A 72,089-nucleotide genomic window follows, 5' to 3' on the forward strand; every position below is an offset into this window, starting at 1 on the left:
GTACCAACTCAATCATATGGGTCTCATGGTGAGCTGGCAGTGGATTATGATTGATATTTGGTTCTTCTGGGGCTTGAACCTCGATCCGATGAGTATCAATAAGCTCTTGCATAGCTGTTTTTAGTTTCCAACACTTCTCTGTATCATGCCCAGGGGCCCCTGAACAGTACTCACAACTCACCGAGTGGTCAAGATTTTTAGGGGGATGATTTGGCATTTTAGGCTCAATTGGATTCAACATGCCCAACTGCCTCAACCTGTGGAAAAAAACTGGTATATGATTCCCCCAATGGAGTGAAAGTCTTTTGCTTCTGTGACCTCTCATTCTTGAGGGCTTGGTTTGGTCGGAAACCTGTCCCGGGGGGATTTCTCTAGGCCCTTGGGGGTGGATATGTGTTTTGTGGAGCTGGGTATGGATTTTGTGGAGCCGGCGCACGCCATTGTGCGTGTGCCGGGGTTTGGGTATAGGCTTTTGCATGATGGATGGAAAAATGGGGATCTGGCGGTGGGTAGTACTGCTGTGGAGGGCTATATGAAGTGTGGGGGTAATTTTGGTGGTAGGGTCGTGATTGGCTATAGTAGGGTGACGGGCCTCTAGATCCGAACCAGGCTCCGGACTCAACAGTCGTGACATCGTCTTTCTTCTTTTTCCCAAGTACACCCCCAGTGCCGCTTTGAATGGCCTGGGTGGTTGCCTTGATCGCTGAATAACTCATGATCTTGTTGGACTTAAGCCCCTCCTCGACCATGCCTCCCATTTTTACAACCTCATTAAAAGATTTGCCAATTGCGGACACTAGATGACCAAAGTAGGTTGGCTCCAAAGCCTGCAAAAAGTAATCAACCATCTCGCTCTCTTTCATTAGGGGATCTACCCTTTCTGCTTGCTCCCTCCACCGGAAACCATATTCTCTAAAGCTTTCACTGTGCTTCTTTTCCAGTTTGGTCAGGGACAGTCGGTCCGGAATGATCTCAAGATTATATTGAAAGTGACAAGCGAATGCTTGGGCCAAATCGTCCCATGTGTACCACCTGCTATGATCTTGTCTGGTGTACCATTCTAACGCCAATCCACTCAAACTTTGGCTTGACATTCAGTAGACCGACAAGACCTCCCAGGGTTCTAGCCACTATTTCTTAGTTGCCTTCTCCCAGATCATTCCACCACATGTGGAGCTGGAGGGGGGCCTCATTAAGTATGGTGAAAGATTCATTTGCGTTTGTGCTCATCCTGCACATTTATTAAGGTGATTAAGAAAAAGGTAAATTTATTTGATTCAAAACAAAACTACTATTTTTGTTTGTTTAAAATGAAAGACCCGATTTTTCAAACACGGCCTTTCAGCGCTTCGGAGATGAAGATTTTAAGGCTGTATGGATTAACCGATCGAAATCTTAAAAATGACCAAAGGTGGCTATTTATGCAAATCGGCCTTCCGGCATCCCTTTTGGGGACATTCGGCTATTTTTGACAAAAATGACATCACCCGCCTTATTTATGACGAAAATTAAAATTTGCCATTTTTTGGCTTTTTGCAAAAGGGGAGGTTGGACCCGATGAGGGTTGCCTACGTATCTCACATCCGGTGAGGATCAAACCTGCGTAGTTCGGGCAGAGAAACTAGCTATTTTTGAAAACAAGATTCTTTTTCCTTTGTTCTTTTTATAAAAAACAAACAAACAAATTATTTTTCTTCTCCGTTTTTTGAAAACAAAACAAACTAAAATAAAGGACTCTTTTTCACGCATTTTTGCTTTTTGAGTAAAACAAACAATTTTAAAAACATAAAATATTTTTTTTTTATTTTCTCAAAATTCCGGCAGAGTTTTGACTGTATTTGGGCATTTGTTTTATTCTAAAAATAGGTAATTAACTCTCTACACTGCTATTTCCTCTCTCTCCCTTTTTTTTTAAATTTCTGATATTCCCGAGATTCAGAAGTCGGTCAGTATGCAAGTCCGAACAAATAAATGCATAGAAAACAAGTTGGATGCATCAGGATGGTCTTTTTTATTTCAGGTTGCTTGTCCTAGACGGACCCAACCCCTGTGTTGAGTCCCCTAAGGCAAATGCACATGATGCAAATAAACGTTCCTACTAGGGATCCGGCATGAAGTTGAGTTATTCTAGGTTCAGAACCTGGGTGTTTGTTCTAGACCTGGCTTACCCGAGCGGACAACTCGAGCCGGGGGGGGGGGGGGGCAGCGTACCGGGAATACAGAAGCTTCGCCGGCTTTGCAACTTGTCCGAACCTCGTTCTAAATTTGGGATATGAATCCAACAGAAAAGAAGTCACATGAAGTGCACACTTCTTCATGATTTAGAAGACTCAGAGAGAAGAAGGTTTCGTACTAATTTATATACAGTCCAAATAATATCAAAATGGTAAAAAGCGGCATTTAGCACATTAGGCCCCAAATCATGTAACAAAATCAGATAATGGATAAGGCCAACTATAATAATTATTCTAAGCTCGAATTCTTGAACCCTGAACTAGAGATTCTGGGTTCGTTCCCCAGCAGAGTCGCCAGAGCTGTCACACCTCCTTTTTTTCTGCACCCCCTAGAAGGGTGTATAAGGGGAGTTTTTTCAATTAAAGGACAATCGAAATGGGATTTATTATTTAATTCAGAGTCGCCACTTGGGAGATTTATGGTGTCCCAAGTCACCGGTTGAATCCCGAATCGAGGAAAAGATTAACTCTGTATTACAGTCCGCGAACCAGAAATCCGGATAAGGAATTCTGTTAACCCGGGAGATGGTGTTAGGCATTCCCGAGTTCCGTGGTTCTAGCACGGTTGCTCAACTGTCATATTCGGCTTATTTATCTGATTTTAATACATGTTGAACCTATGTGCAAATTTTAACTTCAACCGCTTTTTATTTATTTTAAAGGAAAATTGCAACGTCATTAAAACAAGTCTTGAACCATGTCACATAAATGCACCCATGATTTTTGACATATTTTATCATTGTTGAGATTCGGATTTGGGTCACATAAATGCGCACCCGAGTTTAGGAAGGTAATGTTATTAAAATACATGCCTAAAAAGACTAACGCATTATTATTTTTGGGGAAGGCCGTGAAATTCGCTAAATGGCCCGTCTTGAAATCTAAGTATTTTAATACGAACCTTGAAAGAAGACCTCGCAAGTTAGGCATTTTATTTGGTGAGGCTCATCTCATTTATTTTAAAAGGGTATCCTAAAGCAAGCTATAATTTTCTTCTTAACTTGTCTCTAATAATAAAAGTAAAACCTAACTAATTATTATCTTTTAAGAAATACTACATCTAGACCTGCAAACTCCAAACAGTCTACGTGAGGGAATCATAATCCAGGCCCAGCACAAACTGGACCAATCGCAGACATGAGTCCAGGCCCCAAACGGATATGCATGTCAGACCCAGGCCTGGGCCATTTATTTCGGCCCTGAAGCTTACATTTTATGCAAAGGGGTTGTCGAGCCCCAGCCATTAAATTGAAAAATGCTTCAATTCAATGTGCACAAGTGTTCACTGAAAGTTTTAAACCATCAAGTTTAATGAACTAACTCAACGAAACGAACAATTATTCTGATTTTTTACCCCAGCCCTTATGCTAACCAAAATTACCAACTCAAGTTCATGTATCTATCAGATTTAAAGCTGTTGTTCATGCTAGGAAATAACACGGACAATCATGGAAAAGCTTAACTTGTTGAGGTGATTAGCTACTATACCATATTATTCGTATAATTAGTCATGTCTAATTTTATACACGTTTGTGATCCCAGCACCCTAAACATGGAAGGTATAGTAGTCGGCTATTACGATCCAGATTCACCTTCACATTAACGTCACAGTTAACTAAATTAACTATAGCAAATCTGAGTAACTCCATACAGTCCAGTACAGATATAAACAATAATCCAAAGTCTCTCTAGTTTAATTACAAGACAAGTTTCAGAAATTCTAATCGATACTAATGCGTATTTGAAATCTATAACTACAAGCTATACTGATAGTGAAATACAGAAGCAAATTCATATGATAGCAATGCCTCGCCATATGATTTCATAATCGTTCGGATACATCGAATGAAACTTCAAATCATTATAGACAACAAGGTACCTGGAAATATAATCGAGTAGAAGGAAAAGTTAGCAACAGAAGAGCAGGCAACAGCAACCAGGAATTCAAACAGCAACCATCACAGTTCGAGACCAATTTTTTTTTACCCAGAATCAACTCGACCACAGCCCAGAACAAGTTGTAAAACCAATAGCAACAACAAATACCAAAACGAACAGGCTCAATAGAGTTTGAATAAAACCAAAACTTAATCAGTAGACTACTGAACCACTTCAGCAATGAGAATCACTGTCCAGAATTCGAATTACACCTATGAATGCAATGAAACAATATATTTTTGGTTTTCTGTTCTTAAACTCTCCAGAACTCTAAAAAAACTGAATGCCTTCCTTTTAAAATGCTGTCTAAGACTGTTTTTTAAAAGAACTATCAAAACTCTGAAACTCTCTGAACTGATCAAAGACTGATCTTCCTTCTCTCCCAAAATCCCCCCTAAATTTGTTCTAAGTCCCTCCATTTATACCCAAACACTGACCCTACCAGCTCGTAAGAGCATTCAGGCAGAATTAAGAAACTAATTCTGCCCATGATATTCTTTAGAACTCCACTAGGGTATGTTTTGTTCCCCACTAAACTTCTTTTTCTTTATTAATTCCATGCAGGTATGGGCAGCCTATTTTTCTATTCAATTCCCTTAACCTTGTGAAATGGTGCCCATGATTTATGTTTTCTGACCTTAAGAGTGTTTTAAACAGTCATCAACCCCCCATTACTGATTAAACTATTTCATTAGTTTAATCAGTTCACAATTTCCTTAATCTAATGGTTCATCAGCTTAAAGCTCATAGAAGCAAACCAAAGAACACAATTAACTATCTTGTTTCAGCAACATTCAAACATCAAAACCAATCAATTACTGAGATAAGAGAACTGAAGCCAATGAGACGAAAAACATATTTTGACTGCAATTGAAACCAAAAGAATAACCATCCAGACGAAATCAAAGAGATTGACAAATTCCAGATATTCAAATGATCAATCAATTCAGTTCAACGTGACTAAACGATTCGACTCATTGTGATGGACTAATCTCTAAGTTTGAACATATCAACAGGCATAGTTCATCACAGAAAAATAGAAATGAAGCAGGGGAGGAGAGGACTGGAAATTTAACGAAACTAAAGATGAAAAAAAAAAAAAAAAAGGAATTAAGAATACCTAGACACTGGGCGGGTTTGTTACAAAAACTACTCCTCGTCCTTTTGATTTGGACCTAAATGAGTCTCGATTATGTGTTCTCAAATTAAAGCACATGGTCGAGGTCCATTTCGGCCTTAATTATTGCTTCGTCATCGGTTTTTAGGGTTTCGTCAAACTCAGGATTCACCTCTGATTTGAAATTCGACCAGTTTCAAAGGGATTCGAGGGAAACGGGTATGGGATTTGGGGTGAGGGAGGTCAGGAGGACAACTGGTGTGAGTTTGGTAGTTATCGGAGAAGGTGAGGTTTTTGGTTGATTATTTGATTGAAGATTCGAGAAGATCGGGGATGATTCGAAGGTAGTGGTTTAAGGGGTTAGGGTGGGGAGGTTGAGGGGAAGCTATGGTGTGAAATTAGGGGTCATTAGACCACCGGAACCGCCGTGAGGCGATTTCCGGTGGGCGGAGCACGGTGGTAAGGGGCGGAGGGTTCGTTTGGTCTTTTAGAGACGAAGAGGTGAAGGGGTGTTTGGCTTGAGGGGCGGGTCTGTATGGATCCCTTATATACATAAGTGGGGATTGGATCCAAGCCGTTCGATCAAGTGAGATCAATGGCTTGGATCAATTCCCTTATAGGAAATGATGTCGTTTGGTTTCGTTGGGGATTGGGTCGATCCGGGGACAAATGGGTCGGGTAATGAAAAGGCTGTGGTCCGTTGGATCAAATTAAATCGACGGCCCTAATCAAAGTATGTCCAAACGACGTCGTTTGGTTCTAGTAGGGGCGGACCGGGTGGGAAACGGGTTTTGGGCTGATTTGGGGCGGGTATTGGGTGTATTTGATTTGGGTCTGGAATTGGAATTAAAATACAGCCCAACCTTTTTCTCTTCTTTTATTTCCTTTTCCTAGATTATTTTCAGAATTTAAAACCTAAAATTATACAAACCAAATTAACTTAAAAAAATACTAATTATCTCTAAATGATAATTATCACAAATACTTAAATACCAAATTACACAATTAAACACTAAAATGCAAAGTGCATTATTTTTATGTTTTTCCTTCATTTTTATAAAATAAGTAATTTACTAATTAACTTAAAATTATTAAATCCTAAATGCAAATGCAACCTATTTTTTTTGTATATATTTTTTTTCATTAATCAAAACAAAATAAACATGCCTAGCCAAATACGAACAATTAACCAAAAACGTCACGAAAAATTCTCAAAATTGCACACAAAGGAAAATTATTTTATTTTGAATTTCTGGGAGTAGTTCTCATAGGGCAAAAATCACGTGCTCACACCTTTCACTTGAGGACCTTAAAGAAGGTAATGTCTCCCTTGAAAATGGAAAGAAAGGTGAAATAATTAGGGTTGAAAAGGTATGTAAGTCTGATTCTCACTCTATTGAGAATGTCTACTTGTTAGATGGACTGAAGTACAGTTTAACAAGTGTAACACAATTGTGTGATAGAGGTAACATGGTAGCCTTCACCTCTAAAAAATGTTTTGTGATTAATCTTACCACTGACAAGATAGTTTTGCAGGGAAAAAGAGTAAATAACATATGTGTGGTGGATCTGTCCACACTTTCAGATAATGAATGCACTTGCTTAAGTGTATCGGATAATCATCCCCTCATTTGGCACAAGAGACTTGGACATGCCAAGTCTAAGTCAACTCAACAAACTAGTCTCTAAGGACTTGGTGATAGGGCTGCCTAACATTAAGTTCAAGGAAGATAAAATTTGTGAGGCTTGTGCAAGGGGAAACATGTAAGAACCTTTATCAAAAGCAAGAAATTGATAAGTACTACTGGGACGATGGAATAGGTCCATATGGATCTTTGTGGACCAATGAAAACATTGAGCAGATGTGGTAAAAGATATGTTATGGTGCTTGTTGATGATTACTCTAGGTTTACTTGGACATTGTTCTTAACATCTAAAGATGAAGCATTTGACATGTTCGCTTCATTTGTTAGAAAAACTCATAAACAACTAGGTAATCAACTTGCATCAATTAGGCCTGACCATAGTACTGAATTTGAAAATGCTAAATTTGCTGAATTTGTGATGAGCATAACATAAATCATAACTTTTTTGCTTCTAGGACTCCATAACAAAATAGAGTAGTTGAAAGAAAGAATAGGACATTGGAAGAAATGGCTAGGATTATGCTACTTGCTAGTAAATTGCCCCACAGTTTCTGGGCAGAAGCTGTGAACACTGCATGTTACATCATAAATAGGTGCATGACTAGACCTTTTGTTGAAAAGACTCTCTATGAGTTACTTAAAGGGAGAAAACCAACTATATCCATCTTAGGGCATTTGGATACAAGTGCTTTGTGCACAATAATAGAAAGGACTCCCTAGGTAAGTTTGATCCCGTAAGTGACGAGGGAGTATTTTTGGGATATTCTTCACATAGTAATGCTTATAAGATTTATAACAAAAGAACTATGTGTGTAGAAGAGAGTGTATATGTGATTTTTGATGAAACTAACATTCTTTCTGAGAGGCAAGAATAGGATGATGAAGCAATTGGGCTAATAAGAAAATCAAATGAAACCATAGCCCAAACTGAAGCTACACCAGAGGAAGGAATATGTGATGAATAGGTCCTTCCACCTAGGGCAACCCGACAGGGGGAACTGAACATAGAGGAACTGATCCTCAAACCTCGAGGGAACCTGTCTATGCACCTGTTTCTCAGTAACAAAATATTGAAGGAGCATCTAAAGGAAATTAGCTGGTTGTGAAACCTTAAAAGTATCAAAGTTCTCATCCCATTGGAAACATATTCACTGATCCAACCTCTGGAATCAAAATCAGATCTTCTTTGAAGAATCTTTGTGCTTTTGATGCTTTTTTATCTCTTATTGAACCTAAAAATATTGTTGAGGCTTTTCAGGATGCAGACTGAGTAAATGCAATGCAAAATGAACTCAACTAATTTGAGAGAAGTCAAGTTTGGCATCCGTTACCAAAACCGAAGGATAGATCAGTAATTGACACAAAATAGGTCTTCAAAAACAAACTTGATGAAGATGAAACAATTACATGGAACAAGGCAAGATTGGTGGTTCAAGGATATAGTCAACAAGAGGGCATAGGTTATGATGGGACTTTTGCTCTAGTTTCAAGATTGGAACAATTAGACTCCTTATGGCATTTGCTGCTTACATGAATTCATTCTCCATCAGATGGATGTCAAGAGTGCCTTCCTTAATGGCTATCTAAAGGAAGAAGTGTTTGTCAAGCAACCTCCTGGCTTTGAAAGCAAGAAAAGTCCTGATCATGTGTAAAAACTTGACAAGGCACTTTATGGACTCAAGCATGCTCCAAAAGCATGGTATGAAAGATTGTCTAAATTCTTGCTTGAGCATGGCTACAAGAGAGGTAAAATTGACAATATTTTGTTCTTGAAAGAAAAGGTAAATATCTCTTGGCAGTTCAGTATGTTGATGATATAATCTTTGGAGCAACTACAGATTGGTTAAATAAAGAATTTGCTAAACTAATGGGGAGTAAAGTTGAAATGAGTATGATGAGTGAGCTTAATTTCTTTTTAGGCTTACAAATTAAATAAAATTCAAATGGAACAATGATCCATCGGCAGAATTATGTGAAAGATTTGCTTAAAAGGTTTAAAATGGAAAATTACAAAGAAATTGACACTCGTATAGCAACAACCACAAAATTGGATATAGATGAACCTGGTTCATCTGTTGATAAGAAGATGTATAGGGGAATGATTGACTCTTTGTTGTATCTCACTGCTAGTAGACTTGACCATTGTTTTCTATGTAGGCCTTTATGCTATATTTCAGGCAAATCCAAAGGAGTCTCACTTGACTGCTGTCAAGAAGATCTTGAGATACCTAAAAGGTACCACAAACCTCTGTCTATGGTATCCAAAAGGTAGTAATTTTAACTTAGTGGGATATGTTGATGCTGATTATGCATGTTTTCTTGTGGATGGAAAGAGCACCTCAGGTATGGCACACTTTCTTGGCTCATGTCTTGTGTCTTGGGCTACCAAAAAGCAAAATTCTATGGCCTTGTCTGCTGGTAAAACTGAGTATGTGGTTGCTACCTCATGTTGTGCTCAATTGTTGTGAATCAAATAGCAATTAATGGACTTTGGAATTGATATAGGTTGCATTTCCATCTTTTGTGGTAACACTAGTGTAATTAGTATGACCACGAACCTTGTTCATCACAAAAGACTAAGCACATAGATGTTAGGCGTCACTTTTCGAGGGAAAACTACGAAAAAGGTTTGATCACTGTGGAATTTTATGCTACTGACAAGTAAATAATGGACATCTTCATAAAAGCTCTAAGTAGAGATCACTTTGAAAGGAACATGTTAGAATTATGGATAATTAAGATCACCTACAAGGAACAAGTTCTAACTCAATATTTGATAGATAATTTTTGAATTTTGTAAATAATTAGATTAGATTTTGCTTAGTCTCATACTTTCGTTAGTATACTCTTTTGCCATGTGCTAAAATGTCTCATTAATCTATAATAATATTATCTTTATTTTCTTGGAAAATTCATACTCATACAAGAGAGTTCTCGGTGAATAACCTGGTTCATCACGATTACATGATATGTACTCTCCACTTCGTATATTTTGGAATAACTATATTTGGATAATGATCAAAAAGAGAGTCTTATTTAATCCCAATCTTACTCAAAGTTTATCCATTACAAATGGACCAGCTTTACCCAAAAGGTGTCCCGCACGCCATAATTGCCTAGATTCTAAGGAAGAGTCCAACGTCTTTTCAAACTGACTTTCCCAGTTTGATTAGACTTCTGAACTTTTAAAAAGCTACCATTATCCACTTAAAATCTCCTCTTTAAATTGATTAGGCCTTACCCATTTCTTCACTTCTAATTTTACAGCCGCTAAAAATCCTCTCTATCTTCTCTCATCTCTTCTGCACACACACATCTCCTCTACACACAGCAATGGCAAAACCTTCTGAAAATCCTTCTTCACCATCTAAAGAATAATCGCCTACACCTTTGATCACACCTTCAACCACATCCACCTTTAAGAAAGGAAGGTTCAAGATGCTTGCTCATAAAGTAGTCACTGGCAACGAACAAATCACGAAAGTAAATGAGAAATTGAAAGCAAGCCAAGCAGAAGAACCCCAAAAATCTGAAGAATCTTTTAAGTTTGCTACAGAGAGGAAAGAAACTGTTTCATTTGAAATAGAACACGTAACTTCTGATCTCAATATTGCTTCTGATGTCATTAGTGAGGTGGCTAAAAAATAGGAGAACAGATTTGTTCTGGTTGGTATTATTGTTGGGGTAGAGACCACTAAGTCTGAAAGAATTGGTGGTAAAAATAAAAAGAAAAAAAGGAGTGAGGGCGTTCAATGTGACATAAGGGAAAGGAAAAAGAAGGAGTGGTTGAATCTTCACCTACTCCTATTGGGTTGACTGAGGAAACATGGGCTATGGTGTTAAGTAAGGAAGCTGTTGCGGAGGAAGAAAATTGGAGAGAAAAAGGGGGTAGTGGATCTGGTGATGCAAGTGCAGCTGATGGGCTGGTTAGATTGAGGAAGAGGTTCCAAGAACCTGTTCCATCTGTGCAGGAACCCCTCGAAAACTTACTTAAACTAGTGTCTGATAGCTACAATCCGAAGAAGAAGAAAAGTTCAGGAGTTAAAATCTATGGAACTGCAAGGGCAAACAAGAGGAAGAGCTACAAGGAGTCAGAAGAAGTAGAGTGAGGCTGAACTTGAAAGAGCCTTAGAAGAGAGTAAAAGAAAAGCAGCTGGAAAGGGAAAGAAGAAAATGAGTGAGCCTATTGAGGCAATTGAAATTGAGGAGATGGACCTGATTCTTCATGATGAAGACAAGGCAGATGAGTTGGAGATTGTGACTCCAAAAGTAACGAAAAGAAAGACTACCAAAAAAAAGTTTCCTTCAAAGCCTGTTGATGCAGAGCCTTCTACCTTGGAAAAAAGAACCAGGTCTGCCAGCAAATCCAAGAAAGTGCAAGTAGTGGAAGAAGAAGAAAGTGACCAAGAAGATGAAACTGATGAAGAATAGGACAAAATGGTAAAGTTTGGCAAGAGACCAATCTTGAAGGGTAGACTCCTCAGGGACTTGGAGGAGGAAGGAATAGTGATGCTGCTGGAAAAGCTAGAACTTCAGGGATGGAAGGACGTGGTCTTTCAGATGGAGGGAAGACTAGCCCGAGCAAGAATTGTGGAGTTTATGGCTAACTATAAGATCAAAAATGGAAGGGTAACCAGTATGTTGAAAGGGGTGAATGTGAGCTTTGACGACAAAGAACTGGGAGAGATTCTACGGGTATCTGCTGAAGGGTACAATGATTGCAGAAAGCTGAATGGTCAAGCCTAGAAAATCTACCTACCTCCCTTTCCATTACAAGGAAGTTTGTTGATAATGAGCTAGAGCTACATCCCAAAGATGTGTACAAAAGTGAGATGAAGCCTGCCCACAAGTTGCTTTTTGAATTTGTCAACAAGGTTATATTGCCCAGGCATGAAAGAAGACACATTTCCACCTTCATGGACCTGGTCTTTATGAAGTGCCTAGATAGTGGGAGGCAGATCAATTGGTCGGGTTTTATCATCTAGCTCCTTGATAGGGTTCTAACTGGCACCAAAACTCATGCCATACCTTATGGATTCATTCTCACAACTGTGCTTGCTAACTTCATGGTTCCTCTCAAGAAATGGGATGCGAGCACAAGCAAAGATCACTTTGGGGCCAACACCTTAACTGCATGTGACTATGAAGTCCATACTGCTTCCAAAGAACATGGTTCATCCAAGAGGGTTCCTGTGAACAGCAAAGTGAGAGCCTTAGTGCAGGAGAGTGGGGCTAAGGATGCTGAGATTGAGAAGCTGAAGAAGAGGCTGACATAAGTAGAAAATGAAAGGGATGCTCTCAGGACTGAGCTGCAAAGGAAAATGAGGAAAATGAAGGCATTCTTCATGACATGCTAAAACTGCTTCAGGCCAGAAATCAAGAACCCGGTCCTTCCCAGCCTTAAACCCTTCCTAGCCTAGTTAGAAACCAGCGACCCGAATGGGATGTTTTTTTTACTTATGGTACAGTACTTTTATTTCCTTCTATCCTTTGTGGATGACTCTTATCAATGATAATCAACTGCTTTTGCTCAAATTATTTGTTGATGTTTCTTAGATGGCTAATATCTTTAGATTGATAAGTGACACTTGACTTCATGATTGTATTTGAAGTTGCCTAAATGGAAATGAGTAAGATCTACTAAAATTTGGTTATCTAACAAAATTATGCAACTTTTCAATGATACCAAAATGGGGGAAGATAGGTTATGCTTTTTTACTTTGGACAGTGATGTTTATAACCTAATGAACCTGGTCCTTGATGATTTGTGACTTTAAAATGGAAAGTGTTCTAACATTATGTTGATGTTGAGCTGAATTGAAATAGGTTTCATACTTATGAAAAGCACAGAGTTTATCATCATCAAAAGGGGGGAATTTGTTGGCCTAAGTAAGGTTGTTTTGATGATTGACAAAAGAATACACGCATGAACCAGGTCCACATACAGTGTACACAGACACGGGTAGATTCAAGCACAAGGCATGCATATGAAGGAGATAAGCTTAAGTGGTTATATCTGATATCTCCTGAATGACAGGTTGCATAATTGATAAGGAGTAGATTCCTTACTCGAAGAGAGCTCTATCCTAGATAAGGGAAGAGTTAGAAGTTAAAGATAACTAGAACTCTTCCACCAAGGAAGAGTATATCATTAAAACTCTAGTTATTTCCTATTCTACTAACTTTAGATACCTCTGGATGTTTTCATTTTACAGGTATACTTAAACGCTGAAGTTAAATAAGAGTTGAGAGCAAAATAGCAAGGCATTTTGCAAGCAATTCCTGTGTGATTCAAATGTGCGAACCTGAAGCTACATGAACCAGATAGAAGAACCAGTTTCAAGTATCTGTCTTTTATTCTAGTTTAATTGTAGTAGGACTTTTGAGTTGTACCTTTCAGCTTTCTATAGAAGCATTTGTACTAGGTACTCTAAGTGTATTGTTCAAGTTAGAGTTAACTTGAAATTAACGCAACAGTCTGAGGATGGTTGCCATAAAGGGTTAGACGTAATCCTTAGGCTTACAAGAGTTTTGTAAACGCTGTTTTTGGCTCAGTGATTTAGTGAAGTGTTGGAATTTTTTTTACTGGATAGTAGGTCGTGGTTTTTCACCTTTTGAGCCAGGTGTTTTCTACGTAAAAATACTTGTGTTCTTTACTTTCTGCATTTATTATTCTGCAACTGTAGTATAAGTAACACATAGAAGAACCAAGTCCTTCTATAATCTGTGCATGCAAAAAATTGGACATCATACAAATCACCCTTCCTCTTGCATGGTATTGAAGTATAAAATATCAAGTCCATAAGTAGAATCATACGCTCTTTGCACTTAACATAAATAAAATAAAAAAGCAGCCCAGTGCATTAAGCTCCCGCTATGAGCGGGGTCGGGGGAAAGCCCGAATCACAACGGTCTATTGTATGCAGTCTTACCCTACATTTCTATAAGAGACTGTTTTTCCGACTCGAATCCGTGACCTCCTGGTCACATGACAGCAGCATTGCTAGTTACGCCAATCTCCCCTTCTTTTGCAATCAACATCATTATTGCAAATTCATTTGAATTACATGCTTAATTATTCTCCATGCAGGAATATAATTAGAAGTTCAGCAAAGTTCAAATTTGTAATGCCTCTCATTCAATTCTCAGAAATTAGAAGTAATTTTTTAGTATTGTTTGAATGACGTTTTAACCATACTTATAAGCAAATCATTATAAAACCTTTGTTGACTTCTGTAGAATAAGAGGCTACCTAATGTATGGAAAAATATTTTTTCCATTTTTAATGAAGACGAAGCACTTCGTCGTGTTTTTTTTATTGTTCTACTGGCATCTTACCTAATGCATAGTTAAGTCGTGACTATTCGAATAAAAATATGTTGGCACGTCGTTTACTTTCTTTTTGGTATTTCTTTTAGGTATTGCACGTTTTTTTAGTCTAATCGTTCTCTCATCTACACTACTTCTTTAAGCGAATATGCGGGAGAAGTATTGGACAATTAATTTAACGGGGACTAAAGAATTTAGCTCCTGTTTGGTCATAAATTTTAATTTTTTTTTTTTGGAAAACGTTGTTTGTTTATGAAATATAGGGTAGTTTTTGGGTAAAAAAATTTCTTCCACTCACAAAACTTCAAGTTTTCTTCAAATAAAATGCATGTTCAAACACAGCTTCAATTTTCAAAAATTATTTTTCAATACAACTTCAAAAACTCTTTTTTCAAGTTTCCATCAAATTTATGTTCAAACGCCAGCTTAATTTCTTGAGGGCGAAAATTAGAAATTTTAAATAAATTTTCATCATTTATCCGAGATATAGCAATCTCTTAATTACTCTTAATTCAATCCAAGACTTCTTGCCTCAAATTTGAAGTCGGTGAAGAATATTCTGTGGATTTGATATCAGAAAAAAAATCAAATTTATTCCCAAATCAGTCATCTCAAGCTGCATGGTTAATCATGAACCTCCTCCCTAAATTCCAAAAATTATTTGTATTTATTTTCAGTAAATATTAGATCAACCACAGCATACAATAAGAATATTTTCACCAGGCTTGAATTTGAATCCTCAGCTTAGTAAAATCACGGCACAAGTAACTTTCTCGTGTAACAATTTTACATTCATCAAACGATGCATTACATTAGCTGCTTAAACTTCAATCCTGTTGGCGGGGTTCAATTCCCTACGCCCATTTCCCTCTCGTGTTCCTCCTATTTATCATTTAAAAGTTTTCTTTTTAAAATTTAAAATGCCGATGGCAAAAATCATCCTTAAATTATAGCTCAAAGCAAGGGTATATCCTTGTCTTATCCTAATAAACAAAAATCATCCTTATACTATTTAAAAGTTGCAAAAATCATCCTTCCGGTAAATTTTATCACAAAAACTAACAGCATCATCAAAAAACCATGTCCATCACGTACCTTTTCCCCTCAATTTTCCAATATTATCCCTCCTACCCGACGTCTTCCACCTTTGCCAAAAAGGACTAAGACTTCAAAACTAGAAGTTTCTTTCCATATGAACTTCATATGGAAAGTTGGAACTCTCCGATCTCATGCTATACTATTTCTTGCTACCTTCCTTTTTGGAGAGGAAAGTGCAAAGCCTTTAAAAATAGTGGAAGAGTTTTCACTTTCTAAGCAGCAGCATGTATTTCAATGCACGTACGGTAGATTTTGATATTCTATCTTTAATTTGAGGTGATGATGCAAGGTTTGTTTTTAAAATGTGACTCCAACTTCGGTTTAGCTCAACTATTGTGAAACCACTCACTCCGACAAATGGAAGAACTAATCTAGTTTCTGACTTTCAGGTTGTTGATTTAGAGCTAGAACCTTTTAATTTTTCTCATTTATAGGTAGACTAATAAAACTGACACAAAAAAATTCGGCACCCTCATCAAAGCTCGACACAAATATAAGATTTTACATGATCATAATGTACTTCCACCTCAAGGTCGTGCCAATCTCTTGTTATCATCTGCTTGTTATAAGAAGATAACTTAAGGAGAAGTTATTTCAGTGTAGGCCATTTTTGTTCATTAGATAGCAGCAACTTTAAAGAAGAAATAAGCAGCACCTAGTTCATCCTGCTAGTTTTCTTGAAGAAGAAGAAGAAGAAGAAGAAAGAGAGGAAACAAAAATTAAGAAGGAAAAAGAAGACGGTCAGCACGTTCTTGGAAAAGTTGATTGGGTAGGAGGGACAATATTTGAAAATTGAGGAGAAAAGGCACGTGATGGACATGGTCTTTTGACGATGCTGTTAGTTTTTGTAATAAAATTTAGTGGAAGGATGATTCTTGCAACTTTTTAAATAGTATAAGGATGGTTTTTGTTTACTAGGATAAAATAAGGATGTAGCCTTGGTTTGAGCCATAGTTTAAGGATGATTTTTGTCAAAAACTCTGTTGCATTCTGACTTCCCAAGATTTTTATTTTTTTATTTTTTAGTCTTCTAGGGAGAAGTAGGGAAGAAAGTCCAGTTTCTTAAAACGTTCCCAGCATTGTCGGTTGGTAAAAGGGAGAGCCAAATGGTGTTTTAAATTAGATGACATATTTCTCTTGTCGAGAGGCAATTTGACTATACTTTAAAGCTAAATTAGATTAGTTGACCTTAGTATTTTAAAATTAACTTTGAATATTCAAAAATTATATAAAAAAATATATTTTAAAATGTTGGTCAAACTTCGCACAGTTTGACTCTTGATAAAAAAAAATATGGAGTAACAACTTGCAGCTTTTCCCATTGATGATAATACCATAACAACAACTGTACTACCAAAAACATTATCGTTAAAATTTCATGAAAGATAGATGCCGTTGAATGTGCAGCAGCAGGACAAACCAACTCAGTTTGGTGGCACAAAGAAGCTTTTACGCCGCAGGATATGCAAACATACCGCGGAGCCGGCTCCTTTGATCAGATTTGGCCCATTATATGGTCCAGACACGGACGATTTTCGAGCCGTGAAGGAAAAACTATGGCAGCATATTTTACGATCCCCTGCCGGAAATGAAGAAAAGAACAAGGCTTTATACATATCTTCAATCAGATCAATCGAAAAAGAAGCAAGAAATATTTATGACTCAACCGACAGAAGTTTTGCCGAAATGACAGGACATGAGTTCAGGACGATGATGATACAAGATAGTTGTTTTTTCATCCAACTGTCCTTGTTTTTCCTTGGTATCCACAACCATCTTACGGATCACGAATTCTTCAGAGAAATTTCACGCAACAGAGTCAAGAAACGTAAATGCATTGCGTCTATGTTTCATGTTGGCAACCAAATCCCCCTGCTGGTTCTCAAACAAATCATAAATCAAGACTATTTCCAAAAGATCATAGCAAATGGCAGCTACGAGCAACCCGAGTCCGATCTAGCTAAGATGGTCTTTTACGAGTTTGTACTATTGCTGGGGTTGAAGAGAATCCCTATTTGGGCGTGGGAATTGCAGCATCAACCTTGTGATATTCTCCACGGACTGCACCTGCGACTTCTTGGACCAGAGAACAATATTAATAAAGACAAAAGCGAAGATGATTCAGATGATGAACTTGATTTGGAAGCCGGCAACAGCGGAACTGATTCATTACTCGTGTTGACCAACACGAGTAATAATCAGACCTGTCGGTGTTCAACTGAACAGAAAAGAGAGTTTAAAAGTGCTTCAGAGTTGAACCAAGCAGGCATAAAATTCGAGATGGTAGAGCGAAGAGGAATCAAAGGTATTAATTTCAAAAGATGGTTTTATCCATTCGATCCTCGTCTATCCTTGCCTCCATTCTTTGTTGATGCGCATACTAAACTACTATTTCAATCTCTGAGAAATTATGAGGCTGCTCAAAAATTTGATGAGAATCAACGAGAGTTAACGTCGTATTTAAGATTCATGCATGAGCTGATTCAAACATCTGAAGATGCCAGAGTCCTTCATTTGCATGGAATTATACAAGGAAGTTGGAAACATACAGAAAAAGTAGCAAGAATTCTTAAGGAAGTTGCTGGTGAAGAGGAGATCAGTTGTCCAAAACTCCGACTTGCAAAATTCCAAGTCAATTATTTTGATCGTCCGCCATGGGTCAATACAATTTCACAATACTTTACATTAATTTTCGTCCTCACATTCCTCCAAACATTTTACACTATGTACGCGTACCACAAACCAAATTCATAATTTCTGTGTATGTGTGTGCGCGCGCTTATTTGTTATGTTTTCTGTTATTTTTCATCCTTGTTTTGTTTATCTTGAGAGATCTCGTTAGCAAGTTGTTGGCGTACCTGCTATGGGTTCCCTTTTCCTACTTATTTTCTACTTCATGTACTCTGTCTTACTCGCCAAAGATTAGTACTTCATTTTGTTGAATTTGGCAAAGTCCCACATCGGTGGGTTAGCCATTTGGTTGGGAAATTTTCCCTATAAAAGAAGGCCTAATGTTTAGGATTTAAACACACCTCTCATTTGCCTTCTCATCTGTTTAAGGCATTTGTATCTTCTCTCTTTAGTATTATTTCACTTGTATTTTGGAGTGGAATAAAATATTGGTTGTGTCCGAGGAGTAGGCAAAATTAGCCGAACCTCGTAAATTCTGGTGTTTCCTTTATTATTGTTTTATTGTCTTATTTATTATTTGGTGGCTATCCTAAGTATGCTCTGTGGTTGCAGCATAGTCTGATCTTCCACATCAGAAAAGATTTATCTTGGTAACTGAGTCAAGGTTCTGTCTGAGTATGCTCTGTAGTTGCAGCTTAGTCTGATCTTCTACATCAGAAAGGAAATAATCTTGATTTGTGTCGTCAGCTATTAAATAATATTTGTGTCAAATATGGGAGACAATAAACAAGAAGAATCTACATCAAGTGTCAACAATACGTCATCATTGGCATCTTCGCTTATGACAAGAATTGTGTCAAATGCGAAATTTGCGGTAGAAATTTTTGACGGGTCCGGACATTTTGGGATGTGGCAAGGCGCGAGGTTCTAGATGTCCTTTTTCAACAAGGGCTAGATCTTGCCATTGAAGAAAAAAGACCAGATGTTATTGGAGAAGAAGATTGGAGAATTATCAACCGTGTTGCTTGCGGTACCATTCGATCCTACCTTGCTAGAGAGCAGAAATATCCATACACAAAGGAAACTTCTGCAAGTAAATTATGGAAAGCACTGGAGGATAAATTTTTGAAGAAAAATAGTCAAAATAAATTGTACATGAAGAAGAGACTGTTTCACTTCACCTATGTTCCTGGTACCACGATGAATGAACATATCACCAGTTTCAATAAGTTGGTCACAGATTTGCAAAATATGGATACAACTTATGATGATGGTGACTTGGCCTTAATGTTGTTGGCGTCACTTCCTGATGAGTACGAGCACCTTGAAACTACTCTACTCCATGGAAATGACGAAGTTTCTCTCAGAGAAGTTTGTTCGTCTTTGTACAGCTATGAACAAAGAAAGCGAGAAAAAACAAGGGCTAGATCTGGCCATTGAAGAAAAGAAACCAGATGTTATTGGAGAAGAAGATTGGAAGATTCTCAACCGTGTTGCTTGCGGTACCATTCGATCCTACCTTGCTAGAGAGCAGAAATATCCATACACAAAGGAAACTTCTGCAAGTAAATTATGGAAAGCACTGGAGGATAAATTTTTGAAGAAAAATAGTCAAAATAAATTGTACATGAAGAAGAGACTGTTTCACTTCACCTATGTTCCTGGTACCACGATGAATGAACATATCACCAGTTTCAATAAGTTGGTCACAGATTTGCAAAATATGGATACAACTTATGATGATGGTGACTTGGCCTTAATGTTGTTGGCGTCACTTCCTGATGAGTACGAGCACCTTGAAACTACTCTACTCCATGGAAATGACGAAATTTCTCTCAGAGAAGTTTGTTCGGCTTTGTACAGCTATGAACAAAGAAAGCGAGAAAAACAGAAGGGCGGAGAAGGAGAAGCACTGTTTGTGAGGGGTCGTCCTCAAAATCAAACGAGGACAAAGAAGGGAAGATCCAAGTCAAGATCCAGACCCAGCAAAGATGAATGTGCTTTTTGTCGAGAAAAAGGGCACTGGAAGAAAGACTGTCCGAAGTTGAAGAATAAGGCCAAACATAACAATGGAAAGGCCATTATGGATTCAAATGTAGCTGATTGTGATGATTCAGACTTCTCATTAGTTACAACAGAGTCATCAACATCATCAGACATATGGTTGATGGACTCGGCTTGTAGCTATCATATGTGTCCCAACAGGGACTGGTTTGTGGAATTTCAAGAAGGAGAATATGGAGTCATCCACACAGCGGATAACAGCCCTCTTACCTCATATGGCATTGGTTCAATACGATTAAGGAACCATGATGGAATGATCAGAACATTAACAGATGTTCGATTTGTACCGGATTTGAAAAAGAATCTCATCTCTGTAGGAGCCCTAGAATCAAAAGGGTTCAAAATCATTGCAGAAAATGGAGTGATGAGAGTATGCTCTGGTGCACTAGTGGTAATGAAGGCTAATCGGAAGAATAATAATATGTACCGCTATCGTGGCAGTACAGTTATTGGGACAGCGACAGTGACATCCAGTGACGACAAAGAGGCAGAAGCAACCAAGCTATGGCACATGCGCTTGGGACATGCTGGAGGAAAATCCTTGAAAACTCTATCAGATCAAGGATTGTTAAAAGGAGTAAAGGCTTGCAACTTGGAGTTTTGTGAGCATTGTGTCAAAGGGAAACAGACAAGGGTTAAATTTGGTACATCGATCCATAATACTAAAGGCATTTTGGATTATGTACACTCTGATGTTTGGGGTCCTTCCAAAACACCTTCATTGGGTGGGAAGCACTATTTTGTAACCTTTGTTGATGATTTTTCTCGAAGAGTGTGGGTGTATACAATGAAAAACAAAGATGAAGTGCTGGGAATTTTTCTCAAATGGAAGACGATGGTGGAGAATCAAACAGGCAGGAGGATCAAGTGTATTCGCACAGACAATGGAGGTGAATACAAAAATGATCATTTCAATAAGGTCTGTGAAAATGATGGCATCGTCCGACACTTCACTGTTAGACATACACCACAACAGAATGGAGTGGCAGAACGTATGAACCGGACCTTGCTGGAGAAGGTACGGTGTATGTTGTCCAATGCTGGCTTGGGCAAAGAATTTTGGGCTGAGGCAATTACATATGCATGCCACCTCATTAATCGTCTACCATCTGCTGCTATTGATGGCAAGACACCATTTGAAAAATGGTATGGAAAACCTGCTGTAGATTATAACTCTTTGCACGTGTTTGGCTCAACTGCATATTATCATGTGACGGAGTCAAAATTGGATCCAAGGGCAAAGAAGGCTATTTTTATGGGAATTACTTCTGGAGTCAAAGGATATCGCTTATGGTGTCCTATGACAAAGAAAGTAATATTCAGCAGGGATGTTACCTTTGATGAATCTGCTATGGTAAATAAGGTAACAGAAGATACCAAACAAAATAAAGGTGCTTCTAAGCAGGTGGAGTTTGAGGGAAAATTTATTTTTCCTACACAAGAAGCAGAGGAGGAAACAAATGAAGATTACCCTCTGGAAGGAGAGCCAGTAGAGGAGATTCCAACTCAGGAACCTCAACAACAACTTGAATCAATAGCAACCAGCAGGCCAAAAAGAACAATAACGAAACATGTTCGTCTCATAGAGACGGTTGCTTGTGCAACCTCAATTGTAGCTGATGATGTTCCTACTACTTATAAAGACGCTGTCCAAAGTTCAGAAGAAGATAAGTGGAGGATTGCCATGAATGATGAAATACAGTCCCTTCATCAGAATCATACATGGAGATTGGCCAATCTCCCGAAGGGAAAGAAAGCAATTGGGTGCAAATGGGTATTTGCAAAGAAGGAAGGATTTCCTAACCAAGTAGATGTTCGCTACAAAGCAAGATTGGTGGCCAAAGGATATGCTCAAAAGGAGGGAATTGATTACAATGAAGTGTTTTCTCCAGTTGTAAAACATTCCTCCATTAGAATTATGTTGTCTTTGGTAGCACAATTGGATTTGGAACTAGTTCAGATGGATGTAAAAACTGCGTTTTTACATGGAAACTTGGAGGAGGAAATCTACATGACTCAGCCAGAAGGATTCAAAGTTGCTGGAAAAGAAAATATGGTGTGCAAACTTGAAAAATCATTGTACGGATTGAAACAATCTTCTAGACAATGGTACAAGCGATTTGACGAGTTTATGTTGCGGCAAGGGTACAAGAGAAGCAAATACGATCATTGTGTGTATTTGCGCAAGCTTAAAGATGGTTCCTTTGTATATCTTCTCCTATATGTTGATGATATGTTGATAGCTTCCAAGAATTCGGAAGAAATTGATAAGTTGAAGATTCAACTGAAGAAGGAGTTCGAGATGAAGGATCTAGGTGAGGCAAAGAAAATTCTTGGCATTGGAGATAATAAGAGATAGACGTTCAAAGAAACTCTGTTTATCTCAAAAGGAATATTTGAAGAGAGTACTTCAACGTTTTGGCATAGATGACAAGACTAAGCCAGTTAGTACTCCACTTGCTCCCCATTTTAAGCTGAGTCCTACTATGTCGCCAAAGGATGAAGTTGAACGGGAGTATATGTCAAAGGTACCATACGCAAATGTTGTTGGTAGCTTGATGTATGCAATGGTCTGTACGAGACCTGACATTTCACAAGCTGTTGGAGTTATTAGCAGATATATGCATAATCCAGGAAAGGGGCATTGGCAAGCTATGAAGTGGATTCTACGGTATATTCATAATACTGTAGATGTCGGGTTAGTTTTTGAGCAGGAAGATAATCAGTCTGTAATTGGATATTGTGACTCAGATTTTGCGGGTGATCTGGACAAACGAAGATCAACTACTGGTTATGTGTTTACTTTTGCAAAGGCACCAGTTAGTTGGAAGTCTACTTTGCAGTCAACAGTTGCTTTGTCTACAACAGAGGCAGAGTATATGGCTATTACAGAGGCTGTGAAGGAGGCAATTTGGCTTCAAGGATTGCTAAAGGAGCTTGGTGTTGAACAAAAAGGTATCACAATTTTTTGTGATAGTCAAAGTGTTATTCAATTAGCGAAGAACCAAGTTTATCATGCAAGGACGAAGCACATTGATGTTCGGTATCATTTTGTACGAGAAATCATAGAAGAAGGTGGAGTCACGATGAAGAAAATTCATACTACAGAGAATCCTGCTGATATGCTGACAAAAGTGGTGACTGCGGTCAAGTTTCAACATTGTTTGGATTTGATCAACATTGTTGAACACTGAAGATTGAAGATGAAGACACAACCAAAATTTGTTATTGAGAGAATATTGAAGATGTGGAATTTTGCCAAGGTGGAGATTTGTTGAATTTGGCAAAGTCCCACATCGGTGGGTTAGCCATTTGGTTGGAAAATTTTCCCTATAAAAGAAGGTCTAATGTTTAGGATTTAAACACACCTCTCATTTGCCTTCTCATCTATTTAAGGCATTTGTATCTTCTCTCTTTAGTATTATTTCACTTGTATTTTGGAGTGGAATAAAATATTGGTTGTGTCCGAGGAGTAAGCAAAATTAGCCGAACCTCGTAAATTCTGGTGTTTCCTTTATTGTTATTTTATTGTCTTATTTATTATTTGGTGGCTGTCATAATTTTTGGTATAGTAGTTGTGACTTATTCACACTATATACATTTGGCTTCCGCAACACATTTTACTTCTGTGGACCCACGATTATATATTTTTCACATCATCAAGTTAAGATAAACTATACCAACATGTGACCCTATATATAATAAGCATAATTTGGTATAATATAGAATATAAAGTTAATGACCTGCTATAAATCTAAAGTTAGTAAATAAGATATACATATAGTGTAAAAATCAGTTAGATTGAAACTAAAACATAAAAACCAAAAACGAGAAAAATCGTTTATGAGAAAAACTATAGGTCAATACAAAGAAGAAAAGCTGCATGAGTTTTGATTCACTAGTAAAAACTTAAACCCTCTCTTTTGACCTCGTTTATGCCGGGCTTCTTCTTTGATGTCAGACAGATAAATAAAATTGCTGAACCTATGAGCCCTTATCATTTATCAATATTTTTGTGTAACTTGCGAAGTTCCCCAGAGTTTCTTAGTTGGCTGGCTTGCATTGGCTGCAGCAATGATCAGAATAGCTGCTTTTTCATAAAAATAAATAGCTCTAACTGCCCAAGGTTGTTATTCTAGGATGCATCTAGAAACAAGAGGGGGAAGGGGAGGGTAAATTGCATCTTGCCCAATTTTCGTGTGCCAAAGAACCTGATTCTTTGACTAAATTATTCTGACACAAAACTGAAAGTGAAGTGCGGAAATTAAAGACACAAGTAATTTTTATGTGGAAAATCTTCTTGCCCAAAGGATTAAAAAACTACGACCTCATAGGATTTGCCTCAAAATTTCACTAGTTTCAAAGAAGGATTTTAGGTTACAACTCAATAACCAAAGGGACTTACTCTAGTATCTTACCCTTACAATCAACCCAATTGTAGCTAAGTTTTTGGTTGCAACTCTATAACCAAGGAGACTAACTCTAGCTTAGAAAGCAAAAACAAACTCTTCAGAAATTGATCACCTATGTTTTAAAAGGCAGCCCGGTGCACTAAGCTCCCGCTATGCGCGGGATCTAAGGAAGGGCCGGTGATCACCTATGTTTACACTTCTCAAAAGCAAAATAGGTTACAATTTAAGAACAATTGACTTAAACTAAATAACTAAAGAACATCAGCAACTTCGTCTTCTGGACCTGGTTCTTCAGTTGAGTAGCTTGAATCCTTGAAAGCACCTTCTGCTATGAACACTATTTTTTTTGTATGATTCTCCGTTTTTGAATGGAATAACATTACCTTCAATAGCAACAACGTGATGCTTTATATAGAGATGAGGTTGGATGAAATCCTTCTCCAATTTATGCTCCAAAACCTAACAGAAATCGGTTAAAAAAAAAAAGAATCCAAATAGGATTTGGTTTCCTTATTTGTTTTTAAACTCCCCAAACCTTTTCCTTTAAGGCAAGTACTTTCATAATTGTTGAATTCTTTTCAAACACGAATTCCTCTAGCTAATATTTTCCATATAGTCCATGAATCTAATTCTTTAAGAAACCCGACTTGCATTAAGATTTGACTTTCCTTAGAAGACTCCTTCACATGCTTTTTATTTCTATGCAAGTATTCCAATAATTAATGAATCCTTGTTGACCACAACTCCTTCAATTATTACCATATTTTTAGTCCACGAAATAACTCCTTCAAGGAATCTAAACTGGAACAGAATTCCAGCTCAACCGACTTGCACTAGGAATAAGCTTCCAGCTTCTGATCAGCGTCTTTAAGGGACCTGGTTCTTTCGATATTTGCATGACACATCTGCAACCATGTATATCAGCATAGCAAACATCTTCATGAGAGTTGGTTCATTGTCAGCGATTGGTTAATCATCAAAACCACTTTTAAGCACATCTTCTTCAAAGGACCTGGTGGTCGGTTCTTTCATTGACAACATATTTGTACATAATCCAGTAGCATAATAACATGTTCATGAAACCTGGTTCTTTCAACATAGTAAATTCTGGTTTGTTAATCATCAAAACATAACACGTGCTCAGCTCAACAAAGGTGGACAATTTTTTATGATGACAAATCTATGTGTAAATCAGTCAACAGTTTGCTCGTTTTTTCATCAATCTTCAGCAATAAGAACCTGTTTTATTAACAATACTCTTCTTCAATTTGTCCTTGTTTGCACAAGTATAAGGGAGTCGCCCTCCATTCATTGCAACCCTAAACATGGTTAGGAAGAATTCAATATTTTGAACCTGCAAATAGACAAACTCAACAAGACAACCATGTTTACTGATTAGCATATGTGCACATACTTAATTTCCCCATTTTGACATCATCGAAACAAAAATATTAGTAGAGTTTAAAGTGAGAACGAAGCAATATCAAATTCATGGTCACTCGGGCTGTACTAACATGCACATAAATCAAGAACTCAATATTGGAGTTTAAAAGCAACTCATCTAATTTATCAAGAGTTGAGGAGGCTGAAATGCAAAGACTTACCAACTTGAAATTCGTTCCCCCTTCATGCGAACCATTGAAAGTCATGATTACCTTTAAGACTAGGATATATAAGATCAAGATTGGGGGTAGGAACCTGGTTCAACGACATGATAATTTAACAAGTTAATGCAGTCAATGTTGGAAAGGAGGTAAAAAAGAATGCTTCCTTCTCTTCTTAGCAAAGAAACTTTTCTCTCGCTGTTTAAGACAAAAGAAAACACATGATAAGAAGATATTTCATTTATGGATTAAACTTTGTTTCCTAATGAATTGAAGTTTGACTTGGGGATGATTTTGCTGCGTTACAAAGGTATACAACTAGTTATTCTCGCTCTGTAAATTTTTCTAGCATATAGCCATATACCATCTTTTTTGCCCATTTTACAAAAGAAAAACGAGGGAGAGAAAGAACAGAATAAGTTCAGCTTGCTCATGTACGATCCCTTTCTAGCTTGAATATGGAATATGTACTGGATTGACATCATTAGACAGTGATGAAAGAGGAGAAACATGAGAAATTAGGTCTTTTGTGTTGTTTTTTTTGGGTCTTTTGTGCTTGCTCGCTAAATTTCTATTATTTCTTGAGAGCTCAATCACAAGCGGATTGAAGTTTTCTTTTCAAACTTATATAAAAATTATTTCTTGTGCACAAGCAGATTGAAGTTTTTCTGTTCACACTTAAATAAAAATGCTCAAACCCTTTGCCGCCCGAACTGTTAATCATCCTGCATGTTTTTTAGAAAAATTCGAATGTAATATTTAAAAAGTAAAAAATAAATAAAGTTAATAATATAGAGGGTAAAATTGTATTTGGCGCTAACAATTTGTGAAATCCGGTTGAGTCTAAGTGCAATAAGCATAATAAGTGATTTTTGTGTTACAAACAGAAGAACCTTCATAAATTAAACAGAGACAGACACACGCAAACATGACAATTTCTTCATAACGAAGAACAGAACGTCTTCTCAAGTTTGCACAAGTTGAAGAGCGTTATTAATAAGAAACAATGTCAACTCTTTACCACCATCTCGGAAGTGATCGGGTCTTCCACATCTCAAAGAAGCATCCCGCACAATCGTGTTGCCTTTGACTTGTCACCATTTTCCATCGACAGCAGCATGGAATGTTATTAAGCTATTTGCAAACCCAGAGGAGGCTTCAGCTTCATCTTGTGATCTGGTTATATCTGTGCACAAGGAGAAATGTTCAAGAATCATGTTTAATCTTAGGAGTCTTATATTTATATTAGACATGGAAGAAATAGGGGACACACAAAAGACTGAATACTTTGCTATTTTTAATGTGTAAATATATAGAGAAAACTGAAGAAAATATTAATTCAGGTAGATAACTCACCTTCAATTCTCGCAGAAGTGATCTCGTGGAGCATATCTGCAAATGGTTTAGGCATCTTTGTTATCTCTACCTTTTTGAGAGCAGTAAGGAGTTTCAAGTCATGTAGGATCCTCAGTTTCTTGCAATTTTCAATTCTTATGTTACAGAGCTTCGGCATAGAATTGATTTCTACAGTCCAACTCTCCAAAAACATCAAATTCAATATTTCTATACGTTTGAGTTCAGTAAAACCAGAAGGAGGACTGACCATATGTGTCCCTTCAAAAGCGTTATCATCGAGGACTAGAACTCGTAAATTAGGAAGCTTAGATAACTTCTCCATGGGATCTTTCTCAAGTTCAGAGCCAATCAGGACTAACTTAGTCAAACTTGGGGAGATTTTGTTTTTCGATGGCAGCTCACGGATATGCCCCTCAATGCAAATGATTCGAACAGCCTGATATTGCAATAATTCCCTTATAGCAGAATGCCTGTTATCTTCATAGCAGTCAAAGTTTCTGACATCAATAGACAACTGGATCTGTTTGTTTGAAGGTTGTTTCAGATGCTCGTTGATGAACTGTAGGTCAGTGAGATCACCGTCAATCTTCACAGCTAGGTTATGAAGTTCGGCTAATGTCTGCAGATCAGTAACGTTGCAAACCCTTGTGATGAAGTTCTCTAGTGTCTCAAGCTCTGTCAATCCATCTAACCGCAATTTGTCTCCGGTGTATGTTTGAAACATACGTGGAAGATATAGATGTTTCATTTTTCTCATCTTCCACAGCACGTTTGGCAGAATCACCTCAGTAATCGAATCATCCACTCGCAAGTCAAGTACTTGTAAGTATAACAAATTACTAATAGCCAATGGTAACTGATTCAAAATACATCCCTTGAAACTCAAATATCTCAAGTGCACTAGCTTGGATATACCTTCCAGTAATCCAAATGATAATTCGTTCCATCCAATATCAACCCCATCAAAATCAAGAAGTCTAAGCAGCTTTAACTCTTCGACATCAAACTTACCTGACAATCGAACAGGAGTCCTACCTTGCTGCTTGTGTGCGTCAAGGATATGTAGGCTATGAAGGTTCCTAGTGCGCTCTTTCTTGGCCAGAATGCCGCTATCCTCTAGCTTTTCTAGGCACACAAACAATCGTCGTGTTTTGTTTCTTGAAGATGATGAAGAGAAATCTGAACCTAGCCGAGAATCAACAATGTGGCTGGAATTTATCTGGTTACCCTTTGATATACATAGTTGTCGCATCATTCTGGAAATGCGGCAAAATTTGAGCCTTCTAACACTTGGAACTTCCTCTTCTTCAACCTCATGAACCATACTCATCCTTGCAAGTTCTGTTAGATAGTTCTCCGCGACACTGATATCTTGCGGCTTTACTAAGCCTTCGACGATCCAGAAGTGATATAACTTCTCTGTGTCAATCACCGAGTCTTCTGGCCAAAAGCCCAAGTAAATAAAACATAGTTTGAGGTGATCTGGTAAGTCATCAAAACTTGGAGCTAAAACTTGTAGTACATTGTCAGTTAGAAATGACATTAAGTTTTGATGCACTATATTCCACTCGTCCAGGCTTTCTTTACCTGCCAACTCTTGACCGAGTTTGATGATCGCCGCTGGGACCCCTTCACAGCGTTTCACCATCTCCCTCCCTATATTCTCCTTCTCTGCGCTAAGTTTATCTTCTGCCAACGAGAAATCGAGAATTTAACAAAAAAGGAAAAGGTGACATTAAAATTTTTTCCACTTTCTTACATTATAACATATATGGTTTGACAACTAACAAAACATGATAAATGACCCATTACAAGTAAAAATACAATGATATTGTAGAAAATATGACAGTAAAGTATGGGTCGCAATTTTACCATTCTTTTCCCTCTCAGATTGCCTATTTTCAACTTAGCTACATATTACCACCTATTTTAAGACATAGTGGTGATTTGTTGTGAAAAAGATGAGGTGATTAATTTTCTACTCTTTCTTGTATGGTATTCGCCTATTTTAATAGATTATTTAGGTATGGCAAAATTGATAAATTCTAGAGTCTTCTACCATATAGAGAGCAGAAATGAAAGAGAGAAGAGCACAGGATAAACCCATCATCTAAACCTGAATTAAGATGTATACAATATAAGCTCTTATATACACATGTAACTTACTATCACTAACCTCTACTGTTAACTAAGCTGGTGACAATTGTCACCACTAACCGACTAATTACCAACTTAACTAACTAAAATGACTAATATACACACTTCAACAAAAATCAGCACAAGAAGCATAGCCCGTCCAATTTAACTTTAAACTTGTTATTTTATTTATTTTATCTTTAATGAAATTTTTTTTATAGCCACGCAAAAACTGAAAGATATATAATGCTTTTTACCCTTTAGATGTTGTTCGATTACCAAGAGGATAGACAAGGATATCTCATGGATTAGTTATATCATTACAATCGCATATTCTATCCCAGTAACCAAACAATTCCTTAAGCTTTTAATACTATAAATTCTTTTTTTAAAAAAAATCTTTTTTCTTAAACTTAGTGTCAAGTCAAACTCCATAATTCTATACAGAGCATCTTTTAGAGGAAATGTACGTACCTCGATTATGTCGCCGGTATTCTTCCATAAGTAACTCCCATGCGTGGTTTTCCTTCAGTCCGCGCACAGTGTAGACGGATTGTGGCTTCAGAAAACCATATTCAGTAACTTGTCTCTTCCGCGTCGTAAGCAATATTCTGTGACCCTTGTTGGTAATTGGTGAGAAACGGTCATCTAAGAGTATACGCTGCAGTTCATCCAGAACTTCAGTAGACCATATATCATCTAGAACAAACAGGAATCTTCCACCTTCACTAAGTTTTCTAAAGATTATATCAACCAGCTGATCTTCTGATTTATCGGTACAATTTTTTCTGTCAAAATAGCGAGCAATATGCAGAAGGATGTTTCCCGGGTTAAACGTGGAAGATACGGGAATCCAGATTCTATGAAGAAATTTGTACCAAATCTCAGGGTGATCATAGATCTCGTAAGCAAGAGTTGTCTTTCCCACTCCGCCAGATCCACATAGTGAAATGACTTTTAAGTCCTCGGACTCGTCCATTAGATATTCGATAACCTGAACTTTATCTTCCTTCAACCCAATGGAATTACGATCTGGCCGACTGTAATAATCGAGCCTTTCCCATTCGTCTTTCTCTGTTAATTCTGCAGGCAAGTCCGATATGAGGTAAGATAATTTCTGAAGAGCATGTTTGACCTGATAGTACAATTCTCTTAGCTCAAACTTGATTCTAGCATGTGGATCATGAGATTTTGAAAGACGAGAGGGTAAATTCAAACATCTAATTTTACTAGAATTATTTCTTAGACCATGATTTTTAACGGCTTCCTCTGTATTACAGGCAGCTTCGTCAATTTTGGTGATTAACTGCTCTATTGTATTGCTTTGATTTGGACCTGCATTCTTTAGAATTGACTGGTTATCCATAAGCAGTTTAGTTAAATCCTGGATTTGCTCACCTAACCCAATATCTGCTGTTGTTTCTTCATCGGACAACCGACGAAATCTTTCCATGGCAAAGAAGATTTCGAGCTCCTTCATTGTCGTCTAGCTAGCTACTACGGTAAAACCTCCAAAAGAGTTCAGCTTTCTTAAAAATATGAAAAAAGGAAAATTATCAATTTGAGAAGTTCGACCAAAAGGATTGAGAATTTAAGTTCACTTTCAACGAAAGAAGACTATAGCCGGATCGAAAAGCTGGACAACTTATACAATGGTGAAAGAAGATTTAACTCTCAAGGCATGTATTAAAACATTTTTCTCTATCCAGCTGGGGTTCCATTAACAGCTTGTTTGGAAGGTTGTTACGTATCGTTTCATAATGTATCATATTGTATCGTATTGTATTATATTGTATCGTTTGATAAATACAATATTTTGATAAATTGTATCGTTTGTTGTTGTTTCATGATTTCACGTACCGGCAATATGAAGAATAAATTTGTAGTATTACAAAGAAAATTATGATACGGAGTAGAATTATTATATAAAAAAGGTAGGATAAAGGACTATTTATAATAATAATAAAGGGCAAGATAAGAAAAAAAGACAAGGTAACAATGCGACCACACCAAATCTGTCGTTAGATAAAGTGGATTTAACGATACGATACAATAAAATTTAAGTAACAATCAAAACAATATAATGTTGTATTTAAAGTAACAATACAATTCAATATAATAAACCATCTAAATGGGCATTTTTAACATTTTTTATAACGGCAAGAGTGTTTTGATTTGCAAAGTCAGTATAACATAAGTTAAATATAAACTATTTTATAAAAGTAGGGATTAGTTGGAGGAGGCGGCATGCTGAAAAAACCTATCAACATATTTGGACATTTCGTTATAGGAACTTTGACTTTTGAGGGGAAAAATATATATAGGATTAACTCCATTAAAATAGATCGTGCTGCCATTGACATCTCCATTCTGGTGTCCAGTGAAAGCTTTCAATATAGGCTATTGTTTTCTTTCATTAAACGTAAATATTTTCTTTCCTTAAATTCTCAATCCTTTTGGTTGAGCTGCTCAAATCGATATTTTTCTTTTTTCATATTTTTAAGAAAAAAGATAATGAAGGAGCTCGAAATCTCAGTTGCAGTGGAAAGACTTAGCCGGTTGTCCGATGAAGAAACAGCATTGGAAATTGGGTTAAGTGAACGCATCGAGGATATAACTAAACTGTTACAGGATAATCGGTCTATTCTAAAGAACGATGATCCAAGTCAAAGAGAGACAATAGACGAGCTGATCACCAAAATTGACGAAGTTTCATTTAACATAGAGTACGCCATCGGAAATCATGGTCTATCAAGGAATAAGTCCAGAAAATTTAGCATGGGATGTATGTCATGTTGCATGCAAAGCCAAGATGATGATCCATATTTTAGAATCAAGTGTGAGGTAAGAGAACTGTACGACGAGGTCAAACATGCTCTTGAGAAGTTATCTTACTTGCCTGAGTCAAATGAGAAAGACGACGAATGGAAGAGCCCCGATTATTATTACAACCTCCCACCTGATCGCGATGTTGTTGGCCTCACGAAAGTTAAATCTGAGCTACTCCAATGCCTCATCGATGAGTCCGAGTACTTAAAAGTCATTTCACTCTGTGGGGTTGGCGGAGTAGGAAAGACCACTCTAGCACACGAAGTGTTCCAAGATCCAGGGATTGAGTTAGAATTTAAGTATCGAATATGGATCCCTGTTTCTTCCAAGTTTAACACCAAATACATACTTATGCACATTCTTAGCTGCATTGAATCACGTCGTCATTTAGCCGACAAACCACAAGCCGAGTTGGCTGATGATATTATATATTCTATTAAAAAAGGTGGAAGATTCCTGTTTGTTCTAGATGATGTATGGTCGACTCGAGTTTTGGATGAACTGCAGCGTCTACTCTTATCAGCTAAGAAGAAGGGTTCCAGTTCCAGCATATTGCTTACCACACGGAAGAGGCAAGTAGCTGAATACGGTATTCTCAAGCCGCCATTTGTCTACACAGTGCGCCGCCTCATGAAAAACGACGCCTGGAAGTTATTTATGGAAGAACACCGGCGACACAATCAAGGTACGTACCTATATTTCTCGGCCATCCTAAAAGCTGTTATTAAATCCGGGTTCCAGCATATTGCTTATTTAGTGGATACAATTTTTTTTTGGGAGTAAATTTGTTGTTCCTTTTTTGTTAAATAACCCTCGATTTCTCGTGGCAGAAGATAAACTCAGCGCAGAGAAGGAGAATATAGGGAAGGAGATGGTGAAACGCTGTGAAGGGGTCCCATTGGCGATCATCAAACTCGGTCAAGAGTTGGCAGGTAAAGAAAGCCTGGACGAGTGGAGTATAGTGCATCAAAACTTGATGTCATTTCTAACTGACAATGTACTACAAGTTTTAGCTCCGAGCTTTGATGACTTACCAGATCACCTCAAACTATGCTTTATTTATTTGGGCCTTTGGCCAGAAGACTCAGTGATAGATGCAGAGAAGTTATATCACTTCTGGATCGTCGAAGGCTTAGTAAAGCCGCAAGATATCAGAGTCGGAGTAACAGCGTTAAATGTAGCAGAGCAATATCTAACAGAACTTGCAAGGATGAGTATGGTTGAGGTTGAAGAAGAGGATGCTCCAAGTGTTAGAAGGCTCAAATTTTGCCGCGTTACCAGAATGATGCGACAACTATGTATATCAAAGGGTAACCAGATAAATTTCAGCCACAGGATTGATTCTTTGGTAGGTTCAAATTCCACTTCGTCATTTTTAAGAAACAAAACAGGACGCTTGTTCGTGTGTCTAGAAAAGCTAGAGGATAGCGGCATTCTGGCCAAGAAACAGCACACTTGGAACCTTCATAGCCTACATATCCTTGATGCACACAAGCGGCAAGCCAAGAGACCTGTACGGTTGTCAGGCAAGTTTGATGTTGAGGAGTTAAGGTTGCTTAGACTTCTCGATTTTGATGGGGCTGAAATTGGATGGGACGAAATAGCAGCTGATGGGAGGTCAATTATTAGACGGAGTGAATTACTGGAAGGGATATCCAAGCTAGTTCGCTTGAGGTATCTGAGTTTCAAGAGATGTATTTTGACTCAGTTACCAGCGGCTATTAGTAATTTGCTATGCTTACAAGTACTTGACTTGCGCGTGGATGATTCGATTACTGAGGTGATTCTGCCAAACGTGCTATGGAAGATGAGAAAAATGAAACATCTATATCTTCCACGGATGTTTCGAACATACACTGGAGACAAATTGCGGTTAGATGGCTTGACAGAGCTTGAGACACTAGAGAACTTCATCACAAGGGTGTGCAACGTTACTGATCTGCAGACATTGACCGAACTTCATAACCTAGCTGTGAAGATTGACGGTGATCTCACTGACCTACAGTTCATCAACGAGCATCTGAAACAACCTTCCAACAAACAGATCCAGTTGTCTATTGATGTCAGAAACTTTGACTGCTTTGTAGATAACAGGCATTCTGTTATCAGGGAACTATTACAGTATCGAGCTATCCGAATTTTTTGCATTGAGGGGCATATCCGCGAGCTGCCACCAAAAAACAAAATCTCCCCAAGTTTGACTAAGTTAGTCCTGATTGGCTCTGAACTTGAGAAAGATCCTATGGAAAGTTTATCTAAGCTTCCCAATTTACGGGTTCTAGTCCTCGATGATAATGCTTTTGAAGGGACGGACATGGTCAGTCCTCCTTCTGGTTTTACTGAACTCAAACGTTTAGAAATCTTGAATTTGATATTTTTGGAGAGTTGGACTATACAAAACAATTCTGTGCCCAAGCTTTCTAGCATAAAAATTGAAAATTGCCCGAAATTGAGGATCCCAGATGGCTTCAAGTTCCTCACTGCTCTCAAAAAATTGGAGATTGCAAAGATGCCTAAATCATTTGCAAATATGCTCTGCGGGATAGATGGAAGACGAGACGAAGACACAGACATAGTAGAGTATGTGAAGATCACTTTTCCGATAACTGATGGTGAGCTACCTATCCATGTCTTTACTATTTACAGTCAAACCTCTCTATAACAGCATCCTTGTATAATAGTCATTCATTATAAAAGCTAGCCAAGTCATTCTCGGAACTGATTTGTATGTTATGTTATAATATATGTCCTCTGTAACAGCACTTCACGATAGCAACAAAAAAATATCGGAACAAACGAGGTTATTATAGAGAGGTTTGACTGTATTCCTATTAAACTATTCCCTCAATAATAATAAAAAAGGCGCTATAATTGAAATCTATTTCTCCAATTGTACTAAATATAAGATTAAACATGATCCTTTAACATTTCTCCTTGTTTACAGAGATAACCAGATCACGAGATGAAGCCTCCTCATCAGATGTGCATACAGCTTAACATTCCATGCTGCTATCAATAAAAAATGGTGAAAGACCCTCTCATTGTTGAGTTGAAGTTCATTCCTGCTTTTTTTCCTTTTTTTAAATGTTGCACTCGAGAAGAAGTTTTGTGATTATTTGTTATTTTTTGAAGACATTGCGATGTTTGTGTGTGTTTAATTTATGAAGGGACTGAATTGGATTATGGTTCACCACTTTTTCAATGGTTTGATAATAAACTAATACTACGTAGTAGTTTGTTTAACTAAGTTTTTAAAATCAGCTTATTTTAATTTATTTTTCTCAAAAGTGTTTTCAAAGAAATAATTTTGGTCAGAAGCAGTTAGTATGTTTTAAAGTCTTTTTTTTTCAAAAGTACTGGTGATAAGTTGCTTGTGTTTAGTTAATTAATTTGAAAGCCATTTTTGAGCAGCAATTAATATTTGACCAAACTCTTAAAAGTACTTCTAAATGTATTTTATGTAAAAAATACTTTTCAAAAAAATGCTTTTGGAAAAAAAACTGCATTTTTCTAATTCTAAAAAACTGCTTCTACTCAAAAGCACATTTTTCCTTTTAAAAGCTTGACCAAACACCTTTAACTTTGAAATTTTTTGGGGCAAAAATTACACTTTTAACAGGCTATTATAAGTGGCTATCCGAATGATTGTTTAATGAGCATCAATTTTACATACAGGTTTTTAAAAATTATCCGATTGTGGATACGCCACTTCAAATTTCTCACATAATGAAATCATTTTGAAAAAATAATACAGTCAAACCTCTCTCTAACAGTCTCATTTGTTTCGATATTTTGGATTTTTTAACTTTTAGCCCGTACCAGAAATAATTTACATTCAGTAGGCGAAAAAGTGTATAATATTTGTATAATTTTTGTATATAACATACATAATGTATATATACAAAATATATATATATTCAGCTATTATTTTTAGAGCGACTATACAGTATCATTTTCTATATATTTGGTTGTTATAGCAAGGTTGTTATACAATTATTACAACATTTGATATTTAACTATTATTGACTATTATAGACACAAATTATATCTTTTCCTTTTTTAATGTTACAAATAAAAATAAGAAAATTATTCAAATTTAGAATCTCAAAGAATATGCACGTTTAACTAATTTATTATTAAATAAAGCTAATATATTATTTCTCCAAGACACACAATTAAAGCTACTTAAAATTTAAAAAGTTTCAATATTGGTAGAAAAATTCTATAATTATAGCTTATTTTGTAGATTCTTGTCTGGCTATATAACGCTTGAATTGATGAAACTTTTACCAAATTTTCAACAAAAGATACGTGCAGACCTTCAAATATTAGATATTATGCACGATATAACTTTAGTGCAATGGAATGAAAATATAAAAGTATATTTTTAATGGAATTGGATGAAACCTTTAATCATTGAAGTATGTATTAACAAATATTCTTCTATCAGAAATGGTGTACTAAATTTTTAAAAATTTGGTCAAAATCTCTGGACTTATCATTGGTAATCGTAGAGATTCTACATATATGACTGTTCCGAGAAAAACTTAACTTTTATTGAAATATTATTTACAGAAATAATATTATAGATGAGTCTGACTATATATTCAAAACTTGTTCCAAAAGGAGAAAAAAAGGAAGACGGCGAAAGAAGGAAGATACATGGCAATACAGCCTTATATTGAGGTGACATACTTAAATAAGACTAGTCTTCCGATGAGCGCGTTGCGTGTGTATCCCGTCTCAATAAATACATATTTTTTAAAAATTACACAAATACTATATTAATTAATTACATTTGAGTTAAAAAATAAGTTTAAGAGAAAAATATGAGTTTCTGAAATGATGATTGTTGATTTTATTCATTAGCAACTCAATAAATGAAAAAAAAAATAGTAATAATATAGAAGTCCTCAATCATCTTAGTCAATATTTTTAACTTAAGATTTATTCATTGCTAAAATTTCATAAGTTGTCATGCTTATTTTTTACTTTCATCGAGAACACAATATTTTTTGAAGATTTAAGAGTTTTTTCTTAAGTCTTTTTGAGAAGTATAGATTCTTAAATTCATTCTAAAACACACACATAGAATCATCTAACTGATAATAGATGTAACAGCCCGACCGATCGTTTTGAGTTTTTGCATTTTGCTCGCCAATTTTCAGGCATGACAAGCCCCGTGTGATGTATTATGACTTATGTAAATCGTCGGTTTTGGTTTTCAGGGTAATCGGAATGGATTTGGAAGAACAGTTCTCAGTTTGAAGCTTAAAATTTGAAAGGTTTGACTTAGTTTTGACTTGTTAGTATATGATCTCGGATTGGAGTTTTTATGATTTGGGTAGCTCCGTTAGGTGATTTGGGACTTAGGAGCGTGATCGGAATGTATTTTGGAGGTCCGGAGTAGGTTTAGGCTTGAATTGGCGAAATTGAAATTTTGGCGTTTTCCGGTTGATAGGTGAGATTTTGATATAGGGGGCGGAATGGAATTCCGAAAGTTGCAGTAGATTCATTGTGTCATTTGGGAGGTGTGCAAAATTTCAGGTCATTCGGACGTAGTTTGGTAAACTTTTTGATCAAAAGCGTAATTCGGAAGATTTTGGAACCTTAGGCTTGAATTCGATGTTGTTCGAGGTATTTTGAGGATTGGTATAAGTTAGAATAATGGTATATGGCTTGTTGGTGCTTTTAGTTGAGGTCTGGGAGGCCTCGGGGTGATTTCAGATGGTTGGCAGAAGGTTTGGAGCTGAGTTTGGGAGCTGAAGCATTTTTGGCTGCTGTCATAATCGCACATGCGGTAAGGAGGACGCAAGTGCAATGCCCGCAGAAGCGGAAGGCAGTCGCAGATGCGGCCAAGTAGAAGGTTAGCGGGAACTACAGATGCGATCGAGGAGGCGCACCTGCGGTGGCGCAGGTGCGATATTTCAACCGTAGATGTGGAAATAGTCAATTAAGTGAAAACTGAAGGTGCGGTGGTCTAGACCGCAGAAACGGGACCGCAAGAGCGGGATTTGGACCGCAGGTGCGAAAAGCCTGGACCAGAAGGTATAAAAGAATTCCTTCGCGATTTTTGAGTTGTTCTTCACCATTTCAAGTCGGTTTTGGAGCTTTTTGGGAGATTTTGAAGAGGGATTCAAGGGATAACGTTTGGAGGTAAGATTTTTGAACCTAATAATCGATCATATGGCATTATTTCACTGATTTGGCAAAAGATTAATGGAAATTAAGGGTTAAAATAATTGGGGATTAGGGCTTGGCATTGGAGACCTTGACTTGGGATTTGAGGGGCCATTGTGGTCGAATTTTGGGACTTTTGATATGTATGGACTCGTGGGGAGATAATGAATCTATTGATGTAAATTTTATCGAATTCTGAGACGTGGGCCCAGGGGTCGGGTTTTGGTTAATTTCGGGATTTATGTTGCAAATAGATTATTTTCGCATGGGCTTCGTTCCCTTAGCATATTTTGACGTCGTGATTCTGATTTTTGGATAGATTCGACATGAGTTGAGGCCGATTCGAGGGGCAAAGGCGTCGCGGGCTAGAGTTTGGACCAGATTGAGGTGATAATGATTGTAAATATTGTCCTGACGGTATGAAACCCCGGATTACACATCGCGGTGCTATGTTGAGGTGACGCACACGCTAGATGTTGAGCGTGGAGTCGTGTACCGTTGGGGATTGTGACTTAGTCCATCCCGAATGATTGTTTTACAGCGTATTTAATTGAAAACTATTTGCTATCATCTTGTTTTGGTCTGAATGCCACATTTGGGCCTCGTGCCAACTATTTGGACCCTTAGGGGATTTTTACTACTATTCCTCACTGTTCTGACTTTGTACTTGTACTCAGTCATGCTATATTCTACTATATTCATAACTCAGCCATGTTTACTCTGTTTTAACACATTAAATGATATTTTGGGCTAAGCATCATGTCTTACTATTGCCCGATTGGCTTATGAGATTCTGACTGAGTAAGGCAGAGGGCCTGTATTGTGAGGATACTTTTGGGTCGGGCTGCACGCTGCAGCAGTGATACACTGATTTATGATTATGAGGCCGAGGGCCTGAGATTTGTATGCCACTAGGTGGCTTGATATAAGGCCGAGAGCCTATTGATTATGCCACGAGATGACTTGATATTGCGCTTGGGCCGTAAGGGGCCCCTCCTGGAGTCTGTACACCCCCAGTGAACGCGGGTACCCATTGTGATATGAGATATAGCTCGAGGGGCTAGTGTTGTTCCTCGTTATTACCCGAGGGGCTGATTCTGTTGATATTGTGCCTGAGGGGCGGATTTTATGTGTTTATCTTTTCTAGCTACCTTTCATTTACTTGGTTAACTGTTAAAAAGGTGTTTTTAAGAAGCCTATATTGAACTAAGGTGTTATATGAGATTTCATTGTTTTATTGCACTTTATTGGTTTTACTCTGCCTCGTTATAGCATGTTATTGTGTTTTTTACGTGATTTCTTATCACTCAGTCTTCATTTATTGTTATTACTCACTGAGTTGGAGTACTCACTTTACTCCCTGCACCCTGTGTGTAGATTCAGGAGCTTCGAGTCCCGCCAGTGAGGGTTAATTGTTCCCAACAGGCCATTTGGAGTCCACGAGGTAGTTGTTCGGCGTTCGCAACCCAGTGTTCCTCCCTCCTATCTTACTTTCTGTTTTCTAGTTCTGTAATAGACTGTGTAGACTCTTTCAGACTTTTAGACTTATGTTAGATGCTCATGACTAGTGACACCCCGATGTCGGGCTGTATTGGTTTTCCCGTAAATTGTCCTATTTCACTATTTTTTTTTTGGGAATTAATCATGTTAATGACTTAAATTGTGATATTTTAATTGTTTAAAATGAATTGGGTGTTGGTCGGCTGACCTTGTCTTCACCAGAGGCGCCATCACAATCGGGTCCGGGTTTAGGGTCGTGACAATAGACCTTCTTCATTTTATCACAAGCAAAATATAAATTATTTTATTTCTTTAATTAATAACAAATACTACAGAAATTGTAAAACAACTAAAAAAATTTGAAAATTTGGCCAAATAGACTCTATGTTAGAGAGACAAGTGTCGAACATTATCAATGAGCTTACGTCTTATATTCAGATGGAAAAATCATTATTCAACTTTAAGGTGCATGCGAACATATTTTAGATGCGTAGCAATTAACTGAATTTATATTCCAAAACTATAAATATTTGGTGATATCCATATTCCCATCTCTGAGAATGAGGCCAATTTTAATCTTCTTGGTACTTTTTAGTCATGCACACTATCAATTGTAATGTGTTATATCTTTCTTTATGAAATTGATTAGTTATAAATATTTAAGTCGCATGTTTCAAGTTTTATGTAATTTTTTCTTAGTTCGAATTTTCTCTCAAAACAACAAATTACATATTTACAAAAAATAGATATGCTAAACACGAATAGCCCTCATGTAATATTATAGAATATATTTATAATATAAATATAGTACTTATAAAAAACTATAATAACATCATTCAATATAATTCCAGATTGAATTGATAGCTTGATTCCTACGTAAAAAAATCATAAGAACTTTTGGCACTACAAAAATTTTGAATACGTTTATTATCACAAAACTATGAGAACAATCTAAACGTTAGAAAATTTACCTCAAATATTCTTTTTTCCCTTTTTAACTACATAAAATTTGACCTCTTTAACAGAATATTAAATAATAAGTCTTCTACTTATTGTCTTGTTCTTTTTCCTTTTTAAACCTACGAAAAGTTTACCTCAAAGTTTGACTTTCCTACTTCTTCTCTTCTTCTTAATTTTTCTTTTTTTTTAAAAGTAATTTGTTTGTGTTTATAATTTTATCCATTATAGAGTGCACTTATGGAGAACGACATTTAGTTAAGAGTATTTGTGTTTTTAATATAGTATAGATAGATAGACAGATAAATATAGATTATTAATACTACTTCTCGTGCTTCTTTCTCTAGGTCACTTGTCTACATCTCTTGTTTTGGTTTAATTTGTTTTATAGCCTCCGTCCTAATTTATGTGGATCAAAGTTCGGATTTCAAAAGTCAAACGATCTTTTTTTTTTATTCTGGTTTTTTCATATACTTTATAGATATTTTAAATTGTTAATTATTGTACTTATAGTTTGACTTATAATATTTTTTACGTAGTTTCCAAATATATAAATTTTAAACTTAAAGATTTTATGTCCGAATCACAGTCAAAACTAAGAAATCTGACTCTCGAAATTCGAGCTCCACCACATAAACTGGACAGAGGGAGTAATACATTATCGACACAAGACTATATTAGGTTGAGCATTTGTTTGAAGAGATCTAAGAAGAAATATGATGAAGCTAAGTTTAAAACTTCTGCAATAGAGAGCAAAGATATTTGATCGTATTTCTTCTCCAATAAGAATTGAAGTTGTGGCATCTTTAGTAAATCTGACAATATCTACTAGGAGTATCATTTTAAATGATTTTGATAGAGTAGTATCTTAAAGATATATTCAATGTGAATTTCAGTAAGCCTAGCGCTTATAAGTTTTTTGACTGATATATAATTCCAATATGCCTTATTTAAATTAAGCTAAGGCATATTAATCAACTTATTAGGTTCATTGTCTGGTTCTGTAAAGCTAAAGGCATATTTAAACTTTGAATGGTAAGGACATGGAAAATTATCTGCCTAATTTTGCATTGTTGAAGGGCATATTTGGACTTTTTTTGTAAAAAAAATAAAAAAAAATTGACCTCATTATTTTGTAACTTTAGATTATGAATTGACAATATCCAGGCTGAAGTTTCTAATTTTTTTTTCCACTGTCGCAAATCGGAATAGTTTTTTACTAGTATTTACTTGACTTCATTGTCTTATGACTTTGAATTAAGAAAATAAGGATATCCTTACTTTCATACCCGATGCATGTGTGGCAAAATTAGGGGTGTCAATGGTTTGGTTCGGCCGGTTATTTTATAAAATTTGTACCATATCAATTTTTTATATATAACCAAAATTAGACTTTTCGAAACCGTCCCAATCACGTCGATTTCTCTTCGGTATCGGTTCGGTTAATTTTCGGCATTTTTTCTAAATGTCATGTAAAATTCATCTATAGAAGTAGAATGCAATAATATACATTATTTTACGGACTTAGAAAACTCTCTAGATACTTTTACTGTTTAAAGGGTGATGAATTAAAAAAAATATGGCTAAAGTATAGATCAGTGTTGTCAAAGCACACATAAGCCCTGAAGTGAGGCTCAAAACATTTTGAGTGTTTTACCTCTCTTTATGGGCGCTTTAGTATCGCATCAAGGCTCTAAGGCATACTATTCCTTGTCAATGAGTGTAATCATGAAAAAACGCCATTAAACAATTGATATTTTACTTTATCGTAATTTTTTTCCAATTTCTTTGTCCATATGTTTGTTATTCATGCTTATAATTATTAGTCTTGGACTACATATACATATTTTTACTTTTTCTCCAGTTGCGCCTTTTTTCATTAAAGCACACGCTTTATTTGCGCTTTGTGCTTTTAGTCCCAACGGACCTTAGAGCTTTTTTGCGCTTTTCACCTTTGATAATATTGGTATAGATCCATCAACTATTCTACAACAACGTAAAAGAAATCAAGCAAAAGCAAAAAAAATATAAATTACACAAGTGAAAGGAAACATATTCAATACATTGTAGTTTGCTACTCATAATCAATAGACTACTTTGTGTTTTGCTAATAAAGATACTTGAAATAACTTAGTTTAAGTAGAAGTAACATAATAGGATTTAGGAATTAGTATTTTGATCTTAATTACTTGTTGGTTTGTAATAGTTTTCATAATTCCAAGGCCCAAAGAAAAATTTAATGCATTGTTATTTTTAAACTTACTAGATAAAAATATTTTCCACATATAAAATTTATTAGGTACGTTGGTATTTTTCGATTTATTTTTATAAAATAAAAAATCTACCCTAATTATTGGTGCGGTTATAGATTTATATATGAACCTATGGTTTCTTAAAAAAAACCTAATAATCGGTTCGGTCGATTTAGTCGGTTTTTAAATATCCATTGACACCCCAGGCAAAAGTATTTTTTTCAAGAAAAACGGAGCACTTCATTTGTCTTCTTTTTATTTTGTTGTTTATTTTTGTTTATAGTTTTCGGTAGATGCAATGAAATATTATTTCATATTCCGTGAAATATAATTAGAAAAAAGCTATGATATTTTAATCAACAACTTGTCGTAATATTATAACAATGGATGAATCGTTTGACACCTCTTTTTGTCTTTTCTTTGTTTATTTTAATTTTCGATACACAAAATGGAATATTATATATCCCGATAGAGGATTAAGAAAATGGAAGACATATTTTCTACAACTTGCCCATAATATAATACTAGCATCTTAATTATCATTCCAAAGTCTCTCCCTCGATCTTCTAGTTTTTTTTTTTCTTTTGGCACTATAAATAATTGTACATAAAAACTTGAACTTGATAAAAATATTAAAAATATTTAGTCTCCAAGTGTGATTAAAATATAGTCAATCACGGTTCCTGAGTGGTTCAAGGAAAGAAAAATAAATCTCACTCTGAACGAGTTTTCAAGAGGGGATTATGTCAAATTAACGAAGTTCATATATTAATTTAGTTTAAATATGAAATAGAAATAAGCTTTCACCGATTAAATAATGTGGAAATTAAGCTGGCTCACGCTTTCGCCAACCGGCAAACAAACTTGTCCTTCCCTACTAATTTCTCCCAATAATAATAAAACTAAAAAATAAAAGAAAGGATGAAAGATTTTGCAAAGTTAAATACGAGTAGAGGGATTTCCCTCTGAGTGAAGATCAATCAATCAAGATTCCTGAATAGTTCAAGGAAAGAAAAAAGAAGCATTCCATCTGAACAAGTTTTCGAAGGAGATGTTATCTAACCAACGGAAGTTCAGAAACTAGACTAAAAATTGACGATGATTCCGGCGGCAAAGTCAGGAATTTCATTTAAGGTGTTCAAATTTGAAATAAGTAAAAAAAATATCCGATAGAAAATATTCAATATATGTTATATACCATTAAAATCTAATATTTTACTTATATATATACCGTGTAATTTTTCGACGAAGGATGGTCGGTCAATGCACCTTCGAGTTATGTACCGCCCTTAGGGTTATGTACCTTCGCCCCTGAATCCATGGAACTTACATAACCTGTAAACTAGTGAAGGTTCTTCTCCTACTAAAGACTCGTTTGTCCATATAATTTTTTTTTTGAAACTCATCTTCAAAACATTGTTTAAATATATATTTAAATGAATTTTTGAAGGTGAATTTTAAAATTTTTGAAGATAAGTTTCCAATTTGAAAGTGGTTTTTACCTCTCTTTCAAGTAACAACAGCTATCCAATATAATCTCATAAGTAGGGTCTGGGGAGGTTAGTGTGTACGCAGACATTACCCCTATTTGGCGAGGTAAAGAATATTTGTCTCACAAAACTGCAATGTCTTCTCAATTGAAATGCATGTTCAAACACAATTTTAATTTCAAATACCTTTTTTTTTAACTTTAACTTTAAATACTAATTTTTTTAGAAAGAATTACAAGAAAATACACATGACTTCACACCATAACAAAAAATAGCCCATGTTTTTAAGTTTTACACCACCTAACCCATATTGTATATATTTTGAAAGCACTTACAAATTCAAAATCTGTATTCTTACAATCATTGCTTTTAAAAGCTATTGAGTTAATTCTTTGTTCTCACAACCATAGCTTTCACTCTCTCTTCTTCTCACATCTTCTACATATGCTTCAAGAGACCGTGTATTTTCTGCTTCTCCTCTTGTGTCACCTGCTTGCAATGTAAGAAATTGAAGAGTAGAAGTCAACCATTGAAGACCATTCAAAGCTTTGCTTTTGAAAATGAGTTTTTTTTTGAATTTGTTAGTTGCTTGGATTGGGTGTTGTTCCAATTGATTGAAAATATCAAAAGGAATTTAAAATTTAAATTTGAAGTGATTTGGAGTAGATTTGAGCAAGATTTGAGTTAAATTTCAAAAAAGACGCAAGGAAGAAGACGAAGTCAATTTTTTGTATAATTATGTATAATCTTGTATAATAGTGTATATGAGTGTAGAAACACACCTTATACATTTTTATACACCTTTATACAAGCGTCTGTAGACGAACTTCTTCCACGATTTTCAGTTGCATTTTTTGTTCAAAACCAGTCCAAATCTCCATTAAATGACTTTAAATTTTATATACAACCTCCTTATACTATTTCTAATAAGTATAAATAACACTCACTCCAAATTTCTCACAAAATCAAATTCAAAATTTAAACCTACATATTTAAGCTTGTTAAAAATCTAATTCTCACCACCCAAATGAATTTGGTTTGTTGAATTAATATTTGAGTCACAGTTACTGTAAGCACGTGATTTTTGCTTCACGGACAATCGCTCCAAAAGAAAATAAAAATAGTGGCAAAAGGCTTCGCTGTACAATTTTTCGATCTTTCCGTGACATGCGTTGTTAGTCGTTTGTGAGTCTGTCCATTTTGCATCTAGTCATTATCAAACAAAAATACAAAAAATATATGTGGCGTTAAAAGAAATTTCAAAAAAAGAATATATGTATGTGTGCATCATTCGTTCTAGGCTGTGTCTAACCATTTTTTTTCTTATTTTCATTTATGTGTGTTTATTGTTGTAGGTGTTACACAATATGTGTGTAAGTTTTATTTTTTACCTTGTTTTTTTAGGAATTTTTGGTTAATTGGTTGAAATAAAAAGGGAAAGGAAAATCTGATTGGGCCCCACAACGAGGCCCAAAACCAAAGCACTGATCCAGCCCAAGTCAGGCCTGCCCAAACGCCGATTCAAACGACGTCGTATCAGCTCCCTTATCAAAACCGTTGATCTGACTTAAACAAACGGTCCTGATCAAGTTGATCACTTCATTTCGACGACGTCGTTTCAGGCAGATTAATCTAAGCCGTCCAACTCCTTGATCCAACGGACCTAGGCCATTTCCCTTAAACGCGTCAAACTCTGACCCGATCCAGCCTCACCCGGTCTCACCCTCAAACCCAAAACGACACCGTCTTCCCTAAGTGAATAAATCCTGGCCATAGATCTCATTTGATCCAACGGCCAGGATCTAAACCCCTAGATCGTATATAAACCTGACCCCTTACCCCCACGCCCCAAACCAAACCCCCCTAGCCCCACTGTTCACCTTCGTCCCCGAACCCCCTCCTCTCAAAACCTAAGAAACCTTAGGTTCCTCCTCTGTAACCCCGGCCACTCGGATTCCGATGACCACCAAAATAACACCCCTGATGCACCCAACCACCCCGAACGTGAATATGTCAACCGTTCACCTCGAATCACCCCGAAGCTTCTCGAATCTTCAATCGAAGATTCGAGCAAAAACCAGATCTACACCGATTGACCCCAAACTCACACCACAGCGTCTCTTGACCTCCCTCACCCCCCGAATAACTTTGGTTCTGTTCGAATCTGACCGGAACTGAGCAGATCCCAAATCAGACCACCAGAAACCCTAGACCTTAGAGTTATGGAGGTCTGTCCGAATCAGTAGCAGGATCAGGGTCTAGTAGACTTTTACCAAAGTGTTCTCAGTTGAGAACACTTCGGTTAAATTCCATTAGACCCCAAATAACCTGGTCCGAGTTCGAACTTGAGTCAGTCTTAGTTTCATTTCCCTGAGGTATTTTTCCTTTTTCTTTTGTCCTCCTAAATTCTATCTGTCGTTCATGTTCTGGTTTGTTTTGTTTTGTGACTCGTCTGTCCATGTGTGTACGTTTTGAGTTAATGATGAGTTTTTTTTGTTGGTTTTATTGATTGTTTGTTGTATATTATAGTTTGTGTAGTCATCTAAATAAGCGTCGTCAACTGAATTCACTTGAAAGATTGAAAAATCAGGAGCCTACATTTCAGTACGATTACTGTGCCTGTCTCTTTTATTTTATGATGTTGTTTGTAAGCCTGATATAGTAGCACGTCGATTATAGTTTACACCCTTGACTGCATATTGATCAATTGGTTGTGAGTTAGTCAGATTTGGCTCCCAATGTGGCCAGCTCATACCATTTGATTGGCACCCCTGTTTGCTTAAAGTTTGAATCACTGCCTAAACGTAGGCAGAGAATTGGCAATTAGCTTTAGCAATCTAACAAATCAGCCTGAAAGCAGTATTGAGTTTAATTAGCTAGTAGTCAGGTATTGGTTGAAATCAGAGAGGTTTATATACTAACTATTAAGAGTTAGGGTAATACAGTAATATGCAAGGTGTAAGGGTAATCTTGGCATAAGACAGGGTCTGATTAGGGGATAATTTCAGAATATGTCAAGTGGTAATTAAAATATGATTAACCTAGTGACAATGGGGAACAAAACATGAGGGCATGGGTTCAAAATGAATACTTTAAATGCACCCATAATCCTTGATTAGAGGAATAGGACAAAGCATGGGGGGCTGATTAAGTTTACCAAGAAAGATGCCTTTAGGCATGGGGAGTTAAGGGGTATGGGCAGATTGCAACTGGCAGGATCCAGGCAGCTTGACTGCACTGGATTGTTGGCTTATAAATAGGCCATTTGAGAACTTAAAAGGGGCTGGACATTTTTCAGTCTTGAGAGAAAAAAAGAAACATAAAGTCTTGGAATATTGTAACCAAACACTGTCTGAAAATTACATAAGAGTTTATGTTGGTTTAGCTGGTCTTGGCCAATTACTGTTGTTTGCCTGTTTGAGCCACTTGTAGTTATGGAATTGCTGGGGTGTTTACATTGAATACTCTGCTGTCTCTGTTGGTTCCTACTCTGTTTTCCTGGGATTATTTGTCTGTTGCTCGACCAACGTGTGAATTTCATCTTTGTGGCTATTTGGTTGTTGCTGTGTTGTGCTGTATTATCTGCTGCTGCTGTGCTTGCTGTGTACTACTCAGCTGAACATTTTCCTTCCTCTTTTGTTCCTCTATACCAGGTACACAACTAATACTGTCAATGTAATCTGAAGTTGAGTATGAATACAAAGAGAAGAGTTGGAGATCATTTATTTTATGTATAGTCTGTACACTGAATGATCCGGGATGTATGATAGCTTGTATTTTGTTCGGATACTGGGTAGCTTTAACACATAGCAACTGTAAATGTAGGGTAATTTGACATCCAATTGTATATGCAGGCTGGTAGATAAAAGTATACCCAATGCAGTAGGTTGTATCTTAGATTTAGTTTAATGGTGTAGTATAATTCTTTAATGTATGCCAAGCATGAAAACTGTACACTACTAGTTAAGTTCTTTACCTTCTGATAAATTGCCTCATATAACTGGTAAACCATGCTTTAAGACAAAAAAAAAAACATAGAGCTTACAATCTCAACCTCATGAAGGTTGAGCCCAAGTCGAGCGAGCCAAGCAGGCTCTCATCGAAAAACAGTGGCCCAGGCCCAACCGCTACTGCGTGGGTTGGGTTTGGGCCCTTAATATTTGCTCGGCTAACTGTGTACGTGGCCGCGCTTCTGATTTTGCGCAAGCACTCGGAATTCTGTTATAGATAACTTGCAAGCATGTAATTAATTAGGACTATATACTGTTTTCAATTGATAAGGACAAACGCGATAAGAAACGTAGTTGCTATAGGATAACCTTTGAAAATAAGAACGAGATGAGCCTCGATGGAAATAGACACAACGTGCAAATGCGGGGCCCTTGTTAAATGTATATTGTTGGAGCATTTAGTTTCCGGGATGGGTTGCTTAGCAAATCTCACAACCCTCCTTAAATAACAACACGTTAGTCTCTTTAGGATACGCTTTAATAAACCTTACCTTCTTAAACTCGGGTGCACATTTATGTGACCCAAATCCAATTCTCAACGGAGTCGAAATGTGTTTCTAATCACGGGTACATTGATTGTGACGTGGTTCGAGATGCGTGTCCATGACGTTGCAATTTCATTTAAAAAAAAAAAAAAAAAAAATAAGAATGAGATGAGCCTCGCCAAATAAAATACAAATTGCGGGGCCCTCAGTAAATATTTGCTTTAAAAATTGTTTAGACTTCGGGATGGACCGTTTAGTAAAATTCCACGGTCCTACCCAAAAATAAACACGCTAGTCGCTTTAGGCGCGCCTTTAATAATATAATTTCCTTAAACTCGGGTGCACATTGATGTGACCCAAATCCAAATCTCAACGGAGTCAAAGTGTGTCGACGACCACGGGTACATTGATTGTAACGTGGTTCGAGATATATTTTATAACGTTGCAATTCTTGATAAAAGTAACAGTAAAGGATAAAAGCGGTTGAAAGATAAATTTGCACATAAGTTCATATTGTATTTAAAATCAGACAAACAAGCCGAATATAACAGTTGAGCGACCGTGCTAGAACCACGGAACTCGGGAATGCCTAACACCTTCTCCCGGGTTAACAGAATTCCTTATCCGGATTTCTGGTACGCAGACTGTAATATAGAGTCATTCTTTTCCTCGATTCGGGATTAAAATTGGTGACTTGGGACACCCTAAATCTCCCAAGTGGCGACTCTGAAATAAATAAACCAATCCCGTTTCGATTGTCCTTTAATTGGAAAAAACTCCCCTGCGCCCCCTCGGGCGCGGAAAAAGGAGGTGTGACAGCTCTGGCGACTCTGCTGGGGATCCGAACCCAGAACCACTGGTTCAGGTTTAAGAATTCGAGCTTAGAATAATTGTTATTATTTGGCTTTATTTATTATCTATTATTTGGTTTTATTATATGTTTTAGCCTAAATGTGCTACATGCTGCTTTTACCGCTTTGATATTACTTGGACTGTATATATAAACTGTGCCGAAACCCTTCTCTTCTCTCTTGAGGAGCGCACGCTGGCCGTGGCTTCTTTCTGTTAGTGTCATATGCCAAAATAGAACGAGGATTCGGAGGAGTTGCAAAGTCGGATGGCCTTTTGGTTACCGGTACACAGCTCCCATCCTCGGCTCGAGTTGTCCGCTCGGGTAAGCCAGGTCTAGAACAAGCACCTAGGTTTTACAGCTTAGCATAACATAACTTCATGCCGGATCCCTAGTAGGAACGCTTATTTGCATCATGTGCATTTGACTTAGGGGACTCAGCACAGGGGCTGGGTCCGTCTAGGACAGGCAACCTGAGAATAAAGACCATCCTGCTACATCCTGTTTGCTTTATGCATTTACTTGTTTCAAGGCTTGCATGCTGACCGGTTTCTGAATATCGGGAATGTTTGGAAAAGGAAGAGGAATAACGGTTAAGGGGTTACTTATTTATTCTTGAAAAGTCACAAAAATGGTCAAAGCTCCGCCAGAATTTTGGAAAATGTGTGTCTTATTAATTTGTTTTAAAAGAAAAAGAAAAAAAAGGGGAGTCCCTGATTCATTTTTAAGAAAAATAAGGTGTCCCCAAAATTCGATTTATGCCCGAACTACGTCAGTTTGATTCTCGCATGGTGCGGGATACGTAGGCAACCCCCATCGGGCTCAACTTGTTCTTTCAAAATAGAGATATAAACCAAATGACGAGAGTTTTGAGGTAATATCGTACTTTCAAAAACAACCAAGATTTCGTTTTTCTAGAAAAAAAGGTGTCGATTTGTGTATTTGAGTCTAATGAGTCTGGATTTTTGCTTAATCACCCCAACAAACATGCAGAATGAGCATGAGTCCAAGTTTGCCGATGACAGTTAGAAGCAAAATTCCCCTGGAGGTGCGATTATGGTGGGAGGATTTAGAAAGGCCAGAGCAAGACAAGGTCAAACTGCATCTGGGGGGTTTGGTTGATTTGTTGAAAGTTAGGCCTCGGTGCGACATCATAAAGGCTTTGGTGACATTCTGGGATCCGGCCCACAACGTGTTCCGTTTCTCAGATTTTGAACTCACCCCAACCTTAGAGGAAGTGGCGGGTTACATGGACGTCACTGAAGGTTTGAGACACAAATACCTGATCGCTCCAAGGGCTGTGAATTCACACAAATTCATGGATCTGTTGAAGATAAGCAAAGGAGTCCCATACGCTGAACTGGATAAAGGTTTTTCTACCCTACAATTCATATACCAGAGGTACGGGAGCATAGGAGGATTCAATGAGCCAGAAAGTGGTGTTTGCAGCAGGGGAAATCTGGTAAAATGGAATGAGCATAGGCGGTTCGCTTTTATGGTGGCATTTTTGGGCCTTGTGGTGTTTCCCCGAAAAGATAGAAATATCGACCTAAAGGTGGCTGGAATCGTCAGAATCCTGATTACCAACGATAAAAGCATCCTTGCTCCCATGATAATGTCAGAAATATACCGAGCCCTCACGGCTTGTAAGGCTGGAGCAGACTTTTTCGAAGGGTGCAACTTGTTGTTACAGATGTGGATGATCGAACACTTGTGTCACCACCCTCAGTATATGCGTTACATGTCTACAAATGTGGGCTGCATCGAGGGTTATAGCCTAAGGGTTTCAGGTTTCCGATCACCGGGAGGGTTTGAAGAATGGATATCCTATCTCCGGATCATCACCGCAGACCAAATAAACTGGACTTTGGGTTGGCTTTCTGTGGAAGAAATCATATACATGCCCGCCACTGGTCCTCACTTCCTCTTGATGGGACTCAGGGGTATTCAACCTTATGCCCCTTACAGGGTAATGAGGCAGTTGGGAAGATGTCAAGTACTACACCCGGACGAAGATCTCAGCACTTATGCAGTCGAGGTCAGCAGTGACGGCCAATTTCCTGAAAAGACAGTTCGTTGCATATGGAGTGAATGCCAGTACTTAACGGCGAATACCCGAGTAAATGATTTGTCTAGGGGTGAAGTCTCGCCGGCCTATATCACTTGGCAGAACAAGAAGAACATCGTAAAACGGCCAACCAAACGGCCTCACCTCCAAAATTTTGTTGAGTCATCGCAAGAACAATGGGACTGGCTTGCAAAAGAGGAAGGTTACCTGGTTGAAATTAGGAAGCTGAAGCGACAAATGGAAAGGATGGTATTCGAAAACAACGTACAAATCGCCCAAGAGCAGGCTGAAAAAGACAAGTTAGCCCAAGAAAACCAAACCCTGAAGGCCCGGCTTCGCCAAGCCAGTAAGAATAACATCGACCGACAGAGGCGTTGCTCCGATGAAAGATTGATAGCCAGTTTGAGAAATCAGGTCATCCAGAGCCAGGTGGCATTAGACCTATCAGAGGCCTGCATAGCAAGGATGAGAGCCAAATGGGCAGAAGGTACAATGGCCCGGAGAAAGCGCCTACAGCAAGTCATGAGGAATTGTGAACTGAGCGTCAAAGCAGCAAAGGAAACAAATTCCGCTTTGCAGGAGCGGATCTTCAAGCAAACGCAAGATTCCCAGGCCGACCGGAGACGCTATTACAATGCAATGACAAGGATGGAAAGGCAAATGGATATATTCCAGGATCAGCTCGCCGCCAATGCACAAACGCTAATGTTGAAGAACCGACAGATAAGGCAATTGTTCGCAGAAAGAGACAACATTCGGGCAAGAATTGACAAAGTCGGGCATTACATCTACCTAAAATGTTTGGCATGCGAGCAGACACCTCGGGAAAACCTCATTGCTTCCATCATGGGCTGCGTCCATCGGATTATGAACGAGTTGAAGGGCTTGCAAAGAGACCTTACACCTAGGGCCGCGAAAGGGCCGAAAGATGCCTCGTGGGTCCCTAAGTTGGAAAATTAGTTGTTGATCGAGTCCTGGTTATTTTGTTTGTTGTTTCCCCAATGTTGTTTTCTTTTCCTCAAACCAAGTTTAAAACCCTGGAGTCTGTACTGTTGCTATTTTGTTGAAGTAATGTGTAATAGCAAATTTTGATAATGAAATTAAGTGACTCCGGAAGAATTTCTATGTGTCTTTACTTTGGGGCAGAACTACGCCTGGTCTGATTCACGCGGGGACGTGATACGTAGGCAATCCCCATAAGATTCGACCGCTTTTAATAAATAAAAATAAAAATACAAAATAAAACACAGGGTTTCCCAAAGTACTTTAAAAATGGATGAATGAGCAAACCGGGATGACGTATGTTGTTTGAGGCAAGGCATGTAGAAACGATTAATTGCCTAGGTGCATTGCATCCTCTATGTGTTATGATCAAATCTGTTAAGCTCTAACACTAACAAAGTTTGTTGTTGTCTGATACCAGACAGTTAGTTGTTAAAGAATTCTGGCAACACATTCATACCAAACCAGATCCAAAGGACCGGTAGCAACAAGCATGACCACTTCTGAGAATAGTAATGAGGAAGAAAGGCCGATGAGCCAGTTGCTAAAAGAGGCAATGGAAAAGATTGAGAGGATGGGACTGGAGATGCATGCAATGCAGCTAGCCCTGGCCAAAACGCAAAAGAGCCCTGAGACACTGGGACACGTGCCGGAGTACCCTCACTCTGGCCCCTCCACAAGCCGCCCAAATCCCCTCTATCATCAAGAAAGAAGCCCTCATGATTCCCAAGCTCCACCACCCCATCAACCTCTCCCAACACCCAATATTCCCATTTTTGTGGGACCTGCATCAGCCCCTTTGCAGCGAACGACCAGTGAGCCATTGTTTCAGGCTCACGATACACAATACTATCCCCCTGAGCCTACATTCCACGCACCGGAACCACAGGTTTACAATCCCCATTTGGAAGTACCGGCAGAGGTTGAGAAGCCGGTTAAGGCCCCTGAACAGGATGAAGTGTTGAGAAAGTTCAAAAGCCTGGAGCAATCCTTCAGGAACTTGCACGGGCTGGGCAATCAAGTCAGCGTGGCATACAAAGATCTGTGCCCTTTCCCAGATGTCCAACTCCCGGCTGGGTTCAAGATGCCCAAGTTTGATTTATATGAAGGGCACGGTGATCCCATGGCACATTTGCGGGGGTTCTGTAGCAAAATGAGAGGGGCAGGAGGCAAGGATGAGCTTTTGATAGCTTACTTCGGCCAAAGTCTGAGCGGATCTGCGCTGGAATGGTATACCAGGCAGGATTTCAGCAGGTGGTACACGTGGGATGATCTGGCACAGGCTTTTGCAGGTCATTTCCAGTACAATCTAGAGATAGTCCCTGACCGTCTCACGTTATTGAGGACTGGGAAGAAACCCGGGGAAAGTTTTCGCGAGTTCGGGTTCCGTTGGAGAGAACAAGCAGCTAGGGTCGATCCTCCCATGAGAGAGGGAGAAATGGTAGACTACTTTTTGCAGACGTTGGATCCAACCTACTTTGGTCACTTGGTGACAACGGTTGGAAAATCTTTCAACGAGGTGGTCAAAATAGGGGTCATGATAGAAGAAGGTTTGAGGTCGGACAAGATCTTAAACTATTCGGCACTTAAGGCCACAACCCAGGCTATTCAAAGCGGCACGGGAGGTGCGCTAAGAAGAAAGAAAGAAGAGGTTGCCACGATCGAGGCAGGCAGTTGGTCCAGGGCTGGCAGGCCACACTACAACCAACCCAGGCCTCACAGGTCAAACTACCCATACAACCCACCACAAAATTTCTATCCACCTCGAGAACCACATTGTTCCGTACACCAAGCCCAGGTATACACTCAGCCTCCGGTTCGCCCACAATGGCGCGCACCGGCTCCCCAGAACATATATGCACCACCACAAAACACTTACCCTCCACCAAGGGCATATAGAAATCCTTCGGGGGCAGGTTTCCGGGGAAATCCAGATGCCAGAAATGATAGGTTACGGAAACAAAGAACCTTCACCGAACTGGGAGAAACCTACACCGCTGTGTTCCACAAGCTGCGGCAATTAGGTTTGGTTAGTCCCGTCCATACTCGGGAACCAAATCCCCCGCCTCAGAATTTGGATCGTTCAATCAGTTGTGAATACTGTTCAGGGATGCTCGGGCACGATACCGAGAAGTGTTGGAAGTTAAGGCATGCCATACAGGATCTTATTGACACCAATAAGATCGAGGTCCAGACACCGGAGACTCCTAACATCAACCAAAATCCACTGCCAGCGCACCACGAAGCTCACATGATTGAGTTGGTGTGTGAGGGAGGTGAATTAAGAAAACCCTCACAAACAGTGATGATGATCCAAGCTGCCCCAAAAGAAGTCTTAACCGGGGGAGGAACAAATGTACAGTCGCAGGGAGAAGGTGTCAGGCCGGTAGTATTATGGGGGAAGAACCCGTCCGTCATAGCAAGCAAACCCGAGCCAAGCAAGTTGGTAATACCAGGGATCCTGCCCACACCGGCGGTCGTGTTGAAAGGGGTATGTAGAGAACGGGTAACCATAAAGCCGGTGGTCCAACTGCCAATGCTTGACAGCAGGGCTGTCCCCTGGAAATATGAAAAAGCAGTGGTGACATACCAAGGAAAACAGGTGGAAGAAGTCAGTTGTGAAGCGCAAGGGCTGACTCGATCAGGTCGATGCTTTGCTCCGGTGGAGTTAAGAAAAATAAACCCAGTGGCAACCAAGAAGCCAGTGTCAGAAGAAGAAGCTGAAGACTTCCTGAGGAAGATGAAAGTACAAGACTATTCTGTGGTTGAGCAGCTGAGAAAAACACCTGCCCAGATCTCACTATTGTCATTACTCCTCCATTCCGAGGAACATCGTCGGGCCCTGTTAAAGATATTGAACGAGGCTCATGTACCCAGTGAGATTTCTGTAAACCACCTGGAAACCATTGCTAGCAAGATTTTCGAGGTGAACAGAGTGACATTCTCAGATGATGACCTGCCGGTGGAAGGTACGGAGCACAACAGAGCTCTATACCTAGCTGTCAAATGTGAAGACTCGGTGGTAACCCGAGTATTGGTGGATAACGGCTCAAGCGCCAATATTTGTCCATTATCCACCCTGGACCAGTTAAAGATTGACCGTGGAAGAATCCGGGAGAATAGCATCTGTGTCCGAGGGTTTGACGGAAACGGAACAGCCACTGTGGGGGATGTTGTACTTGAACTAACCATTGGCCCGGTCCTGTTTACCATGGAATTCCAGGTGTTGGACGCCACGGTATCTTACAACTTGCTGTTAGGACGACCTTGGATTCATGCAGCCAAAGCGGTGCCTTCCACCCTACATCAGACAGTGAAGTTCGAGTGGGAAAGACAAGAGGTCGTGTTGCACGGTGAGGATACAACATGCACCATGGGCGGAACCATTGTGCCTTTCATAGAGACCACTGATGACAAGGGTCCTTGGGTCTACCAGATTCTCGATACAGGGTCGGCCAACAAAATCTCTGAAGGAGAAATCATCCCGCACCCTAGGGTAGCTGCCGCAACAGTCATGATGGTATCAGAGATGCTGGGTAACGGATTTGTGCCGGGAAAAGGCCTGGGAGTTGAACTTCAAGGGATAATCCAACCTGTCTCCCTTCCTAAGAATCTGGAAACTTTCGGGTTGGGGTTCAAACCAACCCCAGCAGACAGGAAGCAAGCGCGAAAAATGAAGAAGAGGGTCTGGTTTCTGCCTAAACCAGTACCACGCCTCTCGAGGTCTTTTGTTAAAGCTAGTGCCAAGGGGTCAGCGATCCCAAAGATTCAAGTACCTTTGATCGGCATAAATGAAGACCTGAATCAGAGTCTTGAGAGACTATTCGCGGATGTCAGTATGGTGGAAGCTGGAGAGGGTTCCAGCAGGGCAGAGATACAATTTGTGGGGCCTGAGGCCAAGACCAACAATTGGACGGTTACTCCTCTTCCTGTCCGAGGGGAGTCTTGGTAGTAGGCTTTGATTAATGTTTTGTTTGTTTGTTTGTTTGATCGGATTATCCAAGGGTGTAATCCCAATTTTACTTTCGTTTTGTAAAAGTGTGAACCCTTTTTATCCTGCGAATTTAATAAAGTTCTTTTCTTTTGTCCCATTTTAATTTCTTGTTTTGTTCTTTTTCTTTCTGAACAGTTCTCTTTTTACTGGTCCTAATGACATGGCATGCACAGCGGATCTTCGACCTAGTCTAATAAATCAATCTGAATCTGACTCAACAATGCAAGAGGTCGTTTGTGATAATGAATCCGAATGTGACGAAGGAGAAGCCTTCGAAGAAATAAATCGAGAACTGTGCCAATTTGAAGAGAAACCCAAGCCTAACCTAAATGACACTGAGGCTGTGAACCTAGGAGACGCTGATATCATCCAAGAGACCAAAATTAGCATCCACATTGAGCCAAATGTCAAAGCAGAATTGATCGAAACTCTCAGGGAATTCAAAGATGTTTTTGCATGGTCATATGATGATATGCCTGGATTGAGCACCGATTTAGTGGTTCACAAATTGCCCACTGACCCGGCATACCCTCCGGTCAAGCAAAAACTAAGGAAATTTAAAACAGAAATGAGTGTAAAGATCAAAGAAGAAGTGATTAAGCAATTACAATCGAAGGTCATTCGGGTCACTCGGTATCCCGAGTGGTTGGCCAATGTGGTACCAGTCCCAAAGAAGGATGGAAAAATCAGGGTGTGCGTCGACTACCGCAACCTCAACAAAGCAAGTCCCAAGGACAATTTCCCGTTACCCAACATTCATATCCTGATCGATAATTGCGCTGGGCGCGAGATCGGATCCTTTGTGGATTGCTATGCGGGTTATCATCAGATCCTAATGGATGAGGAGGATGCTGAGAAGACAGCATTTATTACGCCATGGGGAACCTACTGCTATCGGGTAATGCCGTTCGGTTTAAAGAACGCTGGGGCAACGTACATGCGAGCAATGACTGCTGTGTTTCATGACATGATACACAAAGAAATAGAGGTGTACGTCGATGATGTGATCATCAAATCTTGGCGTCAGGAGGACCATGTGGCAGACCTAAGGAGATTTTTCCAAAGACTCCGGAGGTATGATATCAAGCTTAACCCGGCCAAATGCGCATTCGGGGTTCCATCAGGAAAGTTGCTAGGATTCATCGTCAGTCGACGGGGGATTGAGTTAGACCCATCCAAAATTGAATCCATCCGAGATTTGCCACCGCCAAGGAACAAAACAGAGGTAATGAGTTTGCTGGGTAGACTCAATTACATCAGCAGGTTCATCGCTCAACTCACAGCAACTTGTGAGCCCATATTTCGGCTACTGAGAAAGGATGCTGCAGAAGGTTGGACGACAGAGTGTCAAGAGGCTTTCGACCAAATCAAAGGGTATCTGTCTAATCCACCCGTGTTGGTCCCACCTAAGCCCGGGAAACCCCTAATCCTTTACCTGACAGTCTTGGAAAATTCATTTGGTTGTGTACTGGGGCAACATGATGACACAGGAAGGAAGGAGCAGGCCATCTACTATCTTAGCAAGAAATTCACAGTGCATGAGGTCAAGTACACTCAACTCGAGAAAACATGCTGCGCCCTGACTTGGGTAGCTCAGAAGTTGAAGCACTACCTGTCTTCATATACTACTTATCTCATATCCCGCTTGGACCCATTGAAGTATATCTTTCAGAAACCTATGCCCACGGGAAGGTTGGCAAAGTGGCAAATTCTGCTCACAGAGTTTGATATCATCTACGTAACGAGGACGGCCATGAAAGCCCAGGCACTGGCAGACCATTTGGCAGAGAATCCCGTTGACGAAAAATACGAGCCTTTAAGAACGTATTTTCCTGACGAAGAGGTGATGCATACAAATGAGTTGGAATTACCCGAGGAACCGGGTTGGAAGCTTTTCTTTGATGGAGCGGCAAATGCAAAAGGGGTGGGAATAGGGGCAGTACTCATCTCTGAAACAGGACGGCATTATCCTGTTACGGCCCAACTGCGCTTCTATTGCACTAACAATATGGCCGAATATGAGGCTTGCATTCTGGGTCTGCGCTTGGCTGCTGACATGGATGTCCAAGACGTCTTGGTCTTGGGAGACTCGGACCTCTTGGTACATCAAATTCAGGGTGAATGGGAAACACGAGATCTAAAGCTCATACCATACCGACAATGCTTGCATGATCTGAGCAAGCAATTTCGATCGGTGAAGTTCAAACACATCCCGAGAGTTCACAATGAGGTTGCAGATGCCTTAGCCACCTTAGCATCAATGCTGCACCACCCTGACAAAATGTATGTTGATCCTCTGCATATCCAAGTCCGTGATCAGCACGCCTACTGCAATACCATAGAAGAAGAAGCAGATGGCGAACCCTGGTTTCATGATATCAAGGAATATCTCAGAATGGGGATATATCCAGAACATGCCTCTGGAGACCAAAAAAGAGCCCTTCGGCGTTTGTCGAATGGTTTCTTCCTCAGTGGAGGAGTATTGTACAAAAGAACCCCGGATTTGGGATTGTTGAGATGCATAGATGCCGGGCAGGCAACGACGGTTATGGCGGAAGTACATGCCGGAGTTTGTGGGCCACACATGAGCGGATATATATTGGCAAGAAAGATCCTTCGAACAGGGTGTTATTGGCTAACCATGGAACACGACTGTATCACTTTCGTAAGGAAATGCCATCAGTGCCAGATACATGGAGATTTGATTCATTCTCCGCCAACAGAGTTACATACGATGTCAGCACCCTGGCCGTTTGTAGCATGGGGCATGGATGTCATTGGGCCCATCGAGCCAGCAGCGTCCAACGGTCATAGGTTCATTCTAGTGACCATTGATTACTTCACCAAATGGGTTGAGGCTAAAACCTTCAAATCAGTAACTAAGAAAGCAGTGGTGGACTTTGTTCACTCCCATATCATCTGCAGATTTGGGATCCCAAAAGTGATCATCACGGATAACGGTGCGAATCTTAATAGCAGCTTGATGAGAGAGGTATGCCAACAATTCAAGATTACACACCGCAATTCCACCCCATATCGTCCTAAGGCAAATGGAGCAGTCGAAGCAGCCAATAAGAATATCAAGAAGATACTGCGAAAAATGGTGGAAGGGTCCAGACAGTGGCACGAGAAATTACCCTTTGCTTTATTGGGGTACCGCACTACCGTCCGGACCTCCATAGGCACAACTCCTTACTTGTTGGTATACGGAACTGAGGCCGTGATACCAGCGGAGGTCGAAATTCCGTCTCTCCGAATTGTCACTGAAGCCGGGATTGATGATGATGAATGGGTAAAAGCTCGATTGGAACAGTTGAGCCTGATAGATGAGAAAAGATTGGCAGCAGTGTGCCATGGTCAACTGTATCAGAAGAGAATGGCAAGAGCATATAACAAGAAGGTGCGCCCCAGGAAGTTTGAGGTAGGGCAGCAGGTGTTAAAGAAGATCCTCCCACATCAGGTCGAAGCAAAAGGCAAATTCGCCCCAAATTGGCAAGGGCCTTATATCGTGACCAGAGTATTGTCCAACGGCGCTCTGTGTTTGACAGATATCGAAGGTAGATGTGTCGACATGGCTATCAATTCAGATGCAGTCAAGAGATATTATGCGTAATTTCTTTAATTATGGCAATTTTTGGTTTATTTGTTTGTATTTGGCATTTGATGGATAATGAGATGACGGAGGCAATTCTTTCTTCTATCCAAACACTGTTTAACCCTTGCTTCCCCCTTTGAGCCTTAAGTAATTCTTTCATACCCCTCTTTTGGAATCACTAATGGAAAGGACATGGAAAAAAAAAAAAAAAAAAGAAAAAGAAAAGGAAAAGAAAAGAAAAAGAAAAGGAAAAGAAAATGAAAAGAAAGAAGATGAAATCATAAAGAAATACAAAACCGTGGGAACTACGTTTGACCTGATTCCTCAAAGAGGATACGTAGGCGCCTCACGGCTCGGTCATAGTATGCATCATAATAAATATAGGATGCATAATGTACATAGTGTGCATAATAGACACAGCGTGCGTAATGCACGTAGCACAACATAAAAGTAAAAAATAAATAAATTCCCCAAGCAAGAAAACTGGGGCAGAAGTTATGTTTTAAGTTCCAACAAAGGTTTGATTCCAAAAGTTGTAGCACATCACCCTCCAAGTTGTTTTCATTTTTTTAGCCTTCCTTCAATCCCACACCAAAACCAACATCGACATCCAAAAGACCTCCCGATCAATGTTCGAGAGATGCCAAATCCGGCAAATAAGGCCGAGAATAATACACCGATCCCCAGCAAAGAAAAGGATCGTAAGACTGGGAATGAGTTGATAGTCAAAAGAATCTCCAGAAGAGAGGGTCATATCTACAACACCCCGATTCCTCGAAAAGAAATAAAATGAGAGAGTCTCATCGGTGAAAACCTTCACAGGCACCGAGAGGCGATGTAAGATGAGGGATATGAAATGAGAGAGTCTTATTGGTGAAAACCTTCACAGGCACCATAAGGCGCCGGGAGATGAGAGAAAAGAGAGAGTCTCATTAGTGAAAACCCCTCGAAGGGCACTATGAGGCGACAAGATAGAGCAGCAAAAGCTACCACATTCGCAACAAGATGAACATCCATTTATCATCCCCAGCAAGTCAGACCGTCGGACAAATCGATTGATACAAATAGACTAGGTCGGGAATCTACGGTGCATGTCATGATCACGGGGACCCGTTGTGTCATCCAGATAAGTTCTTTTGATTAGCTCCTCCCACAAAATATTGGTTCGCAAAGTTTTTCTCTTTTCCATATCTTTATTTTCTTTTCCTAAAAAGTGTCTTTAAAGGATTTTTCAAAGCTTACTACCAAAAACCGAAGGGAAATTCACCCAATGCAGGGTAATACAAACAGTCTTAAAAGGCCGGCCCCAGGCAATGCAGGGATTGTGCTCGGAAATGTTGGAAGAAGTAAGCTCCAAAAGGAGTGGTTTCGGGAGTTAGAAGCAGACTCCCACATCATGTGTTTTAAAAGAAAGCAGAAAAGGGGATAGATTGAAAACCAATCCCCAGCAGGCTAGAGACCCCCAACAGGCAACTTTGCCTGCCAACCAATTATGGGGACAAAAAGCAAGAAAAGGGGAAGAGAGAAAAATGGCTCGCCAGAAAGGCACCCTCTACCACCACGATTAAAACTGACTAAAACCTTTTGTCTTTTGCAGGAGAGCAAAGAATTGATGACGGCAACAAGATGCAATGCCATGGAAGTTACCAAAAACCGGGGCAGAAAATTTTCTGCCGATTGTCGAAAATTTTCTCGGAAGAACGGGGAAACAATTTCAATACATTTAAGTTCTAGGTCGCCCACCAGTATAATGCGGGAATACTTTTAAGTTCTAGGTCGCCCACCAGTATAATGCGGGAATACATTTAAGTTCTAGGTCGCCCACCAGTATAATGCGGGAATACATTTAAGTTCTAGGTCGCCCACCAGTATAATGCGGGAATACTTTTAAGTTCTAGGTCGCCCACCAGTATAATGCGGGAATACTTTTAAGTTCTAGGTCGCCCACCAGTATAATGCGGGAATACATTTAAGTTCTAGGTCGCCCACCAGTATAATGCGGGAATACATTTAAGTTCTAGGTCGCCCACCAGTATAATGCGGGAATACTTTTAAGTTCTAGGTCGCCCACCAGTATAATGCGGGAATACATTTAAGTTCTAGGTCACCCACCAGTATAATGCGGGAATACATTTAAGTTCTAGGTCACCCACCAGTATAATGCGGGAATACATTTAAGTTCTAGGTCACCCACCAGTATAATGCGGGAATACATTTAAGTTCTAGGTCGCCCACCAGTATAATGCGGGAATACATTTAAGTTCTAGGTCACCCACCAGTATAATGCGGGAATACATTTAAGTTCTAGGTCACCCACCAGTATAATGCGGGAATACATTTAAGTTCTAGGTCACCCACCAGTATAATGCGGGAATACATTTAAGTTCTAGGTCGCCCACCAGTATAATGCGGGAATACTTTCAAGTTCTAGGTCGCCCACCAGTATAATGCGGGAATACATTTAAGTTCTAGGTCACCCACCAGTATAATGCGGGAATACATTTAAGTTCTAGGTCACCCACCAGTATAATGCGGGAATACATTTAAGTTCTAGGTCACCCACCAGTATAATGCGGGAATACATTTAAGTTCTAGGTCACCCACCAGTATAATGCGGGAATACATTTAAGTTCTAGGTCACCCACCAGTATAATGCGGGAATACATTTAAGTTCTAGGTCACCCACCAGTATAATGCGGGAATACATTTAAGTTCTAGGTCGCCCACCAGTATAATGCGGGAATACTTTCAAGTTCTAGGTCGCCCACCAGTATAATGCGGGAATACTTTTAAGTTCTAGGTCGCCCACCAGTATAATGCGGGAATACATTTAAGTTCTAGGTCGCCCACCAGTATAATGCGGGAATACATTTAAGTTCTAGGTCGCCCACCAGTATAATGCGGGAATACTTTTAAGTTCTAGGTCGCCCACTAGTATAATGCGGGAATACATTTAAGTTCTAGGTCACCCACCAGTATAATGCGGGAATACATTTAAGTTCTAGGTCACCCACCAGTATAATGCGGGAATACATTTAAGTTCTAGGTCACCCACCAGTATAATGCGGGAATACATTTAAGTTCTAGGTCGCCCACCAGTATAATGCGGGAATACTTTCAAGTTCTAGGTCGCCCACCAGTATAATGCGGGAATACATTTAAGTTCTAGGTCACCCACCAGTATAATGCGGGAATACATTTAAGTTCTAGGTCACCCACCAGTATAATGCGGGAATACTTTTAAGTTCTAGGTCGCCCACCAGTATAGTGCGGGAATATTTTTAAAGTTCTAGGTCGCCCACCAGTATAATGCGGGAATACTTTTAAGTTCTAGGTCGCCCACCAGTATAATGCGGGAATACTTTTAAGTTCTAGGTCGCCCACCAGTATAATGCGGGAATACATTTAAGTTCTAGGTCGCCCACCAGTATAATGCGGGAATACTTTTAAGTTCTAGGTCGCCCACCAGTATAATGCGGGAATACATTTAAGTTCTAGGTCGCCCACCAGTATAATGCGGGAATACTTTTAAGTTCTAGGTCGCCCACCAGTATAATGCGGGAATACATTTAAGTTCTAGGTCGCCCACCAGTATAATGCGGGAATACATTTAAGTTCTAGGTCACCCACCAGTATAATGCGGGAATACATTTAAGTTCTAGGTCGCCCACCAGTATAATGCGGGAATACATTCAGCTCTAGATTTTGGAATCAGTCACCCCACCTGAAGACGGAAGGGTACAACAGAGATCCCCCAAACGGGAAACAATAAAATCCCTAGCACCAAGAAGCAGACAACTGCAAAAGCAAGCGCACATTCAAAGGGAAGAAGGAACGCGTCTCAAAAGAAGTAGTTTGGGAACGTTGTAGCATGCCCAGTATAACAATTCTGATGAAAAGCCATACCACTGAAGAAACCATTGGAAGATCTAAAGAAGAAAGTCGTGTCCCCAGCAAATCAAGCAAATTGATGAGAACTGACATTCAGAAAAGGTGAAGGACCAGCATCATCTCCAAGTTCACAAAATAAAGGCGTCGGAGGAAAGCATTAGCCGACAAGAAAGCAAGGCAACAAGAACAAGTTGAAGATGGATGAAATTTCAGGATCCTCAGTTTAACTTAGCTTCTTGTTTTCCTTTTAGAGCAATGTAATAGGGAGATCGGTTGAGCAGTAGCATCCTACAGCAGCATACAACAGCGCACAACAACAGCAAACACTACAGTCACACGGTAGTCCCAGCTACCAAAATTTCCCGAACTACATTGACCTGATTCCTGTTTCAGCCCAGGATATGTAGGAAACCTCTGAAGCAAAGGTTCGGTCAAATCTTTTTCAAAAAATGCTTCACACGGAGTATTCGGACGGGCAAAAATCGCTCGCTTTATCTTTGCGCGAAAACCCTTCGTGTCTCCGTGCAAAGAGGGGCAGCTGTAAGCACGTGATTTTTGCTTCACGGACAATCGCTCCAAAAGAAAATAAAAATAGTGGCAAAAGGCTTCGCTGTACAATTTTTCGATCTTTCCGTGACATGCGTTGTTAGTCGTTTGTGAGTCTGTCCATTTTGCATCTAGTCATTATCAAACAAAAATACAAAAAATATATGTGGCGTTAAAAGAAATTTCAAAAAAAGAATATATGTATGTGTGCATCATTCGTTCTAGGCTGTGTCTAACCATTTTTTTTCTTATTTTCATTTATGTGTGTTTATTGTTGTAGGTGTTACACAATATGTGTGTAAGTTTTATTTTTTACCTTGTTTTTTTAGGAATTTTTGGTTAATTGGTTGAAATAAAAAGGGAAAGGAAAATCTGATTGGGCCCCACAACGAGGCCCAAAACCAAAGCACTGATCCAGCCCAAGTCAGGCCTGCCCAAACGCCGATTCAAACGACGTCGTATCAGCTCCCTTATCAAAACCGTTGATCTGACTTAAACAAACGGTCCTGATCAAGTTGATCACTTCATTTCGACGACGTCGTTTCAGGCAGATTAATCTAAGCCGTCCAACTCCTTGATCCAACGGACCTAGGCCATTTCCCTTAAACGCGTCAAACTCTGACCCGATCCAGCCTCACCCGGTCTCACCCTCAAACCCAAAACGACACCGTCTTCCCTAAGTGAATAAATCCTGGCCATAGATCTCATTTGATCCAACGGCCAGGATCTAAACCCCTAGATCGTATATAAACCTGACCCCTTACCCCCACGCCCCAAACCAAACCCCCCTAGCCCCACTGTTCACCTTCGTCCCCGAACCCCCTCCTCTCAAAACCTAAGAAACCTTAGGTTCCTCCTCTGTAACCCCGGCCACTCGGATTCCGATGACCACCAAAATAACACCCCTGATGCACCCAACCACCCCGAACGTGAATATGTCAACCGTTCACCTCGAATCACCCCGAAGCTTCTCGAATCTTCAATCGAAGATTCGAGCAAAAACCAGATCTACACCGATTGACCCCAAACTCACACCACAGCGTCTCTTGACCTCCCTCACCCCCCGAATAACTTTGGTTCTGTTCGAATCTGACCGGAACTGAGCAGATCCCAAATCAGACCACCAGAAACCCTAGACCTTAGAGTTATGGAGGTCTGTCCGAATCAGTAGCAGGATCAGGGTCTAGTAGACTTTTACCAAAGTGTTCTCAGTTGAGAACACTTCGGTTAAATTCCATTAGACCCCAAATAACCTGGTCCGAGTTCGAACTTGAGTCAGTCTTAGTTTCATTTCCCTGAGGTATTTTTCCTTTTTCTTTTGTCCTCCTAAATTCTATCTGTCGTTCATGTTCTGGTTTGTTTTGTTTTGTGACTCGTCTGTCCATGTGTGTACGTTTTGAGTTAATGATGAGTTTTTTTTGTTGGTTTTATTGATTGTTTGTTGTATATTATAGTTTGTGTAGTCATCTAAATAAGCGTCGTCAACTGAATTCACTTGAAAGATTGAAAAATCAGGAGCCTACATTTCAGTACGATTACTGTGCCTGTCTCTTTTATTTTATGATGTTGTTTGTAAGCCTGATATAGTAGCACGTCGATTATAGTTTACACCCTTGACTGCATATTGATCAATTGGTTGTGAGTTAGTCAGATTTGGCTCCCAATGTGGCCAGCTCATACCATTTGATTGGCACCCCTGTTTGCTTAAAGTTTGAATCACTGCCTAAACGTAGGCAGAGAATTGGCAATTAGCTTTAGCAATCTAACAAATCAGCCTGAAAGCAGTATTGAGTTTAATTAGCTAGTAGTCAGGTATTGGTTGAAATCAGAGAGGTTTATATACTAACTATTAAGAGTTAGGGTAATACAGTAATATGCAAGGTGTAAGGGTAATCTTGGCATAAGACAGGGTCTGATTAGGGGATAATTTCAGAATATGTCAAGTGGTAATTAAAATATGATTAACCTAGTGACAATGGGGAACAAAACATGAGGGCATGGGTTCAAAATGAATACTTTAAATGCACCCATAATCCTTGATTAGAGGAATAGGACAAAGCATGGGGGGCTGATTAAGTTTACCAAGAAAGATGCCTTTAGGCATGGGGAGTTAAGGGGTATGGGCAGATTGCAACTGGCAGGATCCAGGCAGCTTGACTGCACTGGATTGTTGGCTTATAAATAGGCCATTTGAGAACTTAAAAGGGGCTGGACATTTTTCAGTCTTGAGAGAAAAAAGAAACATAAAGTCTTGGAATATTGTAACCAAACACTGTCTGAAAATTACATAAGAGTTTATGTTGGTTTAGCTGGTCTTGGCCAATTACTGTTGTTTGCCTGTTTGAGCCACTTGTAGTTATGGAATTGCTGGGGTGTTTACATTGAATACTCTGCTGTCTCTGTTGGTTCCTACTCTGTTTTCCTGGGATTATTTGTCTGTTGCTCGACCAACGTGTGAATTTCATCTTTGTGGCTATTTGGTTGTTGCTGTGTTGTGCTGTATTATCTGCTGCTGCTGTGCTTGCTGTGTACTACTCAGCTGAACATTTTCCTTCCTCTTTTGTTCCTCTATACCAGGTACACAACTAATACTGTCAATGTAATCTGAAGTTGAGTATGAATACAAAGAGAAGAGTTGGAGATCATTTATTTTATGTATAGTCTGTACACTGAATGATCCGGGATGTATGATAGCTTGTATTTTGTTCGGATACTGGGTAGCTTTAACACATAGCAACTGTAAATGTAGGGTAATTTGACATCCAATTGTATATGCAGGCTGGTAGATAAAAGTATACCCAATGCAGTAGGTTGTATCTTAGATTTAGTTTAATGGTGTAGTATAATTCTTTAATGTATGCCAAGCATGAAAACTGTACACTACTAGTTAAGTTCTTTACCTTCTGATAAATTGCCTCATATAACTGGTAAACCATGCTTTAAGACAAAAAAAAAACATAGAGCTTACAATCTCAACCTCATGAAGGTTGAGCCCAAGTCGAGCGAGCCAAGCAGGCTCTCATCGAAAAACAGTGGCCCAGGCCCAACCGCTACTGCGTGGGTTGGGTTTGGGCCCTTAATATTTGCTCGGCTAACTGTGTACGTGGCCGCGCTTCTGATTTTGCGCAAGCACTCGGAATTCTGTTATAGATAACTTGCAAGCATGTAATTAATTAGGACTATATACTGTTTTCAATTGATAAGGACAAACGCGATAAGAAACGTAGTTGCTATAGGATAACCTTTGAAAATAAGAACGAGATGAGCCTCGATGGAAATAGACACAACGTGCAAATGCGGGGCCCTTGTTAAATGTATATTGTTGGAGCATTTAGTTTCCGGGATGGGTTGCTTAGCAAATCTCACAACCCTCCTTAAATAACAACACGTTAGTCTCTTTAGGATACGCTTTAATAAACCTTACCTTCTTAAACTCGGGTGCACATTTATGTGACCCAAATCCAATTCTCAACGGAGTCGAAATGTGTTTCTAATCACGGGTACATTGATTGTGACGTGGTTCGAGATGCGTGTCCATGACGTTGCAATTTCATTTAAAAAAAAAAATAAAAATTCATTTTAAAAAATAAGAATGAGATGAGCCTCGCCAAATAAAATACAAATTGCGGGGCCCTCAGTAAATATTTGCTTTAAAAATTGTTTAGACTTCGGGATGGACCGTTTAGTAAAATTCCACGGTCCTACCCAAAAATAAACACGCTAGTCGCTTTAGGCGCGCCTTTAATAATATAATTTCCTTAAACTCGGGTGCACATTGATGTGACCCAAATCCAAATCTCAACGGAGTCAAAGTGTGTCGACGACCACGGGTACATTGATTGTAACGTGGTTCGAGATATATTTTATAACGTTGCAATTCTTGATAAAAGTAACAGTAAAGGATAAAAGCGGTTGAAAGATAAATTTGCACATAAGTTCATATTGTATTTAAAATCAGACAAACAAGCCGAATATAACAGTTGAGCGACCGTGCTAGAACCACGGAACTCGGGAATGCCTAACACCTTCTCCCGGGTTAACAGAATTCCTTATCCAGATTTCTGGTACGCGGACTGTAATATAGAGTCATTCTTTTCCTCGATTCGGGATTAAAATTGGTGACTTGGGACACCCTAAATCTCCCAAGTGGCGACTCTGAAATAAATAAACCAATCCCGTTTCGATTGTCCTTTAATTGGAAAAGACTCCCATGCCCCCCCCCCCCCCCGGGCGCGTAAAAAGCAGGTGTGACAGTTACTGATTCGAAAATTAATTTAAAAGCTTGAGGAATCTATTTTAAAAATTAAATAGTAATTTTGAGAACCTATTGGAGTTGGATGTTGAATCTTAGCCTATTATTTTTGGGCCGGTTGGTTGTAAATTAAAATATGGGCTATAAAATGGAAAAATATGGAGCCCAGTTGTTCTAATGTGAAATTTTCCCATTTTTTATAGAGAAATTATCATAAAACACTATCTTTTAGTAATAATTAGTCATCTATAGATACCATTTGCTATATTACGGATTATAGATACCTTTTATGTGGTTATAAGATGTATTTGATGTATTTAAACTATTGTATTAATGAATACAGTAGCAAAAATAGGCGTGAATCAGGGAACTCCGGCTAATCAGTTGTTGTATTCGAGTGTATTCGAATGTATTCATGGAATGAAACATGGGATTACAACTGAACAAATTATTGTATTCGACTGTATTCACGGCGTGAAATAGGGGATTACACTATTTTTAAAACGGAAAGTGAATCAATTAATATAATAGACTCCTAATATAACTCAATAAACTCAATTATAACACACAAATTTTGTATTTTCAGTTATAAAAAGATTCTCGACCGAAAAATACCGCAAAAATATAGCAATCTTCAGAGAAATTATATAATACATCTGAATACATAAATTATATTAATTAAAAAAAACTTATGAATACATTCATGGCATATAGCGAGACATTGAATACAATGAAATACATAGAATACAACAGGATACACTGAAATACAATGAGAAAAAAGGCAATGAATAAAATGAAATACATGGAATACAACGAGATACATTGAATTACAATGAAAAAAAAAAGACAATGAATACAATGAAATACATGAAAATACATTGAAATATATTAACAGAAAATCAAGTTGTTCAGCCCAAAACTCCATCGTCTTTGTTCAAGAACAAACCCTAATTCCCGGCGAATCCGCCGTTCACCGGAAGCCGGTAGTGAAAACGCGCCGCCTTCGTGGAAATTTCACTCTGAGTTGTTTGGCAAGATGTCTTCTTCCAATTCTGGTGAGATCATGCTTAACGAACTGCTGCTATATTTAATTGCACAATCTCTCACCTTCTTTGCCACTCCGCTGCCACCAGAATTACTTTTTTTGGTGTCTTTGGATATGGTTCTGTATTATTGTAGTCCCACTGATCAGCCCATGAATTCTCGTATGCACTGCTCTTCTTCGTATCTTCTTTCTTTTATCAAATATGAGAATTTTGAAAAAAAGAAAGAGTAATTAGAGGAAGAGGTCCACAACACTTTGGGAGAAAAGAGAGTTGATATTAGAGGAAGAGGTCCACGAAACTTTGGGAGAATGAGATGTATCAAAGTAGAGAAAGAAAGAAAAAAGTGTAATTGATTAGCGTATTTAGTGGTTTAAGGCTAGGAGGAAACCAAAATTAAATATTTTGTTATAAACCTTAAAAGGTATCTATAAAATATAATTTTTTTAAATGATATTTATTTAAAATAAATAAAGTGTTAACATTTGCTATAGAAGGTAAAAAACCCTTCTTTATATGTCCAAACGCCTACTAAAACTGCTAAATAGATGTTTACTATGCTGGTGGCAGCCAACTGTTGTAACTTGGGTTCTTTTTCATTGGATTGGACATTGGAGATAAGTTTTCGAATTCTTTTCCTTTTTCTTATTTTAATTGGAACTTGTTACAAAGGTCAGTATAGTTGGGATAATTAACAAATGAAGGATTTTATTTACTGTTTGAAACTACAAATATTATGGCGGCCCTCTACATTCAATTAAAAAAAGAAAAATTATGTGATATATCAAATATTTATTTGATTAATTATTTTGAACTGAAACAAGAGAACAATTATCTATCGTAGCTTAGTTGGTTAGAGCGATTGCTTAGCTAGAGAAGTTCTTGAGTTTGAGTCTCAGCAAAAACTTTATTTTTCTGTATTTTGTCTTAATCGTATTCATTGCACGAACAAATATAATGATTTCTCCCAAACTTCCTTCTCCACTAATTTCTCCCAATAAAACTAAAAAATTAAAAAGAAAAAATAAATGATCTTGCAAAGTCAAATACGCGTAGAGGGAGTTTATTAAATTGTTAATTGAAAGTCAGTTCTTACTATAGGAGTATATTTTATTAAGCAAAGCAATTGTATAGTAACAGTATTTAATTACCAAAATTTGTTTATTAGAAAACGATAAAGGAAAAGGACAAAAGCAAATAGTAATTACATCTTTCTTTGTGGTGTCCCATGTTATCACTTGTCTTTAGTTTCTCTATCCCCGACTTCTATATTTTTCCAACTGTCACAAGCTGGACTAGTTTTTATTATTATAATTAATTTCGTTGACTTCACCGTCTTACGACCTTTTCTTTTTGTTTTTATGGTTTTGTTTATTTTTTAAAGTAAATGAAATGAAATATTATTTTTGGAAAGATTAAAAAAGATCTAGGATTTTTAAATCCACAACTTGTCCGTAATATAACAGCAGTGGAAGAATCATTTGACAACTCTTTTGTCTTTTCTTTGTTTATTTTAATTTGAAATACAAGGAGTAGGAAAATGGAACATATATTTTCCACAACTTTTCCATAATATAATA

General features: G+C 38.6%; 5 protein-coding genes across 6 annotated transcripts; 4 read left to right on the forward strand and 1 right to left on the reverse strand.

The window, feature by feature from the left end:
• The first annotated feature begins 8,934 nt into the window (after positions 1-8,934).
• On the forward strand, positions 8,935-9,403 carry LOC138868216 (secreted RxLR effector protein 161-like). The gene is made up of 2 exons (XM_070145742.1): positions 8,935-9,001; positions 9,093-9,403. Exons 1-2 carry the CDS (start codon positions 8,935-8,937, stop codon positions 9,401-9,403), a joined length of 378 nt encoding a protein of 125 aa, XP_070001843.1.
• Positions 9,404-16,751: 7,348 nt separating this feature from the next.
• Positions 16,752-18,116, forward strand: LOC104215995 (uncharacterized). The gene has a single exon (XM_009765956.1). The coding sequence runs from the start codon at positions 16,752-16,754 to the stop codon at positions 18,114-18,116; it is 1,365 nt and encodes a 454-aa protein (XP_009764258.1).
• A 4,427-nt stretch (positions 18,117-22,543) lies between these two features.
• Positions 22,544-24,158, forward strand: LOC138868218 (secreted RxLR effector protein 161-like). The gene is made up of 2 exons (XM_070145746.1): positions 22,544-22,847; positions 24,088-24,158. Exons 1-2 carry the CDS (start codon positions 22,544-22,546, stop codon positions 24,156-24,158), a joined length of 375 nt encoding a protein of 124 aa, XP_070001847.1.
• A 2,682-nt stretch (positions 24,159-26,840) lies between these two features.
• LOC104215993 (probable disease resistance RPP8-like protein 2) lies at positions 26,841-31,372 on the reverse strand. Its single transcript, XM_009765952.2, has 3 exons — positions 30,040-31,372; positions 27,430-29,118; positions 26,841-27,259 (listed from the first exon to the last, which is right to left on the reverse strand). The coding sequence occupies exons 1-3, from the start codon at positions 31,043-31,045 to the stop codon at positions 27,168-27,170; spliced, it is 2,787 nt and encodes a 928-aa protein (XP_009764254.1). The 5' UTR covers positions 31,046-31,372; the 3' UTR covers positions 26,841-27,167.
• A 526-nt stretch (positions 31,373-31,898) lies between these two features.
• Positions 31,899-35,617, forward strand: LOC104215994 (probable disease resistance RPP8-like protein 2). Of its 2 annotated transcripts, none has more exons than XM_009765954.2 (3): positions 31,899-33,079; positions 33,228-35,006; positions 35,339-35,617. In XM_009765954.2, the coding sequence occupies exons 1-3, from the start codon at positions 32,080-32,082 to the stop codon at positions 35,389-35,391; spliced, it is 2,832 nt and encodes a 943-aa protein (XP_009764256.2). In that variant the 5' UTR covers positions 31,899-32,079; the 3' UTR covers positions 35,392-35,617. The 2 variants fall into 2 exon arrangements, with proteins under 2 accessions (XP_009764256.2, XP_009764255.2); XM_009765953.2 differs by having other exon boundaries at positions 31,900-33,079; positions 33,225-35,006.
• Positions 35,618-72,089: the final 36,472 nt, after the last annotated feature.

This window comes from Nicotiana sylvestris, chromosome 1 (genome assembly GCF_000393655.2).
Source record: "Nicotiana sylvestris chromosome 1, ASM39365v2, whole genome shotgun sequence".
Classification (NCBI taxonomy): domain Eukaryota; kingdom Viridiplantae; phylum Streptophyta; class Magnoliopsida; order Solanales; family Solanaceae; genus Nicotiana; species Nicotiana sylvestris.

Bases quoted from the DNA above. Each gene is read 5' to 3' on its own strand.
- LOC138868216 (XM_070145742.1), top strand. From the start codon at position 8,935: ATGGAAAATTACAAAGAAATTGACACTCGTATAGCAACAACCACAAAA. The intron at 9,002-9,092 runs GTTCATCTGTTG...TTTTCTATGTAG, and splicing joins ATTGGATATAGATGAACCTG to GCCTTTATGCTATATTTCAG.
- LOC104215995 (XM_009765956.1), top strand. From the start codon at position 16,752: ATGCCGTTGAATGTGCAGCAGCAGGACAAACCAACTCAGTTTGGTGGC.
- LOC138868218 (XM_070145746.1), top strand. From the start codon at position 22,544: ATGTCGCCAAAGGATGAAGTTGAACGGGAGTATATGTCAAAGGTACCA. The intron at 22,848-24,087 runs GTTATGTGTTTA...TAACTTGCGAAG, and splicing joins CAAACGAAGATCAACTACTG to TTCCCCAGAGTTTCTTAGTT.
- LOC104215993 (XM_009765952.2), bottom strand. From the start codon at position 31,045: ATGAAGGAGCTCGAAATCTTCTTTGCCATGGAAAGATTTCGTCGGTTG. The intron at 29,119-30,039 runs GTACGTACATTT...TCTCGTTGGCAG, and splicing joins ATACCGGCGACATAATCGAG to AAGATAAACTTAGCGCAGAG. The intron at 27,260-27,429 runs GTGAGTTATCTA...CCTTGTGCACAG, and splicing joins CACTTCTGCGAGAATTGAAG to ATATAACCAGATCACAAGAT.
- LOC104215994 (XM_009765953.2), top strand. From the start codon at position 32,080: ATGAAGGAGCTCGAAATCTCAGTTGCAGTGGAAAGACTTAGCCGGTTG. The intron at 33,080-33,224 runs GTACGTACCTAT...TTCTCGTGGCAG, and splicing joins ACACCGGCGACACAATCAAG to AAGATAAACTCAGCGCAGAG. The intron at 35,007-35,338 runs GTGAGCTACCTA...CCTTGTTTACAG, and splicing joins CACTTTTCCGATAACTGATG to AGATAACCAGATCACGAGAT.